We start from the raw sequence: 60,948 nt of genomic DNA, 5'->3' as shown, positions 1-60,948 counted from the left end.
ATATCTCTGCAACAAAGAACAAAGGGAGTATTAGTTATTTTCTTGTCACATCCCTATTGCAACAATAACATCCCAATCACAACATGTGCCACATACGTGGGCTTTATAGTAAAAAATAAATAAAAAATAAGTAGAAAGAACAAATATATTCATGCGCACACACATTTCAACTTCTGAACAATTAGGAACTGTGCCAGAATGAAATGAGACTTCTAATGGTGGACGAAAGGTATATATTTTTTATTGAATTAATTAATATTGTTATTGTGACAGTTCTAATTTATTTCGTATTGCCGATAATAGAGCAAAATTAGTCACATGTATCTCGTCTAATGATTTTGAAATTACAATCCAACTTGTAATACTTTTTGGGCCAATTACGGTTACATACATTGACTTTTTGCATAATCACCGTTATTTTTTGTACTAACGTAATGATAACATAAACACAAAAACGAATATAATCATTTAATACTTTTTTCCACTTCTCAAAATAAGATCGCTAATAACTTCCATTCTTATTTCGTGCTGATTCGAATTCAAACAAATAATATATATTATTAAACATTTATTTTTTTTCAAATTATTAGTTTTTGTTTATTAAGAAATTGAACTTTGAAATTATAAACTGCATAAATTTTGTAGAACATCAAGAAAGAATATATAGAGAGCGGAATGAGTTGATTTAATATGCATTAATACAAACGTACTCAAATATTGGAAACCAGTTAAAAAATAATAATAACTCATAATCAAATAATGTAAACCTACACACACAAACTTCGATAAGTAATAGAAGTAAATAACTATAAAAAAAAATTACATTTAAGTTATAAGTAATTAACTATATAAAAATGGTTACATATTTCTTTTTGTTTGAAGTTAATGGCTCAAAATATCTTTCATATAGTACTTGACTATTTAAAATCTAACGATAAATTTATTACTCCTACACGAACTTCCATTCACAATAATAAGCCTGGTTATAGTTAAAAAAATAGTGAATTTTTAATAAAAAAATAACCATGGAGAGAGAACAAACATACCAATTACAAATATACTCATGCACACACATTTAGTAAAACTTAAAATAAATTTCACACATTGGTCATCGTTGGGTTCGGTGGCATTGATAAAGAGGATTCATCAGATCTCGACCAGTGTCCCCCACCATTTCAATTTGCGTGAAAGACCGATTGAGAGCAAGAAAATTTGCACAAAAAAAGAAAAAATTTATATATTGCTCTGTTTGTTCACTCTCTGGTTTTGTGTATTTTGCTTTTTCTTTTTCCTTGCTTCAAAAAGGCAAGAAAGAACAAAAACCATTCTCATCTTTTTATTCGTCTCCCTTTTATATTTCGTTCTTTCTTCTTCTGCCCCTCAGTTGTTGCAATCCATCTGCTCAAGAACCTTATCATGAACCTCAAGGTATATTCATTTCTCTCCCTCTCCCTCTTTTTTTTACCTTTAGCAGCTGTATCTTTATTTAAAGCCCTTTACTTATTTGACTCTCAAAACACAAACCCCATTGAGAAAAATATGAGCTTTGGATGTTGCTTTGCTTACTTAGGTTGTTAGCTGCATTCTTGTTTTTGTTTTTGTTTTTGGTTTGGTGGGTTTTTATTTCTGAAGATCTGTGTTGAAAAGCTTTTATTTTTACTGCAAAGATCAAATTTTTATGAGTAGAGAATGAGTTGTTTGGAATGATTTTTGTGTTTTCCACATTTGTTCTTGAGATGTTCTGATGAGAGAGTGAGAGAGAGAGAGAGAGAGCTTGTGTGTTGGTGTGTGTTTTACTTTTTAAAGTTTTTAATCTTTGTGTGTGCTTTTGTTATCTATTGCTGATCTACTTCCCTGTTTGATCTTGAGATTTCTTTCTTGTTTCTCCACAGGTTTTGAGGACTCAGATCTGAAGCATTGAGGTTGTGTTTTGGGCTTTCTAGAATCTTCTTCACAAGGTGCTCTACTTATCTGTCTTGTTAAAAGAATCTATTTCTGAGGTTGTTTTGCTTATTATCTGCGCAAGTTGCTAATTTGATGCTACATTGAGGACTGAATTCCCCTTTGGATGTTCCATAAGTGCTTGCAATTGTACTGCTGAAATCCATGGATTTTTGGGAAGTGAGGGTTTTGTAACGTTCTAAAGTTTATGCATATGTTCACACACATTCTTGCCTCTAATTTTATGAACTCACATTTTAAGTGGATTCATCTTGGTTGTGGAATCTTGATGAATCAGTTAGGATGATGCTTCATGTTGTTTGCAATGCTTGTGTTCTCCTTTGTGTTGGTTGTGCTTATGTATCACTCTATTTCTTACTTTCTTTATTCCCGTATTTTCTTGCTTTCATCCCATAGGATTGAAGAACTCTGAGAAGGAACTACTACTTCGAGTTTTTGGACTTTCACGATTTTTCTATATCAGGTTTCAATTCTAAACTAGAAGCACATATGTAGTTCTATGATTTCAATTTGCTTTCTTTCTATTTGTAGACCATGTTAGTTTTTTGAGTTTGCTCAATCTTGTAAAATCAAGGACTTATTAGTAATTTTTGCTACGATTGATCTGTTTTTATAAAATCATTTTAATGTTGTATTTGCAACCTGATCCCAGATTTTGTTCTAATACAGGTATAAAGGAGGTTGAGGAAAATGCAGAGGCCACCGCACGAAGATTTCTCGTTGAAGGAAACCAAACCCCACCTCGGAGGGGGGAAGGTGACCGGTGATAAGCTGACGAGCACCTATGACCTCGTTGAGCAAATGCAGTACCTCTACGTACGTGTTGTGAAGGCAAAAGATTTACCTGGAAAGGATGTTTCCGGTAGTTGTGATCCATATGTTGAGGTTAGGCTCGGAAACTACAAGGGCACAACCCGTCATTTCGAGAAAAAGTCGAACCCTGAGTGGAATCAGGTGTTTGCCTTCTCGAAGGACCGAATCCAGGCCTCTGTCCTTGAAGTTTCTGTGAAAGATAAGGATGTTGTGAAGGATGACTTTATAGGCCGGGTTGTATTTGATATGAATGAGATCCCGAAAAGGGTTCCTCCTGACAGTCCCCTGGCGCCACAGTGGTATAGGTTGGAGGACAGGAAGAGCGAGAAGGCGAAGGGTGAGCTCATGCTGGCTGTCTGGATGGGTACACAAGCTGATGAGGCATTCCCGGAGGCTTGGCATTCGGATGCTGCGACGGTCAGTGGTTCTGATGGTCTTGCAAATATCAGGTCGAAGGTCTATCTCTCGCCTAAACTCTGGTACCTGAGAGTAAACGTGATCGAAGCTCAGGATTTGCAGCCAAGCGACAAAGGCCGGTATCCTGAGGTTTACGTGAAGGCCATTTTGGGAAACCAAGCGCTGAGAACACGAGTTTCGATGAGCAAAAGCATCAATCCGATGTGGAATGAGGATTTGATGTTTGTTGCTGCGGAGCCGTTTGAGGAGCCACTGATTTTGAGCGTGGAAGACCGCGTTGCGCCAAACAAGGACGAGGTTCTTGGAAGATGTGGTATCCCGTTGCAGTACGTGGACAGGAGGCTGGACCACAAGCCTGTGAATACGAGGTGGTTTAATCTGGAGAAACATATTATAGTCGAAGGCGAAAAGAAAAAGGACATGAAGTTCGCCAGCAAGATTCATTTGAGAGTTTGTCTGGAAGGCGGTTATCACGTCTTGGACGAGTCCACTCACTACAGCAGCGATCTTAGGCCGACTGCTAAAGTGCTATGGAAGTCGAGCATTGGCATTCTCGAGCTGGGGATTTTGAACGCGCAGGGGCTTTCACCGATGAAAACAAAGGATGGGAGGGCGACGACTGATGCTTATTGTGTTGCCAAATACGGACAGAAGTGGGTCAGGACTAGGACAATCATCGACAGCTTTTCTCCTAAATGGAACGAGCAGTACACTTGGGAGGTGTACGATCCTTGCACTGTCGTAACCATTGGTGTGTTTGATAATGGCCATTTGCATGGTGGGGATAAAAACGGAAGGGATTCAAGAATCGGGAAGGTCAGGATTCGCCTTTCCACTCTGGAAACGGATCGTGTGTACACTCATTCGTATCCTCTTCTCGTCTTGCACCCATCTGGGGTGAAGAAGATGGGAGAAATCCATTTAGCCGTGCGTTTCACTTGCTCGTCTCTGGTAAACATGATGCATCTGTACTCGCAGCCGCTGCTGCCTAAAATGCACTACATCCACCCATTAACCGTTAGCCAGCTCGATAGCTTGAGGCACCAGGCGACTCAGATCGTCTCGATGAGGCTGAATCGGGCTGAGCCGCCTCTCAGAAAGGAGGTGGTCGAGTATATGCTCGACGTGGGGTCTCACATGTGGAGCATGAGGCGGAGCAAAGCCAACTTCTTCCGTATCATGGGCGTGATGAGCGGGCTGGTCGCTGTCGGGAAATGGTTCGATCAGATCTGCAACTGGAAGAACCCGATCACCACCGTGCTCATCCACATCCTGTTTCTGATCCTCGTTATGTACCCCGAGTTGATCTTGCCGACGGTCTTCCTCTACCTGTTTCTGATCGGGGTGTGGTACTACCGGTGGAGGCCGAGGCACCCGCCCCACATGGACACTCGCCTCTCCTGCGCAGACAACGCCCACCCCGACGAGCTCGATGAGGAGTTCGACACATTCCCGACCTCCCGCCCAGCGGACATAGTGCGGATGAGGTACGACCGTCTCCGGAGCATCGCAGGGCGGATCCAGACCGTCGTGGGCGACTTGGCGACGCAGGGGGAGAGGCTGCAGAACCTGCTCAGCTGGAGGGACCCTCGCGCGACAGCCCTGTTTGTCATCTTCTGCTTGATCTCGGCTTCCGTCCTCTATGTCACGCCGTTCCAAGTTGTGGCGCTCCTCGGCGGATTCTATGTCTTGAGACATCCTAGGTTCCGGTACAAGCTCCCGTCCGTGCCCCTCAACTTCTTCCGGAGGCTGCCTGCGAGGACGGACTGCATGTTGTGAGCAGCTCGGGCTTTTTGGGGGCGGTCGACGGCGTAGAATATGCCGGCGAGGAAGCTTGTTTGCTGTTTTGACAAGAGGGGCGTGGTTATGAAGTTGTAGCCGATGAAAAAACATGAATATGCATAATGCATTGGAATTCTAGGTTGTTTCTTTATTTTTGAGGGATTTGTGGTTATTTTGAGACGTATCCATGCTAATCTCTTTTCCTTGGTTGACATTCAATTCAATAATTTCAACCTGTTCTTGCATTCGAAGTGAAATTATGTCAAATTCTGCTAAATTTTGATCCTATTTTCTCTCTCATTTTGTACAAGTTGTGTGTTTTAATTGGTTGTAGACTTTGTAGTTATTTGGATTTTCTGGTAAATTTCATATTGCATCGTTTATTTCATTGTTAGTAGTTACTACTATCATTTATCAATATATGCTAATACCAAATAATTTAGTTGTGGCCTATATGCACCATATACAAGTGATCCATTATTTTATTTATTTCATTATTATGTTGAGTAAAGTGGGCATTTATTTAGTTGAAATAATAAAAAGTGGAGACATTAAACATGTTTCATGGAAGACTAGGTGCATTATTGCTGAAATTCTGAATTAAGTTAATAAGTGGAGAAAAATATTTTTTTTTAAATACTTTTTTACCCTTTAAAAGTTTTTAAGTTAGAGAAGTTGGTCCAAATCATATGCTACAATCTGACAAATTTCTTTAGTTTCGATGTTATTAACCTTTTATTTTACTCTGAATAGGTCAAAGATGGAACAAAGTTTTACATTAGTAGATAATGGGTAAAATATTTAATCAGTGAATAAAGTTTTACATTAGTAGAGAATGGGTAAAATATTAAATCAGTGCAAGGAATAGTGACTGGACCCATTGATGAATACCATTGGTAATTATAAAAAAATAGTGTTAATTATTGTAAAATATTTATCTCCATTATTTCAGTGCAATGTCAATATGTTGCACACGTAACATGGACTGATGAAACAAAATACGAGACTGGAAAAAACTCAGAAATAAGAGTTACTACAACATGCTATCGGTTCGAGCGGGTAATCGACGGAAGAAGCTGCTCGGAGCTGAAGGCATCTTGCTCCTAAATCTTGGATGCCTGAGCAAAAACAAGCCTACCAAAAGAGTAACAATCTTGAAAGGAGTAACAAAGAGAACAACAGCTGCACAAAGGCAAACTAGTAGGAAAATGGTGGTTGCTCTTGGATCCCTCCAGCTTAGCAATGCAAGAAACCTCTCTCCTTGTGTCGCCATATCCCCCGCCACGGTCTGTATCCTCCCGGCCACGCTCCTAACTCGATCATACCTCATCCGGACCACGTCCTGTGGTCTAGATGTTGGGAACGTGTCAAATTCCTCATCAAGCTCGTCCGGATGCACTCCCTCCGCCCAAGACATTTTTGTGTCCATGTGCGGAGGGTGGCTAGCCCGGAGCCTAAAGTTCCACACCGCGATGAAAAACATGTAGAGGAAGCCGGTGGGGAGGATTAGCTCCGGGTAGCACACGAGGATGCATAGGAGGACGTGGACTAGAACGGTGGTGATCGGATTCTTCCATTGACAAACTTGTGTTATCCACCTGCTCGTGGCGATTAGGCCCGAGAAGAAGGAGGCGATTCGGAAGAAATTGGCCTTGCTACGCCGCATGCTCCACATGTGAGAGTCTACATCTAGCATGTATTCTACCACTTCTTTTCTCAGGGGAGGCTCTGCTCTCCCTAATCTTGATGCAACAATCTTCATTGCTTCATTTCTCAATTTATCTAATTGACTTATTGTGAATGGTTGAATGTAATGCATTTTTGGCAATAGTGGCCTACTATATAAGTATATGATTTGTGTTAATGAAATGCAAGTAAACCTAAATGCAAGATGCAACTCTCCCATTTTCTTCAATCCTGAGGGTTGTAGGACTAGCAATGGATATGAATGTGTGTAGATTTTATCCGTCTCTAGTGTCGATAGCCGGATCCGGACCTTCCCGATTCTCGAGTCCCTTCCGTTCCCGCCCGCTAAGTGGCAATTATCCAACACGCCTAGCGTGACCACCGTGCACGGGTCGTACACCTCCCACGTGTACTGCTCGTTCCATTTTGGACTAAAGCTCTCTACTACCGTCCGCGTACGGACCCACTTGTGGCCGTATTTGGCCACACAGTATGCGTCCGTGGTACCCCTCCCGTCCCGCACTTTCATGGGGAGAAGCCCGTTCGCGCTAAGTATCCCGACCTCGAGAATCCCGATCGGCTGCTTCCACAGCTGTCGGGTGGTAGGCCGTTGGTCGCTAATGTACAACGTGGACTCGTCCAACACGTGGTACCCGCCCTCCAGACATGCCCTCAAATGGATCCTCGTCGAGAATTTCGGCCCCTTCCCCTCCATGTAATCCCCCATCCCGAACCGGTCCAAATTAAACCAGCGCGAGTGGACCGGCCGGTGGTCCATCCGCCGCTCCAGCGCGTTCATCGAGACGCTCATCCTCCCGACCACCTCGTCCCGCGTGGGGGCCACCTTACTCTCTACCGTCACAATCAAAACATCCTCGAAAGGCTCCGCGACAACGAACAACAAATCCTCGTTCCAAACCGGGTTCGCGGTCCGGTTCGGGAAAATCTTAGTCTTCCCAACCTGATTCCCAACCACACCCTTCACAAACACAGCCGGCGGAGGCTGGCTCCGGTCCTCCCCCTCCACGTCCTGCGCCTCGATGACGTGGACCCGGAGGTACCACAGCTTAGGCGAAACGTACACCTTGGACCGGACGCTGAAAACTCCGTCGCCATGCACGGCGGCGGCGTCCGAATGCCACGCCTCGGGGAAGGCCTCGTCCGCTTGCGATCCGATCCAGACCGCGAGCATGAGTTCCCCTCGGAGGAGGCGGTGGCGGTCCTCGAGGCGGTACCACTGCGGGGCGAGGGGGCTGTCGGGAGGGAGCCTCGTGGGGATCTCATTGAGATCGAATTGAACTCGGCCGAGGAAGTCGTCTCTGCCGAGCGTCTCCTTGTCGCGGACCGAGACTTCGAGGGTGGAGGAGTGGATTTTGTGTTTGGAGAAGGCGAAGACCTGGTTCCATTCGGGCGAGGTTTTGTTGTCGAAACGCTGCGTTTTGCCCCTGTAGTTGCCGAGCTTGACCTCGACGTAGGGGTCGGGGTTGGTGGGGAGGTCGCGGGCTTTGACGACGCGGACGTAGAGGTAGAACATCTGCTCGACCAGGTCGTAGGTGGTGCTGATCTTGTCGCCGCAGATCCAGCTCCGGTTGCCGCTGCCGCCGTGGGGCCAGCGCTCGCCGAGCCGCGGCTTTGTGTCTTTGATTCGGTAGTCGTCGAGGGGATTCATGATGGATTTGGATTTGGATTTGGAAGTGAAGAAATGTTTGATGTTTGAAATAATGTGTTGATTTGAAGTGATGAGCTTAGTTTATTACTGGTAACAACTTTGTTTGAGGGTTTGAGGTTTGGATTGAATGGTTTATGTGTAAAGCATTTTGCTTTGTCTAAAAGCATTGTTCTAAGGCTGGCCACTATGTGCTTAATGCATATAGTATGTAATTATAATAAACATAAAGGGAAGAAAAAGGTCCTACGTGCTACTCGCTCTGTAACCTAAAAATAGAAATTTTGGAAACGACACGGGTTTAAATACAAAGTTGGTAAAGTAACAAAGAGGAAGAGGAAAACTAGAGAAAGGAAGAGAAAAAATGGGCAAAGTAAGAGGGAGGAGGAGAAAATGCAGTGGAATTAGTGTTAGTGGATTGTAGGGTTCATTTTCTAAAATGAAAAGTTTCTATTTTTATGAAACAAACTAAAAAGGAAAGAATATCTATTTTTAGGAAAGGGAGGGAGTAACTCACTGGTAAAACGTTTCCTCGCCAAATAATAGGTTAAATCCCGTGAGTATCATGCAAAGTTTGTGAGATACTATTCGAATTTTGGACCTGTTAAATGGATGAGAAGTGTTTTATGAAGTAAGGTGTCATTCATTATCATTCTTCGCGTGATAGGTTGTTTTGATGAAGTACTAAATCAAAATAGTAACACACTATTATGCTACGGAAAAATGGGAGGGAAACTTTGAATTATTCCATAAACTAACCAAAAAGGTGTTGCAATGGCGAAATCCATGATGACAAAAGTGATCTTTACACTTCAATATCATGTGTAAGTTTTGCTTTTTTCCTGATATTCTTGCATTTGTTTAGTATTCTTGCATTTGTTTAGTGACATAATGCACTAAATTTAGATGCCTATTTTCAATATATTTCCTTTATTCCTTATACACAATGGAATATATAGCTTTTTAGTAGTATCAAGATTTTGACATATGCATGATGCTCATTTGGTCAAATTAAGATAATGTGTGATTTCAAAACTTGAATTCAGTTCGAAAAAATCATTCAAATCAATTACTACAAAAGATGGAATATATGTGTACATTAGATTGTACTTTAGATATAAAAAGTTGAACAACTTAGGAAAAATGTAGTACTAAAAGAATTAGGCACATACCATGACCACGTTCGTAGAAAACGCTTTTTCAACTTTTTTTCTGCACCTTTATTCTTTTTTGTATCTTTAACCTGCTGTTAATAATTTTTCTACATAAATCACGTCAAAAAGAAAGAGTATAGGAAAAACAAATCATCCAAATCTAAAAGGGATTCCTTTTGTTTCATCTTTAGAAATTAGTTTGTTTTGGTTTTCAAATTTATTTGTACAATCAATTCTACTCAGAGTGGTGTTAGACCGTTTCTTCTACTAGTATAGTATTACTACCTCCGTCCCCCAAAATTTGCTACACTTTGACCCGACACGGGTTTTAAAAAATGTAATGAAAAGTGAGTTGAAAAAGTTGGTGGGATGTGAGTCCTACTTTTAAAGTATTAGTTTTATAATAAAATGTGAGTAGGAATGAGTTAGTGGAATATGAGGTCCACTACCAAAAATGGTAAAAGTGAAGTGTATCAAATTTTAAGGGACGGACCAAAATAGTAAACTGTATCAAATTTTCAGGGACGGAGGTAATTATATTTATATCCATTACAGCTCACTATATCAACTTATTGAAAAAATTAAAATACACTATCATTTTTATTCTTCCTTATATAGTGGGTCTTAAAAAGAACTAAATTGTGTAACTATATAAGTGGACCCAGTGTAGTATGGAATAAATCATGGCCCAAAATTGCGCTGATAAAGTGATAGGGTTTAATGTATTCAAATAACTTGGGCCATAAAAAATTTAATTGCGGAAACTACTTACTTATCTCATGTTTATCCTCTTTTTTTTTAATTGTATAAAATAAGTTGGGTCATAAAAATTTTAATTGCGGAAACTACTTACTTATCTCATGTTTATCCTCTTTTTTTAAAATTGTGATTGGTTGAGTACATCATATGACATACATATATATGTATTTTTTTTTCTTTCCTTATTGAATCTAAACTTTAACCTTTTTAATTTAACATTGTTATCTTACTACTTTCATCTATTAAAAGAGCATATCGATCATTATAATGAATTATATATACAATGTTTGGTATATTGTTTATTCAATTTGAATTTTTGTTACATGAATCTCATATTTAATTGTTTATATTATAACGTGATTACACAATCAATTGAACAAGGACGAGGTGACTGTGGTTGTTTTTATATTGCAGGTTGCACTTAATGAACACGTGTTAATAAACTCAATAAATGAATAAATATTCGCTAAGCAAATATTCTAATGAACCGAATATCAAACAATAACAACCAATTTATATTTATAGAAATTAGAAACCAGAAAAATGGCTTATGGGCCCACCAGAAAATAAATATTGACCTTTCAGAGTATATGTGTTATAGGAAAACCAAAAATAGAATTATTAGGCCATTTTAGGTGAGCCCTAAGAATAATACTACCATTTGGGCCATTGCTTTACGATAAAAAAAAATAGTCTTTTTTCAGAGATTAGCCATAAATCACTAAATACTTATTAATTTAAGAAACTAGCCACGGAGACGAGTTTCCATGAATTTCCATGTTTATATTGAAAAGGCTTCTTCTAGCTAGTTTGCAATGTAGTACTATACATTAATTTAGTGGAACATTGAGAATATTCATAGATGAATAGAGTTCGGGTATGTGTCTAAATAAGGTTCCCAATTCTTGAAGAAAAGCCAAGATCCATCAAATTAAGATCTACACACTTTCACCAATTTTTTTTATAATCTTTACTTCGTCTCTTTATTATCACTAATTATCACGTATTTTATGAATACAAGAAAAAGTCATATGCACTGTATGACTTGTTCTTCCATTTTATACCAACTTCATTCGAAAAGATAAATGCGAAAGGAGAATATATATACGAATTGATACTTCATTATATATAAATTAATTATATATTTTTGTTGGGATTTTGGTTAGTGCTATAAGACTTGATGTTTAGAGTAGATACTAAAAATTAACATGTCTTACTTGTTTGCATAATCTTATTTCCCAGTTTAGTGAGCCATATGTGATCTTTGCAAATCATTACTTTATGAGAATCTGAGTGGTAAATCTTCTAATTTCTTAGCAACTACTATATGCCTATGATTTAGGTCAATTTATTGTCTATTACTACGTTCTAGCTCGCAGGATGACTCTTTGAATGTGGGTAAAATTTGCTACTACAATATACTAGATGATTATGGATGTTGGATTATTTTTCATATCTATTACTTATACTTGAGAAAAGACTATTTATATATCCCATAAAAATAGAAACTTTGGAGGCAACCCGTATTTTAATGTAAAACTGGTAAAACAAGAAAGAAATAAATATAAAAAGTGATTGGAGTATTGCTAGTAGAGAATGGTCCAACCTCATTAGAGAGAAAAATTTGCCAAAATTAAATTTGGTCTAATTTTGTGGAACAGCCTACAATGAAAAAAGAAGACTATTGGTTAGGGACATAGGGAATATTAAATTATTACTACAAAGTTTAAATTTTTTTTAATGTTCTCATCTGTGTACAACATGACATTTCTTGGTGTTGCTAAAAATCATGGACGTCGTTTTATTTATTAATATAAGAAAATTAAAAAAAAAGGAAAAAAGAAAAAAAAATACTTATTTTAATGATGTAATCTCGTTTTGAGGCTCCCTAAAAGATGTCATTTTGTACACATATTAAAAAAGGAGGAAAATTGAAATCTTATAATTTGATATTTTGTTTTCAAATCTTATATCCTAATAAAGTTCATGTTATTAATCCATTTATGTTCGTCTTGCTAGATAAGGATTTTTTTTCTTTCCATGATTCATTTTGAAGATTAAACATTTAAATATAATTAGAGGAAGCTTTACAGGAACTAAATTAGTACTGTATGATTAAGGTTTTGGTTAGCAATCATTGAGAAAAAAGTGAGAAAAATGGTTGAATCATTGAAGTAGATCACATACATAACATTGTGGTAATGGTTAACAAAGATCCATAGACTTCAATTAATTAATAGAGTATGTAATTAAACCGGTGATATAGTTGACCAAGTGCAACCATAAAGTATACATATATAGCATCATGTTTCTTTATAGGCATAACTCTCACATTGAAAGAGCCCTATACAAACTAATTATAGAGTAAAAACATGTTTATTCTAAGACGTACGGTTGATGCAATGAATCTGTATTAATTCGTTGATAATAAAATACCTGTTTCAGTTAGCTTAGCTTTATAAAAAAAGCAAGACCTATCTGAAGTCTTGACTCTGAATGAATTCTTGAAGTCAACTTCATACAATTACTTATAATCAATGACATTTAGGTGATGCTATTTTTAGTTTCACATGCATACAAAAATGTAGTAAGATACAAACTTGCGTTAAATTTTGTGGTTTCTTAAATTTTAGTAATAGCCCAACTCGGGCTAGGCTCCAAATGGACGAAGCACACATCGAGTGGCCAATACTCGTCGTATGGCAGCGCTGACCAATTCAGCCAACGTGAGACTGATGAAAGGAGGTCGCAATTAGCCAGTTGCAGGAGCCGGTGCAGGCAGGTGCGAACCCAACGTTGTCCGATCGGCTATGATGCCAGTACAAAATGTGCCACATAACCAAGCAATTGAGCTTATCAAGGCTCAATTTGGTCTCCTGATAGGTTGGTTTGTGTCACATGTTTACAATCACTTTTGTATAAAAATGAAGCATATTTGTATATGTAAATGTGACTTTTGGGGTGCAAATGATGGAAATTCGTTAAGAATAAAATAAAAAATAGTTAAAAATAGTGTGAACTCTATGAATAACTAAGGACATCATGCCCCAGATAGAACGCTTGCTAATGCTCTAAACCAAACGTGCTCAGTCAATGATTACTAACTTCCATCCTCCTATTTATTGTGATAAAAAAAGAATTGAAACTGTTATTGATTACCAATTTCCATCGTCCTGTTTATTGTGATAAAATAGAATCAAAGTGCCTATGGTATTGGAGTAGTTGGAAAGTATTAGCTGCGCAATTTCCCTAAATCATTAACATTAAATTAAAATAAGTAAATACTGATTTGTGATGGAAGATGGTTGCTGATTTACCTAATCCAAATTGTTCCAACAGAATTAAAGTCTATTATATTAAAATTTAAATAAATTACATGTATGAAATCAATTTAAGATTTATATCATTATACTTTTTGTTTATGATTTTTACATACATAAATATAAAATAAGAAAAAAAAAAAGCAAATTATAGTACCTATCATCAATTAATAAAAAAAAAGGAGTTACGAGACTATTAAAAAATTTGAAAAATGTTATTACTAAAAAGCAAATGTTATTTTTGTGCTTACAAATTGGTGCTCGATTGAGAAATAATTCGATCTATCAAGAACAAAAAACATTAAAAAGTTTTGGCATAATTTTCCTACCAAAATATTTTGCAAAAACAAAATTTGCTCGTTATACCAATGCGCCACATCATGGTTCTAACTTCTAAGAATTTGCCAATAAATTTAGCGACCACGAACTTTGCTCTATATTCTTTGGCCCTCGCACATTGATGCTCGGTAATTATGTGATAATTAATTAGTTAAATGTTAATTTGTGCAGTTTATACTATCATTGTAAATAAATCCAAATTTAAAAATAGAGCACATAACTAACCATTTCATTTCGGCCACTTTCGAAGTTTCCACGAACAACTAATTTAATTAGTTGTTTGTCTTATCATTTTGGTAATGGAATTGTTTGCGATACGAAATAAATAACCCGAAGTACACAGACACAAGACATTGTAATTAAATAAAATTGAATTTCTTCAATCTTTTGATCATTATAAGTTTTGATGTAATGATTACCGGTCTCAAAACGATGAATCTATATATCAATCAAAATCACATCAGAGTTTGACTAAAGCAGTTAATTGAGGAATTGAACTATTTATACAAAAAAAATAGCTACCCCATCGAGGTAACTTGCTAAAAAAACAATACGAATTAAGTTTTATATTTTTATGCCATTTATTAAATTCGGAAACAAAAAATTAATTGCAGCATAAATCAAATTATCTCTCCATATTTGCTGTATAATTTTTTTTTATATAAGTTCATATCTTTCCTTTATCTTATCCTTACTATGTCAAGTTCTCTTTTCTGTAATTTCCGATATATATGAGTATGACATTTTTCTTTCGTTTTTCTTTTGAAGCTGCTAAGAATACAGTATATATAATACTAATATAAGTAGAAGAAAGATTAATTAAGCCTTTAAGGCTCCACATAAGCAATTCATTTAATTTGGAGCGCTCATTTTATTAAAATTTTATAATATAGTACTCCGTATATACGTAATCAAACCTTAAAAAATCGAAAAATTGACCATATATAATACATTCTATAGACTTAATATGAATGATATAATTAACACAAATTTAAAAGTATGGAATTATTTAAACACGGTTAGTAATAGAGATCATCGTGTTAAGTTAGTAAACCACACCAAATGTTGCTTGTGCTTCTCGGACTTGTTTATCTCCAAACTCACTCACCCAATATATAAATAAACTTAAAACCAATTTTTTTAAGAGAGAGAGAGAGAGAGAGATTAAAGATAATTGAGTGATATAGTTGAATTTGGGTAGAGAAAGTCTTCTTATTTTTCAAGAGAGCTTAAAATAGGGTTTGTCTTTTCCCTCTTTTGCATTCAATTCTTCTCTCCATTTCTTTGTATCATCCCATCTCCTTCAATTACTCCATAACCGCCTCAACCCCTCTCTCTCCTTGAATTGATTTCACAATTTGTCTCTATCTATACTATGTTGATCTCAAATTTCTCTATAAAGCCACTGAAAATGAAATCAAGATTCTAGGTTTTCATATCTCTCTCTCTCTCTCATGGCTTCAAACAAGGTCAGCAACAACAACAACGAGCATCATCACTCTACACAAATAGCTCAACATCATCAGATGCAACACGATGATCAAATCAATCATCATCAAAATCAAAATAACAATCACATGTTTTCGTTCGGGATGATGCAATCATCCTCATCATCCACACCCTTCAATATGTAAGCAATTTTCGCCTCCCTTTTTTCTTCAACTTCAATTTTTTTTTTCTTTATTAAGTATGATTGTTTCATCAGAAGCAAAGAATCCGGTGCTTACGACTTGGGAGACTTAGATCAAGCTCTATTTCTCTACCTCGACGGCCAAGATCAAGATCAACGACGTAAACATTTATATATACCTTTAACTATAGTATATAATTTTTATTTTTGAATTTTTACAATTTTTTCTTCACCTTTTGTTGAGAGATTTGTACTCTCTTTGACCAGATCCTCGAAAAGATTTTTCATTTTTACTAGAGAAAAAAAAAGAATATGTGCTCTTTTTTTAAGGATTCTTGTTTTCTCAAAATTTGGACAGACATGTAACAAACTTCTGAAATGTGAATTTGCTGCTAACTTAGTGTATGTACGAATTTAATTTGTTTGACCTCTTTTTGAATAAAAGTTATTTCCTGATTTTAATTATTTAATTGAGCAAATTAAAATTAGATTAAATTTGTGTCTGAATTTCTGCAGAGATGAGGCCACACACTCTCAATATTTTCCCCTCTGAGCCCATGCATGTAGATCCATCACAAAAACCATCAATCATCAAGGTAATTAATCAAATTTCAACAAGAGAGGAAAAAAAAAAAAAAAGCACTATTTTATTGATTTCATTTTCTTGTTTAAATCATGATGGTGGGTTTGTTGAATTCAATTAATCTTGTATTTTTGGTAGGCAATAAGCAGTGGTTCGAAGAAATCATCTGAGCCATCTAATCACAGAAATTATGCTCAAGAACCGGCCAAAGTAGTTAAGGTTATGATATTAAATTATTGCAATAATTAAATACTAGTAATAAACAAATGTCCATTTGTAACAAATCCAATGATATCCCATTAATTAATTGATGAGATTCATGTAACTAAGATTTTGTACTTGGATTAGTTAATTAATTCCTTTATTGATTTTCAATCACTTAATTGCAGCGTGAGGGAAATCGCAAAGGGCCTACGTCAAGCTCAGAGCAAGATGGTCCAAAAACACCTGATCCAAAGGTTTTTCATTTTATTTATTTTTTCACGAATTAAATAATTATCTTTGTGTTTTTTCAATTCTTAATTTCCTAATACTACTAATGTATGTATGCAAGACTCTGAGGAGGCTTGCACAAAATAGAGAAGCAGCCAGGAAAAGCAGGCTTCGGAAAAAGGCAAGTTTTGATTTAAGCAATGAATAAGCAAGAAATTTGATTAATTTCTAATTTATTGATCTATACAATATTAATAATTTCTATAATCTATGTTAATTGATGCAGGCTTATGTTCAGCAATTGGAGTCAAGCAGAATGAAGCTTACTCAATTAGAACATGATATTCAGAGAGCTAGATCACAAGTATAGTCATATTTAATTTAATCTCCATTAATTTAATCTCAATTCCATAATTAAAAAAGTTTATACTACTATTTTTCTTTCTTTAGGGAGTGTTTTTGGGAGTAAATGCTAATGCAGGTGGAGAGCAAGGCCTTCCTTGTACCAACATATCTTCAGGTACAAACTTTTTCGCAATAAAAACGTACCCCGCATGTGGTCTAGTTGGTAGAGTGACGACAACATGACTAAAAAAAAGTCGCGGTGGGCGTGAATCTCTATGCTAATTTAATTATTGATTATTTAATTAATTGATTTAATTTTGCGTGTTCCAAGATGCGGCATTGTTCGACATGGAGTACGCTCGGTGGCTGGAGGAGCACCACCACCTGATGGTGGAGCTGAGGAGCGCCGTCCACGAGCACCGGCCAGAAAACGAGCTCCAGATCCTGATCGATAACTCGTTGGCCCACTACGACCAGATGATCGGCCTCAAGAGCGTGCTTGTCAAGTCCGACGTCTTCCACATCTTCTCGGGTATGTGGCGGACCCCGGCCGAGCGCTGCTTCTTGTGGATGGGCGGCGTCCGGCCGTCGGAGCTCATTAAGGTTTGTTTGCTTACGTAAGTAAAACCCTAATTTCAAAAAAACCCTAAATTTCAAAAAAACCCTAAATTTCAAAAAAAACTAAATTCAAAAAAAACGAAAAACCTAAATTGAAATGTGGAATTGAACTTTTTTTAGATCAAATTGAATTCTTTCACTTTGTATGTCTATGTAGATAGTAATGAATCAGGTGGAGCCGTTGACGGAGCAGCAAATGGTGGGGATTTACGGGCTGCAGCAGTCGACGCAGGAAGCAGAAGAAGCTCTCTCTCAAGGGCTTGAAGCATTGAACCAATCTCTCACGGAAATCATAGTTTGTGACACACTCACTCTTCCGCCAAACATGAACACATACATGGCGCAAATGGCTGTCGCCATTAACAAACTCTCCACTCTCGAAGGCTTTGTTAGACAGGTACCTTATTAATTTATTATTCATCTCAATTTATAAGCTTTTATGGAGTACTATTCTTGTTTCTTGTAATGTTGTTGATCAATGTGTGGCTTAGTTAGGTTATCAATGAAATACACCTACTTCGTCCCATAAAAATAAAGAAATTGGCAACGGTACAAATTTAATGCGGAAATATTAAAGGAGAATAAAAATAAAGAAATTGGCAACGGTATGAATTTAATGCAAAACTATTAAAGGAGAGGAATCGAGTTTGTTAGAAATAAAAGTAGACTAATTATAAGGGACGAACCAAAATAGCAAAAGTAGACTGTTTTTTTTAGGGACGGGAGGAAATATGTGTTTGAGCTTTAAATGATCATATGCTAATTATCCCAAGATCCTTAGTGTGATGTTGCTCTACAAATATTATATAAAAATATATATATGGGGCCATATTGTGCATGATGTCACTGTCATAACTCTTTGACTTGGAAATACCATGAAAAAGACCATCCACCATAAATTCTTTGATCTTCATTTTTTTTAGATTTGATTTCTTTATAATATGGGAATTAACTAATTTTCTTGATGGATAAATGAGCATGCGCATACATAATGATTTTCTAGCAATCAACCTTTTATATATAATACACATTAAATTCTCGTTGCATATGCGTTAATTTCTTGATATTTACTAGCTTTTTATCGTCAGTATAGTGAGTCCTCTTTTTATTAATGTATTGTATATTTAAAATAACTGAATTCGTTGAATAAACTTTACTAAAGGTTACGCCTCTGCATGTTATACACGCGTTAGCGGTGATAAAATAGTGTATAGTTAGTTGAGTCGAATAATAGTATTTTTCCTCTGTTATATTTTCTAGTCAACAATCTAAATAGAAGCATGCCAAGAAATAAAATAAGAAAGAAATTACACTTTTTCTCCCTCCAAATATTATAAATCTACTCATACACCAAACACAAGGACTATTCCTTGTCTCTAGACATCAAATGATGAAATCAATCAAGAACAACCTTTTATGTGCATATTAATCAAATGGACTACTATATGAAAATATAACTTTATCCACTGAAAAATGTTTTTATATATTTTCAATGTTTTAATATTGCTACCTAAAACTTTTATAGTCAACATTCATGCATGAGTAGCACTCATCAACAATAATGTTAATTACTACTATTATTGTTGTTGTTAGTAAAATTTTGCAATTGTTCTTGTTTCTTTTTTTGTATAAATATAATTAATTAAGAAAAAAAATGTTGAATTAATTATAGGCGGATAGCTTGAGGCAGCAAACCCTTCACCGGCTGCATCAACTTCTGACGACCCGCCAAGCAGCGCGGTGCTTTCTGGCCATCGGAGAATACTTCCACCGCCTCCGTGCCCTCAGCTCCCTCTGGCTCACCCGTCCCCGCCATGACTGAAGCCGGCGCCGAGAAATGTAGTGTCCTTGAAAAGCCCTAGTTTAGTTAAAGGCATCAATATATATAGAACTAGTTCAAACTTTCTCTATTTTAGTTTTTCTGCTTGACAATTTTGTTGGATAATTTTATAAAGACGTAGTTAAATATTAATTACATGCAGAAAGGTGGAAGCCTATTTAGGAAATTGGTGATTCAAAGAAGAGAAATAGGAAAGGATTTTTGAACACTGAGAAAATGGAATATAGTTAAGACTAATTTTTGTGTTAATTATATTTTTGTGTTAATTAAACTTTATCATTAGTAGGTAGGGTGCATGATACGGGGGAGTTACAACTTAAGTTGTCAAAGGGACCTCGATTATTTATGAATAATTTGATTTTACTGATACAACCACACAATAAATATATATGTATAAGTAGAAAATTTTGATATGTGGAAAATTCTTAGGTGTGAGGTTGGTGTAGATAGACTAGTTCAACTGCATTTGTTGCATTTTATTTGTTTCTTTCTTCTTTTACAACCACTCTCTCTTTTGTTCTCTCACTCTCTCCCCTTTATAGCAACAATGATAGACCATGTGTGCGTGTGCTGGCCTAATGGTAGAGTGGTTAATGTCTAGACCTAAGGTCACGGTTTCTAATACATCGTGTGGCCTTCAAAATTTATGTTTATTGCCAATGAAAAAAAAAGATAGATTTTCATATCATATGGCAAAAATGAACAAACACATCTCAACAATTTCACAATTTTATTGCGTTTCTCAACAAGGTTATCCTTTAACAACACAAATCAGACTGAAAAGATAAACCAACCTTTGAGTTCAAGTACAAATTAAATGTGAGTTAGCGTTAAGAAGACTCTTACCATTTAGCCTAATCGCGTACTGTATATCATGAAGGATATTCCAGTCTATCAAGTCCGTCCACAATGGCTCGACGGAATTCCCTATTGTGAAGAAGGAAAGACAAGACGTGGCCGCCAGAAACCCACCTTACTTCAGACCCTGGCCATGCCTTCTGAAGCACCAACACAGAGTGTTTCGGGAGATACCCATCGTCCTGCCAATAATAGCCTACCGTTTAGTTCAACCTATATTTGCAGATATACGAGAGCAAAATTCACAACTGACAAAACAAGTCAATCAAAAAATCCTCCATGCTTTAAAATTCTTTCAAGAGCTAAGCAAATGAGCCACGTGTCTTACCCATACTAGCCTACCAAAACCAGCTTCGTAGTCTAACCAATGCAGAAGGCTGCGGGCCTCTTCGATGGTGGCACTTCCTAATAGGAGCAAATCACTAACACACAACAGCTTTGCACCATACTGCTGCAAAGGGCGCCTTCTTCCATAGAAAGGGCTGTAAATGCATTGCTTCAGTAAAACTCGATAATCTGATGAAAACTTGTGGGTTGAGGTAAAATGACAGTTCGACTTCACCTCTCAAGCACCATAGCTGCTCTGTTTTCCTTCAGCAGGGGCCCACCAAGACGTAACCTACGCTCAAATGAATGGTCTCCTGTGCCTGAAACGACAGGACATATGCCCCGCATTATCATCATTTGTCCAATGTATCCAATCCATATGATCTTAGGAAGTGTTATAGGATAGATTGATAAAACATAAGGTTGAATATATGAAGGATCGTATAGTCAAATGAATTCAAAATCAATCACTCCATTGGATGATTTTATCTAACCATCTTACTGCTAAGAGTAAATGCCCCCTCATTCTTTTATCACAATCAGACCAATTGCATATATCAATGATCACACAAGTTAATTAGTTTCGCTGAAAATTGCAACGAAAAAAAGAAAAAATCTCTTCCTCTATAACCTTCTCTTGTGTTTTCTGTATTTGAGATCACCTACACATATGCAAATGTCTGCTTATCAAGCTGTGGCCACACTCATAACCAATTCGGATCTATTAAATGCAAAACAATATTGCAGAAAGCAAGGCTACGACCACTTAGTTCCCTTCTCAAATCTTATTAACATCTTCATCAAGACAATCACCACCATCGACCCTTCAATAGTGGCATTCATCTAATCAAGCTATGACATAATTTTAAGTTCAGCTCCATCATTCAATTCAGAGGTTTCCACTAGGTTCATGGTAAAGAAATCACCAATACTCAAACACACACAACCATTTCCAAATCAATAAGCAAAATTAGCTCAAATGATCAAAGGCCTCAGAATATCCCAAAGTTCCAATCCACCTTACTAAACAATGGATTGACCTACTGCAATCTATCTAGGCTAATCCTAAAAAATAAACTCCCCCTTAATGAAGTATGACACAGCTCTAAATACAACACCATTGTCCAATTCAAAGGCTTCGTTTAATGACAATTACCAAGTCAAATACACACACACACATAGGGCAGGACTAGCAACACAATACTAAAAACAACACAACCAATTCCAAAATCAAATAAGTTTCCACAACACATAACAGCATCACGGGAACACAAAACAAAGCAATGAAAATACCAGCAAGATGAACAACACATGGCATCCTCTGCGGCTTGCAAGATTTGTGGGAGAGAAAGGAAACTCTTGCAGTGTGGCAATGCATTGAGAAGCAGCTCGTCACAAGGGGTCTTAAACACCCCTTCTCTCAAACAAGCAGTTTTATATTTCAGGCCAATTCTGACCTTGTATTTCAGGAAACATTTGATTTACCATTCTCTCCAAGCCATCCCCTCGAGAAAAATGGAGGGCTAATCCTTGTTCTGTGCAGCAATGCATCATACACATGATCCACCACATATTAACAGCCGCCATTTCAAAAAGACTAGATTTTTCCGTCAATTTTGGGCTGTGTGAGAGAATCCCACATCAAAAGGGATCTAATTGGTACAAGAAAACCAAATGGGAAGGAGTTCTATACTTCTATAATACCAAGAATTACAAGAAGTTGAAATTCAGATCTAGCGAGCTAAAATTTCCAATTTCCAACACAACAATATCAAAATTGCTGCAACCTGCATCGAGAGAGAGAGAGAGAGAGAGAGAGAGAGAGAGAGAGACGATTCTGTACTCCAACAACAACAATACCGCCCCTCGGAGTTTCGGACCAATCCGAAGAAAAGGGGGATTATGCGCGAGAGAGGGAAACTGGATTATATTCAATTGTAGATATTTTCATTTAAAATAGTAGTAGTATCTAAAAAATTAAATTATATATGTTCAATTTTTGTTTTAATGAAATATTATTATCTTACCTACAAATTTTTTTCATATGGGGTCCATTTTATTTTTGTAAAATATTAACATCTTACATATACAAATTATTTTCTTCCGATCATGTCATGACTTCACCATTTAAAATTCTATTCAAGAAGATATAATTCAAAAGATATTATTAAAGTTTATAGGTTTTTAAGTTTATAACAAAAATGATATAATCGGTAAAATTGGAAAATAATTTTTTGGATTTCAAATATGAAAATATAATTGATGGATCAATAAAAGTTGTTGTAATAGATTTTTTCATTACCTATTTTTTTATGAGGATCAATAAATTCTACTCCCTCCGTTTCGCTATAGTTGAGGCGGAACTTTTGGGCACGGAGTTTTAGAAATGAATGTTGTGTGTGTTAAATAAATAGATAAAAAAGTAAGAGAGAGGAAAAGGTAGAGAGAATAAAGTATAAAGTGAATAAAGTAGAGAGAATAAAGTAAGAGAGAGTAAAGTAAGAAAGAGAAAAAAGTTACCAAATATAGAAATGACTCAACTATGAAGAAACTTTTCGAAATGGTAAAATGACTCAACTATGGCGAAACGGAGGGAGTATATTTATTAAAGTGTGTGTGATTCTCAAAGTCTAAACCTATTAATTAGATAAGAAGTATAAAAAGGAAATTATGTTAATTTTTGTGGCTTTAATTGCAATTCAAAATAATTAATTTTGCATTTAAAAAATCGCTTATTCGTTCTCTTCCTGCTTCAAGTAAAAAAAAAAGATAAACAAAAGAGAATCCTTGAAAATGAATTATAACTGAGGTAAATAAATGTATCTCCAACTTTCAAATCTAAGAACTCTCCAACACTAATAATTGATCTAAATTATTAAACATCTTAGTTACTTCATTTATGCGCGATTAACACAAAGATCCGTAATCAATGCGAACTCATTTGCAGTTCAAATTTAGAATCATATATGTTTAAACATTCATGTTCTACAAAATAGCCACAAAGCCTTTATTTACATCTCTTTAGAATTGAATTCATATGCATATGATCTATGCTTCTCTAAAACTGAACCTAATCAGAAATAAATATGAAATGTGATTTGTAGCATGAGAAAAGCTACAAACATATCAACACAACTAGTATCTTGTCATCAAGAAATGACCCTACAAACAAAATTCTCTAGAATTGGGTCATCAGTTTATGATCCAAACGAGCTTCAGTCGAATCCAAACTTTCCTCTCAGGCTCAACGCATTGACATCAAAGTCCGGACCCTTTTCTCCCTCTCGGCCCTCTTGGCAAATGGAGTCCTCTTCATCTTCTGGAGCTCCTCCATCACCACCCTCTCAACTACATCAATACTGTTCAACAGCTTCTTCTGCGGCGTCAAACAAGCTGCTGCATCTCCCCCTTCTTGATGTGTGATATCAAGCAATATCTTGGGAACTTTGCCTATGCTTCTTGGCCTATACAAAACCGGCGAAATCATAGCTTTGTTTTGCTCAAGATGAGCACTTGGCGTGCTAGGTTGAACACGAGCTGCTGATTGTAGGCCTTCGCCACCTCCTCGTTGCTCTCTTCTCCTTCTTTCAAACGCCTACAGAGAGAGAGAGAGAGAGGTCAAATTGTCTCAAATCATAAGTAAAGTAATCCAGCATTTGAAACCACATTCACAACAGCAATCAACTTAAAAAAGAAGGCAAAATGGAAATTCATTCATTCATTCTACCTTCACTACAGCAGTTATGTCATTGAGAGGCTTTCTGGGATACCAAGCAGGCAATGCACCTCCAAGGCCACGGCCACGGCCACTTCCCAAGTTCTCCGGCCCTGCCAGCCTACCAAAGCGCCTTACACTCGGAGTTCCAAAACCACCCACACGGCTACGACCACTCCCCACCAAATGTGACAAGTTCTGAGGCCTAAATCTCAGGGATCCAGCATTGCCAGCCATCGTCGTATCCCTCCAACGGAATGGAGTCCTTGAATCTACCCCTTCCTCACTGTCATCTACAAGAACGAAAGGTATCGGATTCCCCCTTCCAATGTTCCTTGAAACTCGCCTTTGGCTGTAAGATGCTATGATGCTATCTTCCCTCGATAGCCGATCTCGTGACACAGCCATTTTGTCAAATACCTTCAACGCCAAATCAATTCATATAATCAATCAGATGCAAAAATTGTCAAGATCAATTCACAACAATGGGAAATCACATCTTATACCCGATCAAATTCACATATCCAAGTGTACCTACTTAAATCAAAACCGCATCAAACTTTTCAAGTAAACTCAAACCCTTTCCACAACAACAATGAACTAAAATTAACACTACGAATCAAGCATCTGTGCTACAGGAAACACAAAAACTACATCAATTCCTGAGTGACTAGTTCAACCACTTCATTTCCAATCTAAAACTGTGAATTTCCGAGCATGAAAAATGAACAAAATTAGTACCTTCAAAGGATTGATCCGGTGAAATCGAGGAGATTTCGGGAGAGCAAGGAGCAAAATCAACGGGAATTGATTTTGTGAGAGGTGAAATGGTGAGTTTGTGAAATGAAATTGGGGGCGGCAATTTATACAGTAAAGTCGAAAATGAATTGAAATTTGAAATTCAGCAAAAAATGGAAAGCGGGATGGCGATGCCCACATTTTTCCGTTGAAATTCAAATTTGTTCAGAAGCGGTAGGTCAACTTTATTATAATTACCATTTTATCCATCCACCTTATTTTACTTCTGCTTTAATTATACTACTTTCATATACAATTAGTAACTTAATCATAGTGACTAGAGACTGAATTTAATTGAGAAACAGTAAATCTACACGAACTATGCTACGCTGGACATAGTAATAGTCCATCTATTTAATCTGATTTCAAAACTGTTGAATATTTCAAGTCTAAGATAATAAATTTTCTTTGTGTGATTTTATATTCAATTTTATAAAATAATACTCAATAATAAATAGATAATAGTTCTAGCATGTACGTGTGTGCTTTTATATGTTAATTTTTGCTGCCACTCTCATCTTAATAACATGCTCATACCGTTTCTCATATATGCGTGTCTAAGCGCATTGATTGACTTGTAATGACAACGTAGCACATTGTATTACTTTTTTTTTAATTTAGATAAAAAAAAATTGCTACAATTCTCATCTTAACAGCACACTTATTCCTTTTCATTAAATTTTTGTATACCTTTTTTCCTTATAAATACACAAAACTTCGCAAAATATTATCCACAGTTATTCCATAAATAATCCCAAACCCTATCATGTATTTTTAAAACAATTTGAGAATTATATTCCATGTTTTGAGTCGGCCCGTATAGGCTCAACTTCTCTTTTTAGGATTTAAAATGTGTGATTTTAATTTTTAAGAGTTTAATTATTTCCTCTATCTCATAATAAGAATTATATTTTTCCATTTCAATTCGTCCCATAATAAGAGTCTTATTTACTTTATCATAATTGGTAAGTAGATCTCACGTTCCACTAACTTACTTCAGTCACATTTTATTACTATAAAATTAATAAAAGTGGACCTTATATTCCACCAATTTTTCCAATGCACTATTATTTACATTTCTTAAAATTCGTGCCACATCAAATGTAATTCCTATTGTGGAATGGAGTGGGTACGTAGTTTAAGCTTATATCAATATAAATTTATTATTTTTCATATTAAAATATTTAATCATAATTTATAAAAATAAAAAAGAGGTAAGATATGGGTACTATGAAACAATAAATGGAATAATATAAGTTATTAGAATGAAAGTGTTTGTGCACTAGTTAGTTTAGAGCAAGTACAACGCTGCCGTGCGGGACAGCCGCAGCACGAGCTCGCTCTTGCTGTCTTGCACGCAAGCACCGCTCGCTGGGATGGACAGACGCGCCCACTCGCCCCCACCCCGTGAGTAGGAGTTATTTTAATGCAGTTTTATTATTTAAAAAAACAGAAAAAATTCAAAAACAAAATTCCACTTCACAAAATAGAGCCGTTTTATGACCGTTTTTCAAATTTTTTTGTCAAATTTTTAATTCCCAATCATCTATATATACCATCATTCAACACCCATGTTTTTACACCTTTGGGCGAAATTTGACAACGAGTAGTCGGTTCGAATAAAATAAAATTCTATTGGCTTGTATTTTTAATTTGCAGTATTTAAATTGTGCAATTTTAAATTTTTAGGAATTAAATTATTTAGTAATTTTTTATTTTTCAGAAATTTGTAATGCCATTTTGGATTAATTTTTGTAATACTCCGTAGTTTTTATTATTAATGAAAACTTTTTAGTAATGATAGTTTTAAATTGAATAATAGAATAGTGAGACTCATAAATAGTGAATGAGCATGCACTTGGGGAAGAGTATGGTTGTGAGCGGTGTGCCTTAGCTAAAGTTGCGAAATAAATATGATTATATTAACTATTTTCTTTTGTAAAACAGTAATTACTTCATATGTATCATTGCAGTGTATTTTATTTATGTAATTTGTTATGCTGTACTTCAATCATTTGAATGTCTAATGATTTTATCAAAAATTTGAATTATAAAATACAGTAATTTATATTTTTCAGAGATGATTTAATATTAAATATAAATATTAGTATACTGATTTAAGACATATGAAAAGGGAAATATTTAATTTGAATTTTAAAATAATAAATATAATTTTCATATATTATTTAATATATATGAATTAATTATAAATATTATATCGATTTAAAACATAAAAAGTTGATTGGTGTTAGTTGAACGATGATTATGAATGACTGAAGATAGGCCAATCACTGATGTGCACTGCCTACACCCCCAATATCCTCATTTTCGTCCTGATATGTCTTTATATTTTGTTAAGCCTTTTATACGAGGTTTGATATATTTTGACGTAGATAAGTTTTTAATTAAACTTGTGTATTTCTTCAACATAAAGAGCATTTGGCTCTCTCTCATCGGTTGCAAAACTAAGAACAGATGCTTTGAGACAGAGAAGAAACTGCCTACATCAAAATATGCTCAATCATGCAACACCAGTTCTGTGAAATTGAACCACAAAAAAATAGACTAATCTAAACCAAAAACGATGTGTACAATCATCGAGTAAAGATGAAGAAACAAGAAAACTTGGTCATGTGCAACAACCAGACTTAGACTGTGTCTCTCCTTGACCACTGACAATGATGGCAGTCCCCTTCAAAGATGTCGACTTCGAATATTCGCCATTGGCAGCCAGAGCTTTCTTGCTCACAATCCGATATATCTCCGTGAGAATGGTCATGAACGCGCCCTCCACATTCGTTGCTTGAAGAGCTGACGTCTCCATGAAGTAGAGATTCTCCCTCTCAGCAAACTCCTGAGCATCCTCTGTGGGGACTGCTCGGAGTGTCCCTAAATCGGACTTGTTCCCGATCAGCATTATCACGATGTTCTTGTCAGCATGCCCTCTCAGCTCCTCCAGCCATCTCGCCATGTGATCAAAGGATTGGCGTTTTGCTATGTCGTATACCAGCATTGCACCAACCGCGCCTCTGTAGTATGCACTCGTCACCGCTCGATACCTAGGATCATCGTTGAAGAGCCTTTTAAGTTTCAAGGTCCAACAATATCATACTATCAAGTAGCATATTTTGCAGAAACTATAAATATACTTGTCTAAGAACTAGTGATTTGATTCTCTAAGCATCTGGTATGTATATGCAGAGCCCTGATTCATCAAACAATTTTGAAAATTGAATTTTAACATATACTCCTATATGCAATCCCTCACAAATTAACAGTAACCATATCCACAATTCTTCATTCAAATTTCAGCTAAAACAGTGAATTATTGCACAAAACAACTAATAACAGAATAAAATCAAGATCCACTCAATCAATCTTTTGGTAAAAAAAATTAGGGGAAGAATTTAACCTCTCTTGACCCGCAGTGTCCCAAATCTGTGCCTTTACAGTTTTCTGATCGATGATAAGTGACTTGGTTTGGAATTCAACCCCAATTGTGGCCTTCGATTCCAAGTTAAATTCATTCCTCGCAAACCTAGACAGCAACTGCGATTTCCCCACCGCGGAATCCCCTATCAACACCACCTTGAACACATAATCAATCTTCTGATTAAAATCCCCTCCAAAATTTGACATTGCCTTTCGATCCTCTCTTCCGATCAGATCATCACGATTTTTCACTGCGGACGAAGATCAACAATAATCTCCCCTTCCAATGGATCATTCTCATATGCGAAAATCGACCGTTCTCATCCGGACCGCAAAATTTGTATAATTTTCCGGCTGACTGGAGTGAGTTTGGTGCGAAATTGAGTGGATCAATGATTTGAGATTAGGGTTCGACAGAGATTTCAATTGATGAATCGTTTAGTTTTTGTGGGAAAATGTGAAAATTTGTGAGCTTGCTATGAACCAACGGCAACTGCGGGGCCCACTAAACGGTTTTCTTAGGCATACGTTATTACTCTTTTACCCTTCATTTCTAGACAATCAAAGTTAGAATTAGCCTAGAAATATTGAATATGCAATTTTTTTTACGTGCATACGAATTTGTTAGCATATAGGGAAAAAAAAGAGAGATCATCTACTTTTATCACTCCAATTTGATGCAATCAAGACTAAAAGACACCATTCTCATCTTTGGTCTCAACTCAGGATCTATCTCAGTGCAGCTCAACGCAATGTGAAACATCGCAACGATCTGTGGCTTGGCACGAATCTCGTGCATGAGAGACGGGTCTATGATCTCTGACAACGGCCTCTCCTCGCGAAAGACCCTCCTCACGAGGCCCTCGACCCCCCCACCTTCGCTCTCTTGCAGCCGCCCCGTTAGAATCTCTAGCAGCACGACCCCAAAGGAGTAAACGTCGTCTCTTTGAGTGAACTTTCCACCCGCCGATGAAGTTGCAACGAGGCGAGGCAGGCCGAACCCGGAGATGTAAGGCTTGAGGTCGCGGTCGAGGAGGATCTTCGATGTCCTGATGCTGCCGTGGACGTGTTTTCGGCTTTCGTGGATGTGCATTAGGCCTCTTGCTGCCCCCTGAGCTATCCCGAGCCTTGCAGCCCATGACAAAGGAGTGATGCCACCACTTCCTACATAAAATTATCCAATATTTTCACAAATCAAAATATGATAATTTGAAAATTGTATAAGAGATATAGATTCATTCTCACCATGTAAAGCATTGTGCAAGCTTCCATTCTCAATAAATTGAGAAACAAGCAACTTCTCATCACTCGCATAGTAATAGGCCTTGAGCCTCACAATGTTGGGATGCTTCACCTTCGCAATCGCCTCGAAATCCTTCATCCGCCACGCCCCCGTCTCACCCGAACCCTCGCCCAGCCGCCTCACCGTGGCCACGACCGGCGCCCGACCCGACCCGCCCGGGACCACAACTTTATACACTATCCCGTTCCTACCCTTCCCTAAAACATAAGCCGAAGCCCTCAACAAATCCTCCAACTCCAAACCAAAACCTTCATCCACAACCACGAATTTACCCTTTTGCCCCTTCTCTCTCTCCGCTTTCTCTCTCACCATTTTCTCCTCCTCCATCTTCCTCCTCTTCTTCATCAGCCACACTGAAACAAACACCATCCCCATCGCCGCCACGGAAACGCCACAGATTACGGAAACCGTCGTCGCCATCCCGCTTTTCATCTTCGCCTTCTCACTTGCAGGCAACCCGTTTGAGGAAACGCCGGGTTTGATCGGATTCCGATTTTGCCTCTCCGCACACAACGTGTTCGACGGAAATCCGCAGAGAAGAGGGTTTCCGGAAAACGCAGTTGGGCCCTGATTCAGCAGCGATCCAACCTGAGGAATCTCTCCGGTGAGGTTATTCCGCCGCAAATCGAGACTTACCGTCATCGGAAGCCGCCCCAAACTCGCCGGAATCGAGCCGGAAAATGAATTGCACGACAAATTCAACGTCCCCCTCAAATTCCCCAAATTGCTCAGCCCTTCAGGGAGGGAACCACTGAAATTGTTCGACGAAATGTCGAGGTGAACAAGGCTTTGAAGATTGGTTATCTGTTGCGGCAGAGGTCCGCTGAAATTGTTGTGCGAGAGATCGAGAGAAGAGAGAAATGCAAGCGCGCCGATTTCTGACGGAACGTAGCCCTTGAGATGGTAGCCGGAGAGTGAAATGGAGGTGACTCTGTCGTGGGCTTCGTCGCAGATTATCCCAGCCCATTTGCAAGGGGATGAACCGGAGTAGGACCATGAAACGACGGCGTTTCTGGGGTCTTCTGAGATTGCGGATTTCAGCGCTAGAAGCGCGAGGGCGTCTGAGTTCAATGAGGAAGTGAGAGAGATGCAGAGAGAGATAGTGAAGCAGCAAATGAGCTTCAGCAAGGTTTCAATGCTCATTTTTTCTAGTGTGTGAAGACGTAAAGATTCAAACTTTTTTTGTTGTGGGGTGGTGAAAGATTCAATCTTTTTGAGGATTGTGGTGGAGATAATGGGATGCTGATCGTGAAATGTTTTGGCGAGACTGAAACGAGGAGCTTGCAGAGAGAGATGTTTAGATAGAAAGGATGTGGGATTTGTATGGATATTTTCGAGGCAATATAGATGCTAAATTTGAATTTTGTTGACCCAGCCTAAAAAGCTTAAATTAAAAAAAAAAAATGAATTGATTATGAATAATATATATTAGGGGTAACTGCTTTTACAGTCACCAACTTTCCATGAATTCCGGTTTTCCCCACGAACTTTTAAAAAGTTCGTGTAATGTCACGAACTTTATTATCGGTTGCAATTTTCCCATGTCAGGTTTTCCGGCCTGATTCAAACTGTTCGTTTCCTATTAAGACAATGTCCAAATTCTTTTATCTTACTATCGTTATCTTCGTCTTTGAATTAGCTTCGCGTGGATGCCTTGTACACCTCAATCGGAACTCGGATGAAGAAGTTATGGCCATTTGATGAAGGCTGCGAACTTTGTGCGACCTTGTACTATCATAATGGTCACAACTTCTTCATCCGAGTGCCAATTGAGGCGTACAAGGTACCCACGCGAAACTATTTCAAAGGCAAAGATAACGATAGTAGGATAGAAGAATTTGGACATCGTCTTAATAGGAAACGAACAGTTTGAATCAGACCGGAAAACCTGACATGAGAAAATGACAACCGACAATAAAGTTTGTGACATTACACGAACTTTTTAAAGTTAATGGGAAAAACCGTAATTCATGGAAAGTTGGTGACTTTAAAAGCAGTTACCCCTGTATATTAATATAATTTGTTCACTTTATAATTCCTGAGTTACTATAATGAAGAAACTTTGTTTGTTGCCCACGAGAGCAGCACATTTAATTTCAAAAGAGTAGAATTGAAAGAATGAAACTTTATAACAAATTTGGTGTATATGTTAAAAAGTAGTACAAACTATATTATGATGCTATCGATAATTATAGTTAATTTAAAACCAATGTATAAAATCAAGCCAAATCAAGTGATTAGAGAAATCCAGTATTTTTAAGAGAATGGCTTCAGATAAAATGATTGATCATTAAGAAATTATTCTAATGTTTTTCATTCACAGTCGATCATGTGACACAAATTTGACGGTGAATTTATACCTGCTGTTTTACTCCTCAATTTCCCATCTTGTGAGTAAACTTAAGTTACCACTTTACCAATCACTTCCATAAAGCATTTAGTTTTGTGAAAAGTAATACTCCATGAAATTTGAATATAGCTAAGAAGGCTATAGAAAAATGTGTTAATTTTGGAGACAAGTGCAATGTCAGAAAATCATGGCAGCCAAACTCACATGCTCAATATCCTCTGAATCAGAGAATCAAAAATCCACTCATAGGGTTTTTTGGGCAAATCCAGCAAGCAGATTCAAATTTCAATCCAATAAATCAAAAAACAAGAAGAAAATGATAAAAACAGAACCAGAAAGCCCAATTCTGCCCTCTTAGTGGGCCAATGTAACAAACAGCATATAATCTTTTTATTGAATCTCAAACATAGGAAAACGACTTTTTCACAAAAGAATATGCAAAAGAGACACCAAATGCATATTTCATACAAAGTGCTATGGCTATGGATGGTGGTCCACGCCAACATTACATTCTCTCCTCACAGTGGCCGAGATACAACGAGCACGTCAACATTGCATCGAGCATACGTCACGCTGGTCACACATGGACGACGTGCACATCAATGTGAAATAATGTACACGTCGAGACATGTGCAACACATGTATGGAAGTCATCCATCGTGATGTGAGAAAATCACCGAATCTCTAATATTCTTTTTTCTTTCTTTGGAAGGAAATTCTTTTTCAAAGATTCTATATAAATTTATATACGAAACCGAGATAGTTACCTTTCGGAAAATCTAATGATAGGGAAATTTTTTCTTCTGAAGGTGGGAAAAAAGATAGAAATAAAAATAAAACGGATTATTACTCGAAATTGAAACCAAATTTCAGTTTAAAACTTATGTAATGAACCTCTTTGGTTAACCCGAAAAGTGGGGTAGATCCGCGAGAAATCCCATTCGTTGGATATGAAACGGGACACTAAAAGAATTGATGAGCCGTATGAGATAGGAAACTCTCAAGTACGATTCTAAAAGAAGGAATTAATCTACCTATTTCGACCGGGGAGAATAGGTCATTCGCCAGGCAAAATGGGTTCAAACGAACATGATGATACAACTAATTTAGTCATCTTGGCTATATCAATATCAAATTAGACCGCTCAAGTAAGGTAAAATTAAAAGATAAATAAGTACTCTAATTTAAGATTTGAGTTGATGTGCAAAATCAAAATTTGACAAAAAAAAAGTTGTATACTACTATTATCTCTAAAAAAAAGAAAGAATTCTAAATGTATGTTAAATTTATATACTATCAGGCAACCAAGAAGTTACGGAGGCATCAATCTTATTGAAGTTCGATTATATGTTTAACACGTTTAAATGTCTGTGTGATGATATGGAATAACACAAACAAATCATTTGTTGTCCTCCTCTTTTAAAAATAGAAACTTAACTCTTGTCCTTGAAAAATACTACTACTAGAAACTTTTTAAACGGACCAAATTTTAATACACAATTTGTAAAGTAAGAGAAAATAATTGGCAAAGTAAAAGAGAATGGAGAGACTAACAGGTAAAGTAAGAAATAAGAAGAGAAGAAGTAGTGATAGTGAAAGTGTCAGTGAATTGTGGATCCACCCCCTTCCTAAAATAGAAAGTTAAGAAAGTTTCTATTTTGGAGGGATAGACCAAAATAAAAATAATTTATATTTTTAAGGGACAAATGTAGTGCTCCATAGAAGTAATGATCGATCCTACAAGGAATGGTTGCTCATGTATGTTTTAGACACTTTGAAAGGAGTTTTGGCATTGTCATCACGCTTTGTAAGAAATGAGACAAATAAAATTGAAATATGAAACCTAAACGAAGTAAACAAACTAGAAAGATGAACCTTAAACATTCAAACAATGCACGAGGAACAAGGCTACATTCAACTTCGGCGATATTTGACTGGATATATATGGAGCTGTAATCATTGAAGTTTAATGTAGGCATTTTAATTAAGTAATGTTACTTCCATTTTAATGGTTTGTTTAAATTTTATTATTAGCATTTAAAAAAAAACATAAAAATGGTGAATTAAGTTGTGTCTGAAAATGAGACTGAAAATTGGAATTTCTTATTGCAAGTGTTGTGACTAATATTGAAAATACTCACATAACATGAGAAAAAATGAATCATGGCTAAAAATGGGACTAATTTTATTATGAATTTCACAGATTTAAAACCATGTTTTATTCACAAATATTTGTCCAAAAATTATAATATTGTTGATTCAGAACCATATTTTATCTAAAAATATAATTTAAATTGTATGGCATGCTCATTCTACTCAACAATGTGGATAACTTTAATCTCTAGTCCTTAAATTTAGACCAATTTTTAAAACGATATTATTAAAATAAAGGAGCGATAAAAAAATTTAATGCTCCTATATATTAATATAACCAATGAAATCAAAAAAATTATTAAAATTCTAATCTTATCTCCAACTTTCAAAAATGCCAATTAGTAGAATGTCATAACTTTGTCGTAACATTTCAGACAGCAGATCATTACTTATCAAAGCGTGTTACAGAGACAATCATTTTTATGAAAACGATTGTAACATTTCAAACTATTTATGTAAGTGCAATGTGATTTTTAGGGGGTAATAATAATCCTCAATTACTCGTCGAGGAAATTGGACCCAAAGAAAGAATCTTGCAATGGGCAGTAAATTCCATTGTTAATTACTTCTTGAAAATTATGGATTGGTTACCATTTCTCTGGATAATTTTCACACTCCTTAACCTCACTCTATTGGGATTAAATTTTTATGAGGTATTTTTCTGTCCCTTTCCTCCATTTCTATTGTTCCTTTCTCGCGATGTATCAGAGTCCTCTTTTGTTGTTTTTTTGATAATATCATAATACTCATCTCCACGTGATTTTCTTGCATCTTTTTGTAGCTGGGAGATTGGGGGCAGAATTTTGTGTTTAGATTGCATATTTGAGCTGCTGTTTCATTACTGGAAGCATAAAGATTTCATTTTGTTGGAGGGTTCTTGTTTATATGCCAATTTAAAACAAATTTATGTGTAAAAGAGAGATAGTTTAGGGTTCTTGTCTTCTGTAATTGCCATTGTGTGAAGTTTGAATTAAATTTGCAGTTTGATGTATAAATTTTGTAAGCTTGAAAAAATTTAAATTTTTTGATGGCTATGCTTGATGTCTCTAGATAGGAAAAGCCCACTTGATTTTAGTACTGTTTAGTTGCTATAAGAATAAAGGTTTGATTTTTATTTGAGGGTTCTTGCTTACATGCTAAATAGGATCCATCTGAACCTTTTAATTTCTTGTATCTTCCTTATATGGAAAACTGCTATGGGAAAGAGAGAATCGTGGGCGTGTTTATGAGTAAATAGGCGACTGGAAAGCTTCGCTATTGCAAGAGTGTTAGTGTGATTCGGATTAATTTTGTAACATCGAGCTTTGCTCCTTATCAAGTAGCAACCAAACTCCATAGGCCAGCGATCTGTGTTAGTTCGACTAAGAGATTTCAATCATACACCCAATGAAGCAAGTTAGAGAATGTAACTATTGATGGAATTAAACGAATTAGTCAAAGAGTAATTTTCTCTTCATAGTTGTCTGTATTTGGCCATAAGTTTTACAGAGTGTATGTGAAATTTGTCTTCTGTAATGACATATGTGAAATTCCGTGTCCACTTTAAAGTTCGTTTTAGATTCTGTAATGACGTATGCTTTTGTGGATGCATATGCTTTCAAACGAAGATTGTGAACTTGGATTCAAGTCTAGAATGTCAAACTATGTTCTATGTTGGTTTCTACAACGAACCGCTCTTCTGCTTTCCCACCTTGACTTCTTGCATCACTCTCTTGTTTTAGTTGATAACTTATCTCGCAGTATATGATACTATGTGATTCTTGAGCATATATTTCTCCATCTAATATGCATAATTGTTCCTCGTGTTTAAAGCATCTTAACCATGACCGAACACCTAGATGGTTCTAGAAGTATAATTTTCTTCTGTAGTTCTTAGGGTTCTCAGATTTGGAGGCTGACTATTTGAATCCCTATGAATTATCATCTCGTATCAACTACGTGATTGTGCCCGAGTATTTGTTGCATGGCGCGTTGTGCGTTCTCTTTCTCATGACGGGGCATTGGATCATGTTCTTGCTCTCGCTGCCTACTGCATACTATAATCTCAAGCAGTAAGTTTCTCTAGTCTATATTTTTGTGTCGTTATTCATCACATATTCTAGAGTTATATCAATATGTAGTACTTATCTGAATCATGATATCTAGACCTGCCTCGTCCGTCCTTGGAAACAGATATCATGTGTCATTGTGTGAGCATGCTTGGCTAAATTGGTACATTACGTTTCACCAGATTGCACGTCTTGGTTCCGTCTTATCCATATCTATTACACATTTCAGGTACCTATCAAACAAACATCTTGTCGATGTCACTGAAGTCTTCAAAGTAGTGAATACTGAGAAAAAAGCCCGTCTTATAAAGCTGGCATTTTATGTCATCTTCTTTGGTCTGGTCATCACAAGGTTAGCAACCGATGCTTGCCCTTCAAGTTCTCCGCTTTTGATGAACGAATGTGTGTCTTCTCATTAAATCTATGTTGTTTCGACATAGAACTATTGTTGTGGGGACATTTTCTTCTGTCCTCTCAGTCCTCCGCTCCAACGATAAAGAAGTAGATTTTCGATTCCAAGTACTTGAATTTTAGAAATCAAGTTGATATAATAAGAATTGCATATTTTATAGGTTTTGCATCTTCTACATGGTTGGCTAATTTTGATCTTTAATAAGGTTTTATTTACTTCAAAATCTGTGTGTCTAGAAACTGTAGGGACCATTCTTGTCCAGCCCTATAATTCTTGATTTGTGATGGTCTAATGCTAATTTGCAGGCTTGCGTTGTCAATTGTGCACGCTGTATTTGCTGACGATGATGATGTTGTGGCTTGGTCGACTATATATTGAACTTTTGTAAGCGTCTCGTGGCTTCTTTTTGGGTGGTGATGGTGTGACGTGGTCGACACTGAGACGAACGCCGGTTGCAAACCTAGTCTCCCCAAATTAATGTACATGTTTAGCCCTTTCTCATCTCTCTCTCACCATAGATTAGGGCAAGAACTGATTTTTGATCTCTTCAATGGTTATTAAAATTGTTGGTCATGCCTTGTAAATTTGATTGAATATTAATTGTGTTTTTTGGTGTTTCTGTGCATAATATACCTTAATTGGCTTTAAGATCAAGATATTAAATTTCATTAATTAAGATTAAATAGTTAATCAATTAATACAGACTTGAGAAAATCATGCTCTGGCCCATGGAAGCATCCACTACAGGTGGACATTTTTTGGTGGACATTTTTTTTTTATCTATAGCCACTTTTAATTTGTCCACGGCCACAAAAAAAGTGTCCGCAACAATAGTGAATACTTTTTGGTGGACAAATTTCACTTTATTTTATTTGTTGTATATTTTAATTCAATTACAATTAAAATTATCGGACTAAAAATAATTAGAAAACGAGATAATAATAAAATTAAAAAGTGCGATGAGACCAAATATTCGTTGTATTAATGGATACCGGAAAATTACACAACGAATATTTTATAAAAAAAAACATATAAAAACAAATAAAAACACCGCCACCATCTACTCGGTGGCGGAGTCGGAATCCTCTGCCTCTTCTTCGTCGCCCACTCCCCCCGGCGCCGCCGCCCCCGGCGTCGCCCCTGGACCAGTCAGCCCCAGATCCTCTCTGATCCTACACATGAGCTCATAGTATATCGCCTTGGTGATCGCGTCGGTGGCCGACTCGTAGAAACGGCAGTTATCTTGCAGTTGTTTCATTAACTGCACATTCAGGTTCCTGTTCAAGACCACATGGGCCCCATGGTCCACGGACTGAGCTCCAGAAGGCGCCTGCGCACTGCGCGATCCAGACGCGGGCGCTGAGTAGCGGGAGGAACCTGCAGACATTCGGGCGCTGCGGATACTGGCCTTCTGCCCCGGAGGGCGTGAACGCCTAGTGTGTGTATCAGAGGGCTCCTCCGTTTGGGCGTCGTTGAGGTCGATTGATTGTCCGCCGCTGCTGCTGCTGTAGTTCCCGGCTCTGTTGCGTCTATTGCGCTTCGCCCCGTGACCTTCAGTCTCCTCTGCACAGATGGACTTGAATTTCGGGCAGTTCTCGAGAACGAGAAACTCCTCCCAGTGGGTGAACTTAGGCTTATATAGCGCGTTGTATTGGGACACAGACAGAGCCTTCACGTCGGCTTCGTTGCAGCCACTCTCAGTGTTGATAAGGTTGTTGCCGTAGATGCTCGCGAACTTCCTGGTGGGTGTCAGAATCCTCCCAAACTTTTTCCGGATCTGTTCCGCGTCACGCGGTTTGGCGCCTCTCGGCTTGAACTCATTGTAGGTCAACAAAACGCACTTCCAAAAGCCAATCTCGGTCTGATCGGTGCCAACACAGGGGTCTGATGTGATGACATCCCATGCCCTCGCCACAGCAATCGACTCATCTTTGGTGTAGTGCCCGCCCCGACTTGTTACCGCCAACTCGCTACCGCCGCTGCCATCCCCGTCGCCGTCACCGCCGGCCCTCCCCCCACCGCCGTTGCCGCCGCCCCTCCCACCACCACCGTTGCCGCCGCCTCTCCCACCACCGCCGTCGCCGGAACATCTCGTCGGCGGGGTCTCCGGTAGGCCCGGACTCATCAGCCCCATCATCTGCTCCAGTGTGAACCTATCGAAATCAGACAAAGGAGTCTGGGTGCGCTGGAAAGAGTGAGAAGGGGTATCCGGACGCTGATGGATGGGCGAGTCCATAGTGGGTCGATAATCTCCAAATGCCGAACGACCCAAATTCCTCTGATGAGAAGATTGACCCCGATATTGGCTTTGTTGCCACGGCGGGGATGTCGGTGACCACGATTGGAATGAGGGGGACTGGGACTCGATCCCCGGGGGGTGGGACTCGATACCCACAGCTGAGATGGCTGGGAAGAAGGATAGTATCTGTATCCCGATTCTTCCGTGCCGGGTGAATCTTCGTCTCTCCCGTGCATTTGGTATAAAATTTAGGGTTGTGAAATTGGGGGTGGAGTGAAAATGGGTGTGGAGTGAAAAACAAATTGGTGGGGTATTTAAATAAGCCAAAAAAATAATTACAAATTCGAATTAAAAAAAAAAAAAAAAATTTCAAAATCGGCGATCGCCGCGCAATAGATAGGTGCGGCGGCCGCCGCGCTTCTCTCTCCTCCGGCCCGTCCTCACCGCAATCGCGCGAATGCCCGTCCGCCTTAACAAATTTGTCCGCCCCCGGGGCGGACGCCTCCTCCGCTATAGCCCGCCGCGGCTAAGCCGCGAACGGGGCGGCCGGCGCGCCGCCCCTATAGTGGATGCTCTAAATACCTCCGCCACATCCTGGGGCACAGCATTGCTCTCACACTGTGCTCTTGTTTCACACCCACACTCGCACATACAAACATGTCACTTGTTGATTATTGGTCTGTCTTGGTGTGCTTTTGTGTGCTCTGAACTGAGTTTAATGTTGACTCAATATCATCTGAGGCTGACAAATCGTGTATTTTATACTGTCATCAGATCAATCTGACAACGACTCAATTCAATAAGGTTTAACACGAACCAAAAATATTAATAAAACTCTCAACCTAAATACAATTAGGGTCTGTTTGGTACACAAGATTGGAATTGGAATTGGAATTGGAATTGGAATTCAATTGGAATTTATAAATCCTTTGTTTGATAAAAAGAAATATTGATATGGAATTGGATTTGAAAAGCTGAATGTGTGCAATGTGTGTAAGAACGTGTTTGTGTGTGCGCGCGCAGTGTGTGTAAGATTGTGTGTTGTGTGTGTCAGTGTGTGTAATTTAATAAAGATTTGGAATTCCACTATTTTTTATATGGAATTCAAATTGTAGAATTGGAAGAATTAAAATTTAATTTTAAATCCAAGAATTTTTATGATATAAAATAAAAATTGAAGACTCCCATTTTAATTTCAATTCCAATTCCAATTCCAATTCTAGTTCTAATTTCAATTCTATACCTATTTCCAATTTCATGTACCAAATGGAGCCTTAAAAAAAATTGAATGAAAAAGCATATTAGAAATATGTAATGATACTGATAGAGAAATATATGTACCAAACGGAGACTTAAAAAAAATTGAATGAAAGAGCATATAGTAAATGTGTAATGATACTGCTGGAATTAGTAGGGGCCAACACATTTGCATTTAAAAATTTGCACCACTACTACTACCTTTTTTTTTTGTTTACTATAAATTCCTAAAAATAGAGCGAGGGAAGAGAGAGAAAATTAAAGTAGAAAAGGCGAATTCATTTTACACACAACTCGAACTGCAGAGAGGGAGAGAAAGTAAGCCGAGTTTTTCGCTTTGACCGCCATTGATACCGTAGCTTTCCCCTCTCACAAGAAAGCCGAAGTAAAGTTACGTTAAAAAAAAGGAAGAGAACAGTGATTACCTGTGGCTGCCACAACCTCCATTCATTCCCTTCGCTGCTCTCCTCCATTTCAAATTGACGTGTGTCTGTTCACATTGCCCCTTTTTCTTCTCCTATAGAGCTAGCAATGGAGTAATCATTTACAGAGTCGTCGCCGTTAATTTTTCTCGACTTTAAACATTGCTGGTCCAAAATGGCGAGAGAATTTTCTAAGTATTCCAGTATCAGCTTCTTCTGTGTTGACTGAGCTAGTGTTTGATCTGTCGCGGAGCTGAGCTTCGGTGTGTTAATCTCCGACCACAATTTGCTGAAATTTATCACTCCATTTGCCAATAATTCGAATTATGCAGCCAAATGTTGAAGCGGTTCAACCGCAATTTAGATCCGGAATATCCGGAGAGAAAACTGGGGGGATGGGGTTCGTTTTCGACGACCTGATCCCTGACCTGCAGGAAACGGACGGCACGTCTTTCACGGCGCTTCTCGAGCTACCGCCGCCGCAAGCTGTGGAGCTCCTGGTCAAGGAGGATTCGCCGGCGAAAACCATGCCGCTGCCGATTTTTCCTTCCAATATTGCCCTAATTGACCGCGCCTCGTTGTTTTCCGTATTTGCTTCAGCCGATAATCCGCCGGATAGAACGAACATTTTGTCGGTTTCGAGCTCAATGAAGATCGATTCGGTGAAGCAGGAGCCGCTGGAGCCAGAGTATCACCGGAATTCTTCTTCGCCGGCGGTTTCAAATCAGAGCTTGAAGTCCATCAAGCGAAAGGAGAGGGAGAAAAAGGTAAACACAGACGCTTTCATCTCAGCATTACGCAAACCTTGAATGGAAAAATTGAATAATGTTACTCCCCAAAATAGTAAATCATTTATTTGATTTTGAATGTGCAGGTGAAAAAATCAAGCAAAAAAGTGGTAGCAAATGAAGCGTCTGATGGCAGTGGCGAGCAGCTGCCGTACGTTCATGTCAGAGCTCGCCGTGGCCAGGCCACTGACAGCCATAGCTTAGCTGAAAGAGTAATTATCCAGTGATTAAATACTAATCATTTCCTTGATCAAGATTAATAGTCGTATTAATTGCGTTTCAATGCCTCAATTACTCACCTGTCGTTGTTAACAGGCCCGGAGGGAGAAAATCAATGCGAGAATGAAGCTGTTACAGGACCTGGTCCCAGGGTGTAACAAGGTCAGCTGTCAATACGCTGTCGTTTCATTAATACGAATTCTGCATGGACTAATTGTGATGATTGAGTCAATTATGTTGAGATTAATGGCTGGTTAGGTATTTGGATTGAATAATCTTTTTCTGTTAGTTACTATGTGCTTACCCTAATTTCCCGGAGACTACATATGCCTTTTGTTTTTGAAAAATATCTAGAAAACGATTAGGGTCACAGTCATCTCTTTAGTAAGGGAAGCGGGTGTTTTTGCATAAACAAAAGTGGTGGGCCGCTGCTGATGTATCCCTCTTGCAATTCCCACACTGTGTCTTCACATTTTGGCCTTTTTTATTTGTTTGGTTTGGTTTGTTACCCGTCCGTTACGAGGGCACTCTTGTAATTCTCTGCGATACCGGTTTCCTCTTCTTCATCAGTTGTAGCTAGCATTTTGTTGGATTTTGGCCTTCTGAAATTTGACGTTTAGGTTCATTTTTTTCAGATGTTTTTGGGAAGTTCACTAGTTTTAAATAATTTGTTTCATGGATGTTCTAGTTTTCTTGTCAAGCATGGCCTAGTTCTTTTCTATATTGAGTACTTATTTAGAATTGGACCAAGTACATCTCTGAAAAATTTTAGATGAAGAAAAGTGATAGACGAAATTATGACTAGTGTTGCTTTCGACTAGAGCTATTAGCCTCCCGACATGTTAGATGATGCTTCTGACTTTGAACGCGTCTTCCTCTGATTGTTTAGTTGTTTCTCTCTGTTCCACCCCATCTAAGGTCTCACTCTATGTAAATTGTTCATAAACTATTCTATTAAAGCATCAACTGTAAAAATCCATCACATATTCGGTAGGCAACGAACTTCATCGTCTAGAGATGAAAGTTTGATAAGTATGAGCAGATCGAACTCATACAGATGAGTCATCAAATCAATACATTTTGTAATGGGAAAAGGAAAAACCCTCTGTCTGTCCAATAATGATCTCCTTTTTTTCCCCGACGATGAAGCCTAGTTAAAAGAATGACTTTGTCAGTTCTGGTTTGCTCCATTTGGTTAGTTTATGGCCTTCTGACCATAAATACCTGATTTTTCCTTACAGATTTCAGGTACTGCAATGGTGCTCGATGAGATAATAAATCATGTGCAAGCTCTTCAACGCCAAGTGGAGGTTAGACTCTCTCTCTCCTCTACCTGTTTATTACGGTGATATTATTGGATCCCTATCTATGCTGTGTAATAATTTGATATAGTGAAGTACTATGTTGTGCTTTCTTTAGATATATTACGATTGAAGGAACATAATTCGGGAAAGGTGTTATTGAATTATTAAAATCACAATGTCTGGACCACAAAGTAGTTGAGTTCTATCTTTTGCCCTCGATTAATTTTGATAAAAGCTGATTGGAATAATGGCTTCTTTGGTTTCAGTTTTTATCCATGAGACTTGCTGCTGTTAACCCAAGAATTGATTTCAACCTTGAAGCCCTCTTAGCCGTAGATGTAAGTCTATCTATAATCCACTCTACCTCTCTAAAAAAGCTAATTGCTCCAGATTATGCTTAAATCAATATCAATATTGATGTAAACTCTCGAACCTCGGTTCCTGCAGAGCGAATCATCCATTGATAACAGCTACCTGGGCATGTTTCCGCCATCCATTTGGCCGGAGGGGCAAATGAACGGCAGCAGACAACAACAGCCATGGCTCATCGATGGACTTAACCTGCCTTCCATGGGCAGGGTAGACGACACCTCTAACTTCATTACCCCAGAGAACTCACTGCTAAGCTACGACTCTCCTGCAAATTCAGGTGCAGAGACGCTGCACCTGAGCCAGCTGAAAATGGAGCTTTGAAGCAAAATCCGCTGTCGTCGCTCGTCATTGAAGCTAGTTTTGTATATACGAGATATAGTAGTAAGGATTTAGCCTTAGGTGAAGATGAGGCAGGAATTTACATTCTAGATTGAATTGACCCGAGACAAAAGCAGGTTTCACCATATTGTACATGAGTTTCTGGTTACGATTTAAAATGATGTATCTCTACACAAGAAAATGCAGCAACACAATAGAGAAATATGAGCAAATTACAAATTCCACAATAATAATAATAATGTTATTCGACAGCCTGCACACACTGCAACCAAACCAAAGTAATCAACCCTTACCCAACTGACACAGGACTCCACACAAACCACAATCTCTTGGACCCCCCACCCCCCGCACCACCCAACACAAGTTTCGAGACGCAGACAATCGGCATGACTTACACGACGAACCATCACCGGATATGTAAAGATAGAAGACCGCCACGTCAGCCTTTCAGATCTTGTCGAGCTTTTCAGCTTTGACGAGGGGGTTCGCCTTCGCTATGGCTTCTTGAGCGGCTGACCGGTAATCGAACGGGCACTCGTGTTTGTCCGAGTAGCGGTGCACCGAGCAGAAGAGGTTCCCGCACCTACAACTGAATCCGGTCAGGCCCACGCGCTTGCGGCAGGTGTTGCACCTGCTAGGTCCCTCCTTTGGCTTCGGCTCGCTCGGCTCCGGGTTGGGGTTCGGTTGAGGGGAAGCGAGTTTTAATTCGACTTCCACACTCACATCCACTGGAAGAGGCTCCTTCTGATTGATGCTGCCGTTGACCATATTCTCGATGGATGCCGCGGCAAACTGGGCCTGCTGCTGTTTCAAAACCATGTCTTTATGGCACTTGGAGCACATATTCATCGTAGCTGCGCTCCCGAAAAAGCCGCAGTTGTTGATGCAGAGAATCGGGCCTTCTCGAGGTTGGTAGCCGGTCTCCTTGGAAGACTCCATTTATGCAAGCTCCTACAACACAAGTGCTCAATGTGATAAGGTTTTCTTTTTATCAATGGAGCATTGGTAATTATATCAATACAACAAATGTTACGTGCAACGACACGGATTATCAACACCATGCTCGAATTTAATCTTGTCTTAACCTAGAAACATCACTAGGTAAATCTCAATCTTGTAATTTCTCTATTGAACCGCATTTACAAAAGTGCGATGAGAAAGAGACTAGTGTTTATAGTTTTCAAGATTTTTGACAGACAACTGCTCAAGAATGGAAAGGGAGGCCATTGAATCGATATTAGACAACAGGGAGAAAAGCTATAGCTTGTAATCAAAAGGGATCAAAAGATGCTCCCTTTTTCATACGCATCTCATCTACTACATCAAGACACATGTTTTTGGGAAGCTACTTTATTCAAATCCTCGATCACGAGAAGGCAACCAGACTGCCTATCATCAACTTCACTAGTACGAAATTACTAAAGCAATTACCTGTCTAAACAGGACAATTTCAAAGAACGTTGTAATGCAACAATCCGAGAGAAATCCTCTAACAGCAACTAGTTCGATGGGCTGAACAAAACATTTTAAGAGCACCTCCATAGCAAGACATGCCATCATAACAAGATGGACATGAAATATCGATAAAAATAACCAAGATTTCACGGGCTTGCTATATCTATTCTTCATCTCCAGGAGATTTCTCATCCACACCACACCCACCAATAACAATTGCACAACTAGAAAAATGTGTACTCATCATTCCAGAATCAGTTCTCAATACCATATGTCTAAATCATCTATAGAAAACATCCTATTTACCAGTTTATTCTGTAATTGCACAGCTAAATTTTCAACCACTTACACAATCAAGTCAAGAAAACAGTGAGCAATATAGCTGAGGCTAAACCTAAATTCATCCCCTTCTCTCAAAATTGATCTACTATAATTCATGACATAATTAAGTTTACAACAAATACAACACATACACCACAAAGTAGCCAAATAAAACCTGCAGAAGGCAAATATCTCAATCCCTCAATCAATATAAAGTAGAATAACTCATGACCCTTGGCCTAAAAAGCTTCAAACATATCCAAAAACCCCCCAAATCAGTCGATAAAAATTCAATCTTTCCCAATCAATTACAGGTACGTACAAGATAAAAATTCAAAACCTAATCAAAATTGCAATGATGAGAATCTCACCTTCCAATTGATAAACAAAGAGTTGTTAGGTCGATCATAGCTCAGACAAAATAAAAATCAAACGAGCAATAACTTAAATTATACATTTCCTAACCCACAAGAAAAGCAATTGAAAGGAAATTAAGAGACGCAAAAGATTCAATTTTGGGAGGAAACACAAAGAGGCCTTGCGCAGATCACTGAATCGGAGTCTAAAACAATTGAAAAATGCGAGAACTAAACCGAAACAAGGGGAAATAATACCTTAATTTAAGAGATAAATGGAGAGGTGGGGAGAGACCTGGATATTGAATTATGATTTAAGTTTATAATTATGCCGTTGTATCAGTATTTATTCTATTCAGAAACAGGGAAAAAGGTGACCGTCATGAATTGGAGAGAGAATTGCTGCAATTTACGCGTATTGCCCTCACCAAATTCTCTTCTTACCATTCTGCCATTGGTAGGAGGTCGGTACTTTCTCTGTCTCACAAAACATGTCACACTTTCCTTTTTAGTTTGCCCCACAAAAAATATCACATTTTTTCTTTTGGAAAAAGTTATTTCTTCACATTAATTATAAAATTATGTTTTCTCTCACCACTAACACACAAAATAACATCTCCTAAAATCCCGTGTCATTTTTCAAGTGTGACATCTTCTCTGGGACGGAGGGAGTACATTTTAAGAGCACCCGCACCATTGTCTCGATGCGGGCTCGGTCTCGTCCCAGCGTGACGAGACCACATCGAGACAGTGATGCGGGTGTTCGGCCGCGTCTCGTAGCCCGGGGGGAGGGGTGGTTGACGGGCTGTCTCGCCACGCGCGTCGGCCACATGACGAGTAGTGATTGGGGCGTGACGCCCACTTGCTGGCTCTGCGAATGGGTGCCGATTTTAAGCTATTTTTAATTATATTTTTTTTAAAAATCTGAAAAAATTACAAAAAAAAATGACCATTTTCTTGGCCATTTATTTTACCTTTTTTTGTAGTTTTTTTTTTCTTTTTTCCCACATTCATTAACCCAACTTCCCCACCATTTTTTCCACACACAAACACTATCATATCATCTCTCTTTCCTCTCCAATTTCTGCAAAAATATCCGGTGACGGAAACTCCGGCGGCGAGGGCGGCGGCTACGACTTGAACCTGTTTGTTGACTGGGGCGACATGTACAATGTTTTGGGTGCTTCCGGTTCCGGTTCGTCGACGCCGGCGTACCAAACACCATCTTTTCCAATTGATGCATACTATCGTCCTGCCGGTCCAAGGAGCACGCAAACTCATCGATTATCCCAAATTAGGGAGGATATTCCGGAGGAACACACTCTGGAAGCGGTGGAGCGTCGTGAGGACGGCGCCCAACATCCATACACACAAGCGGAGACGATGGATCTGTTCGACGCTTGGATCAGCACGTCGAACGATCCCATCCTCATGAATCAACAAACCTGCAAGTGCTTTGGGATAAGGTCACCCACGTATACAATGCAAAAAAAGCCGAGGGCGGCCTTCAGCCGCAACCTGAAGATGCTCCACGCTCATTTTGAGCGAGCCAACAAAGATGTCAAAAGATTTTGTGGGATCTACAAGAGAGAAGCAGAGCATAACCAAAGCGAAGCTAGTGGATCCGACATTCTGAGAGCGGCTTTGCGAGTCTTTAAATCCGACACCAGCAAAGATTTCAACTTTCCCGATGTTTGGGAGGCGGTCAAACATCTTGATAGGTGGGCTGACGGTGTTGATTCCAGCACGGGCTCGAGCTCGAAACGCACGAAGCATACGGCGGGTGGCCAATACTCGTCTAGTGATGCGGGGAAGGCAACACCTCACAAGAGGTTGAGTTCCCGACATCCGATGCAGGGGGCTCCTCCGGTACACGACGTCGGCCGCAAGGGAACAAGGCGGCGAAGGCAGCTAGAGGGAGGGGGAGGGGCCGAGGCGAATCAAGCCAGGCGGGCTCCCAAGGGCCGCTGTCCTCCCTAATGTCCATGTACTTCACCGCCTCGATGGCTGACACTTCCCGTATAACGCCTGCCCAATATCAAGCCCATCTTGCCGGTATTAAGTATCTAGCAAGTCAACTTGGTATTCCGCCTCATCTAGCTTGGGTGCACTGCCACTGCCTTCGGGTGATGATTCGCCGACGGAGTAGTTTTTATAATTTAAGTGTGCAATTTTTAATTTCTAGTATTTTAAATTATGTCTTTTTTATTTTTTTTAGATTTTAATTATGTATTTTTTATTTTTATTTTTTTAGGATTTAAAATTGTAATTTTCTTTTATTTAATGAAGTGTGTTTTTATTAATTGGATTTGTTGGAAATAAATATAAAAAATGAAATTAAATGAATAGTTAAGGGATGAGAATGAATGAATAGTTAAGGGATGGGATGGTTATGAGATGGAGGGATGCAAGTGTTGTCTCTTAGTTAAGAGATGAGGTAAAAAGTGCAGTGAGACCTATGAATAGTGAAGGAATGAGACAGTATTGAGACGGTATTGAGACAGGGATGTAGATGGCCTAAGTCTCGTCTAGAGAGGGCCAGTCGATGAGTTAAAAAAATAAACTTTATTCAGGTTGCGAATTAATTAGTGTGAACAAATTGAGTTATGATTTTTATTGATTAAAAATTTTCAATTTTAATTTTAAATGGTCAAGTTTTGAGCTAGTCTAACAACAAACACATGCTAACAATAAATTAACATATGATCAATTCATTACGTAAAATATAAAACAAATTATTATGGTAATTTTGAAATATATGCATAAACTCAAATATTATTAAATACTAATTTGAAATTTATATAAATAAAATTAAATCAAACATAAACTCAGTATTTAAAATTATGTTAGACTTTAAAATACTTCTTGTAGCAAATTTAAAATTTCTAATTCATATGGAGTATTTGTTTTTATATTGATAAAATATAATACTCTATCTGTTCCATATTAGGAGTCACTTTGACTTTTCTATACTCATTTTATTAATATGATAATAAATAGTGAAAGCGGAGAAAAGGTAACGTAAGAGAGAGAATAATGTTGAGAATAAACAAATACAGATTCCTAATATGGGACGTAAGGAGTATAATATATATAGGATTATGATCAATGTGGAGCTAATTTAGCGCCAAAAACCGCCGAATCCTTCAAATTTTAGTTCAATCTACTTCGTTTTATAACATTGTTAGATAACATGCAATTCATTTTTAGTCCGTTTTACTTTATTTTATTTTAGTTATTTTTTAGATCGTTTTACTTCATTCTTTCTCTTTAGATGGTTTTACTACATTTTAATTTATAAAGAATGAAGTACAGTGATCTTAAAATGAACTTCGTGTTATGTAATAATGAAGTTCTTATTGGTTTGATGTTTTGGCACAGGGAGAGGGGATTTACATATATAAAATGGTAAGATTAATCTCTTTGTATAGTTATTTCATCATAACGAGTGTCGAATTAGTTGTCAAACAAAGCAAAAGAATATACAATTGTTATATTTAGATCCATTCCATCGTGTTCCCAGTTAGCCCTACTCAGATTGCATGCTAATCGGATTATAATATTATTGGCAGCGGCGGACCCAGGTGGGGTCGCGTGGGGTCGGCCGACTCCACTGTCGGTCCACCGAGTGCTGCCAGAAAACATAAATTCCAACCTCTGACCCGGTGTAACTCCACTTCCGACCCCATGGCAGCTTCAATTCCACCCGAAACCTTTTGGTCTTTTCCAAAAAATAAGAGGATAGAGGGAACAATAGATAGGCGAGGGGTTGCAGAAAATGCAGAGAATCTGACGTTGGTATGATGAAAAAGACGATTTATCTTTTGTTACTTGATATGATGAAAAAGACGATAATTTATCTTTTGTTACTTGAATAATTAGGTTAAATGAGTGAAAGTCTTTGGACTTATATAATTCAAATGAGTTGGGGCACCTAATGGGAAATTAATTAAATAAGTTGGCTCATTTTATTGATTAATTAAGCATAATTATTTTTATAATTTTTGTTTCATCAACTATCATTTCATTATATTTAAATTTTATTTTCTAATTTTTTTAAAACTGTTATTATAATATTTGGTGCTAATAATTTTGAATTGTTGTTGTTCAGTATATTCAATGACAACTTAAAATATGATTTAAGGATCCGCCATTGATTATTGACCATATATTTCTAACCCTAATCCTATATTGTATTATATCTCATTTAAATCATTTCTAACCCTAATCCTATATTGTATTATATCTCATTTAAATATTTAAGTACTTCTTCAGTCCCATATATATTATATCTCATTTAAATATTTAAGTACTCCCTCAGTCCTATAGAAGATGTCACACTTTTCTTTTTAGTTTATTCCAAAAAAAATATCTCATTTCTAAAAAAATTCTCTCACATAAATATAAAAATTATATTCTCTATCCATTTAACACACAAAACAAAATCTTCTCATATAAATATAAATATTATATTTTCTCTCTTCATTTGAGACACAAAATAAAATCTTCTAAAATCTTGTGCCATCCTACAAATGTATCATTTTTTGATAGTTTGATAGAACGGAGGGAGTACTACTATTTTGGGTCACATTCTTCGAAGATACATAATCGTGTATATATTTACAATGCGTAGGCTCATTTCTCAGTTGTTTACACACAAATAAAGTATATATTCGAAGGTGCTAATAAATCTACAATAAAGGAACATGCTATTCTACAAAGAATTCTAGTTCTTCTAACTAAAAAAGAAATCGATTATCCGTAATATGTAGAAATCAAAGTCAACCTACAAATATAAAAGCCACGTTTCATTTCATACTAAAAAATCAGTATGAATACAAGTACGGATTTGGAATTGGATCTAGTCGGAGTCTCGGACTATGTCTAGCCGCTATAACCACCGCCGGTGCCATATCCCATGCCGGTGTCACCACCGGCATGCGTGTTGTGAGCGGTGGTCGGCCGCCCCGCGCCACCTGTGGCCTTCCCAATTGGGTGAGACTTGACCGTTCCCTCCACCACCTGCCCGGTGGGCTCTCGGGTGCCATGTCCGGGCAATGCCGACATCTGGTGCCCCGCAGTCGACTGCCCGGCCTCACCGGTTGAGGCTGAGTACGAGTACGACCCTCCGCCCGCCTCGCCGGGCTTATCCTGTCAAATTTTAAATTAATTAGTTACTTTCATCGAAATAAATGGTGAATTAATTTGGATTAGTTTCATCCAAAATAATTGCCAAACAAAATTATTGGCAATTAAAATTAAAAAATATATTATACTCCTTCCATTCCACTTTAAGAGTCCCGATTTATCACTTTAGGTTGACCCATTTTAGGAATCACGATTGAAATATTCCATAAATGGTATTAGGCCCAACATTTCACTAACTTTTTTCCACTCATATTCTATTATAAAACTAATATAAAAAAATAAGACTCAAATTCCACTCTCTTTTTTTCACCAACTTTCTTTTATCCCACTATCTTTTTTTCACCAACTTTCTTTTATCCCACTATCTTTTTTTCATCACCTTTCTTTTACATTTCTTAAAACTCATTTCTTAAAACTCATGCCGAACTCAACCAGAACCCCTAAAATAAAACGGAGGAAGTAACTATTACATATCGATATACAAGGAGAACTGAAATCACTAACTCTTAAGACCCCCCTTCTTTGATTTCAGGATAAAATCAATAGATTTCTATCAAAAATCCAAAATCAATAGATTAATTTGGCATATTTTTTGTATTTCATTCTAATTCTATCATTAGAAAGAAACATTCGGAATCCTAAATACATAGAAACTAAACTAATTAAAGCATGGAGAGAAACGTAAATATAGTGCTAGAAAACCTGTTCTCCGACGGTGGACTTGGCGGCGTCGGCGACATTCGTTGCGGCTTCCTTTAGTGATTGCATTTTCAATTCCACCCTTTTCTCTGTTGCAAATAAATTCCATGCAGCAGTATATATTTCGGACACTCCGGTGACACGTAGGCCACAGTGTCGATGCATGCCCACCACGTGTCTCTTGCTCAGACATTACTATGTGTCAAGGAACACCGGTTTGAGTTGATGCATGCATCACCCGTCAAATAAATATGATTTGTGAGTCTATCCCATAGTCCTCACTATCAATTTCTTAATATTATTAACCTTAAATTACATTCATTTGTATGCATCACAGACCTTTAGGGAACGTTTGGTTCACAAAATGGTTAGGAGGAGTTAACATTTTCCTGTCATACTAGATGGAAACTTGGGCCAAGATATGGGTAACATAACTAATGTTTGGTTATTATTTTGGCATGTGGATAAAAAGCCCATTTGATGTTTAATAGGGATTGTGTTAGTGGATTTACACCAACCTAAATGACGCATATATAAACAATTGCAGCCTTTCTTTAGATTTAACCCAAATTATTTTCATTTCGTTCCCTCTCCACACTGAAATTTGGGCGGGAATACTTTCACACTTTGGCGCCGTCAGAGACCTCAACGGAGCAGAAAAATTCAAACTTACTAGTCAATTTGTTTCTTAAAGCACCTACGCGTTTTTGTCGACATAGATCTGTGTATGTCCTTTCAACACAAAAGTGTAGATTTGTGGGAATCTTGTGCAGTAGGTTTTCTTTGATGTAGTGGACCTTCAATTTTGAAATTAAAAGATGTGAAATCAATGCACCAACGAAAAAGGAGGAGAAACATTCACCCAAGGAAAAAAAAATCAAAACTAACCGTAGATTCGTCGCACCTCGACCATCGTTCTCTTCTTGCTGGGTCACTTCTTTCACTGATTCAGGGAAGCTTTTGGTGTAGGGGTCTTCTTCGTTGAGGTCAATTGAGAGCTTTGATTCAATTTGAAATGAGAAGGGAGAAGGGCAAAAGAGAAGAACAATTGAGAGCTTTGATTGAAATGAGAAGGGAGAAGGATAAAAGAGAAGAAATTGAATTATTGGTCGCGGAAATCGAGGTCAGATGGACTCAATCTGGGGGTATGGAGTGAGTTTCGGATCTTGACGAAACCAAGTGAACAGTGCGGGCCTCACTTGGCAAACACGGGCTTTGAACTAAACTCAATTGGCAACCAAACACAGGATTGAACATGGTATTGAATCTTTATCTGTGCGAAACATAGGAACCAAAAGTTCCCTTAAGTTACATGTAAAACATTAGATACTATATACTCCTTCCTTCTGCCATTAGGAGTTACATTTTTTGGCGGCATAGATTTTAAAAAATGTTAAAAATAAGTGGAAAAAGATTAATAAAATATGAGTAATTTTAAATGAAATGTGAATGGAATAAGTTAGTGGAAGGTGAGACCCTATTACCATTTATGATTAAAGTGAACCGAAATTCCTATTCGCGGACGTACTAAAATGGAAAAACGAGACTCCTATTCGCAGACGGATGGAGTAGTTATATACATTACTTTTTCTGTAACTTTTTATGTTTTCTTAATGTTACATAATAGTAATAATTTTTATTTCAAAATAAAATTTATTACAAATAGTGAAATTATTAATAAGACACTTTTATACATTTATTACTACCTCATGTTAATGACAACGTATTACATAAGAGTAATAACGTTTGGTTTTAAACTAAATTTATTAAAGATAGTGAAATTATTAATAATATGTATTCATAATTTGGTACTAAATTAGTTGAAACAAAGGGAGTACAATATTTGAGAATACAATATTTATGAATAGATATTTTCTTATTAATCAATAAGAAAAACAAATATTTACAAATACAATATTCACTCTTTATAATAATGACAAATATTTATTTCTAAGAAAATTAATATAAAACCTTAAATTATTCACAATCTTCAGTACTCTAAAACAAAATATATATAGAAATACTAAAAATAAATCATACCAACAATGTCAATAGAAAAACACGCGATATTCATATGATTTTGTACACTAATTTATATTTATCCATACTGTACTTCATATTAATACTACCAGTTATAATATTAAAAATACAAAATCATATTATTATATAATTTGCAAACACAAACTACAATTTTTTCTATGTTAATTGATAAAACAAATCTTTCCAACAAACCCTCAAAAATTATTGCGAAAAATTATAAAACAACATGCAAATTAGGAGATAGATTCGGCAAAACATAGAAAACAAAAATCACAACAACATCAAATGCAACATTATACTTGAACGATGCAGGAGTAATAGTTAATAACTTTTCATCTATTTATAATACTCCCTCCGTCCCGCTTTAGCAGTCCCATTGACTTTTCTGCCATCTTTTATAAAAATAATAAAAAATAGTTAAAGTGGAGTAATGGTAAAGTAAGAGACACAATAATGTAGATAAGACTCTTCTCTATATTATTCTCTCTCTTAATTTACCGTTTCATCTCTTTAACTATTTTTTATCATTTTTACAAAAAGAAGGCAGAAAAGTCAATGGGATTGCTAAAGCGGGACGAAGGGAGTATTAATTAGTTACGTATTCATCTAATTATCATATTAGCAAATTACATATTCATCTAATTATAATATTATTTAATTACTAAATTGTCAATAGAAAGAGAATACGTATGTGGAGTACAAAATATTAAAATACTTCTCACCTAACATTCAATAAAGACAACAACCATTTCCATCTTCCACAATTACTCCAGTAAATTTTCTCTCACATCTAAAACCATTTCCATCTTCCATATTCTCTTTGTAAATCTCAAATGTTCAAGTGGTCAAAAAATGTCTATGCAACCAGAGGAGAGATACTCGGAAGATAACATTGCAATGTTCACTACGATAATTTCATCCGATGAACAATCACAGATGGTATGTATTGAAATTTATTTATTACTTTTAGCTTCTTTTTTTTTAAAATAACATTCCTTGTATCATCAAGATTCAAAAAGACAATTACATTTATGTTAAATAATACTCCCTACAACAGATCTTTCTAGAAAAATTTCAAGAGAAATATCAAGTTGAGCTAGGCCCAACGTGCGAGCTTGAAAACAGGTTTAATAACTACTGGATAGCAGCAATCAAACAACTTCCAAACAGAAAAATGTGCTTGGACAATGGATGGCAGAAATTCCACAAAGATAACCACTTGAGAGCTGGAGATATCTTGACTTTTGATCTGATTTCACCCAATTGCTTCTATGTGGAAATATATGAGGGTAGTACGCAATGTGCTAAAGAATACAACCAGAATGGGGTAAGAAATTACAATAAATTCAACTTTGTTAATATAAAGTTTAATATTCCATGTTTTAATCACTACTTTATAGAAGGAGCTATCGTCATGATCGACAGACCATCATCTTCAGAACTCATTGTTTCACCTTCTTTCAAATCGACCATGGCAACATCAAATCACAAAAAATTGGTAAGAACTTATATTTTTATTTCATAAATATATTTAATAATCATTGAGTGTATTTATTTATAAATTGAACAATTGAAATTGATAAATTAATGTAATCAACATTATAGCACATACCAATTCAATTCTGGAGGACACATGTGATGAACAAAGACGTTGAAGTCGCAATCTTTGAATTCTAAGAGAGAAAGTGGCAAACATACTTGAAGAGCACTAAAGATAGAGTGACAGTCTCAACAGGATGGTCATATTTCTTCCATGAAAACTCATTCCACACTGGAATGAAATTGAATTTTCAGTTGATAAGGAATACCCCTACCATCAAGTTCAAAGTTACTATGGCTGAGGTAAAAATAAATATTCTATAATTCATGTTTTAACTCAATACATGATATTTCTTTGATTGATAAATAAAAATAATAATCTTGCACTATATGTTATGCAGTAATCCCCATTAATCATGACAAAATACAATATTTTTTATAGTAATTTTTTATAGTAGTATTAAATAAATATTTAATAACAACATTAGTAGGAGGAAAACATACCTTACTAACTCCATTTTATAATTAAGCTCATTATCGATATCATAAATATAATGTTTTGAAGACTTTCACTATATCTTATGCAGTGATGACAAGTGACAAAATACAATGTTTTGGAGAATTGCTGGTCAGGTAAGTGGATTTCAAAAACTCTAATTTGTGGAACAAACAATATGTATTTTTAATTGATAATGTTTTAAGTACTCTATCAATAATAGACAATATGTAGTATGCACTCATCAATTAGCATCTATTTTGTATTATATTTATGATGCAATTATCAATGACACAATATTTACTACGAATATAAACATCTAAACTACATAAATATATCATGAATTATGTTAAACTATATAAATAATAGTGCAGAAACTGGGGTAAATACATATCTTGCAGATTACATATAAATGCAAAAAATATTTGTTAAATTTCAATAATATAGTGATATAGAAATATTTATCAAATGGTAATGGTATAGAGATAACCTACACCCTAAATTCTCGGTTTTAAGGAGGAATTTAGGAAGAAGTCGCTTATTTAACCAATATTTATGCTTTATATTTATGCACCATCCCTCGTTATTAAGTTTTAACCAATAAAGTAGATTTATGCTTTTATATTTATTACTATCAATACACTATTATACAACATACCTTATTTGACTATTATATATGATATTATTTTCTTGTATTAGTTACTATTTTTATATGGTTAAACATAAATATCTTGTTATAAGTACAATATGAAAACTAGTATAATATTAAATCCGTCGAAATTGCTTCAAAATTGTTGTAAGTAAAGTATCGACTTAATACTACTACTACTATTCATCCAGTTATTCAAAATATAAAAATTAAATATAAATATAAATATAAATATCATTCAATGCATACAAAAATATATAACATACACAAAACTAAACAACTGAACCACATTGAAAACATAACAAAATCTAAAACGAATCGACAAATCTTAATGCCAAAAACTGTTCAAATTCATAATTACACTACCACCAATTGACAATTCTTCTTTTACATTGAAACTCTAAAATCCAAAATATATCTCATACATACACGCATAATCGAATACAATATATCATGGATTCAATCACTACGATAAATATTAGAGTATAAATGACTAACATCAATGTAGTATCATGGAATCTGTTATAACTTTTTATACATATAAACATACTGTATGAGCTACAACGCCAAAACTTCCATCTTAATACCACGATGATAATCCAACATCTACAACCTTTCAAAACCATAGAGCTGAACATATAATCATACGAAATAATTATTAATTAGTTAGACACTCATACTATTAAACACAAACATCTTAGAATTATGACAAGCAAAAATTACACAAAAAATGAAAATAATGTACATCATCAAAGTTTGAAATATCATGGTTCAATAGTAACCTTGAAAGTGATGGATGGATCTGGTAAGAGCATAAAAGTAACTATGCTCCCAATTTCCAAACCATTTTCATCATAGAAAATTCTCCAACCACTATACAAAATTATCAAATCATCATCACATTATGTTACTTTCATAGAAAAATATCGCCAATCACTCGTAAGAACAACTTGATGAAATTCCCTTTCAGGTAGATGTTGTCTCCAAAATGAAAATGGTAGTTCCTACATTTGAAAAACAAAATATCAATATCATAATCAAATTAAAATTTTTAATCATACATAAAATAATTGAAACAATCAAAATATGTTAATCTAAAAGGTTTAGTTTGATAAAAAACATATTTTAGATAAACAAATATATAAAACGAAATATATTATTAATAAACTATTAGAAACATACCTTACTCATAAATAATATTATTACTAATAAAGAGTAATATATTATAGTAGTAAAGAGTATCATACAATATCAAAAATTACCAATTCATAACGTTTTTCTTCTTGTATGACTATACTAAAAGAAGGTCCATGCAAACGATTCTGAAGGAATGCTGAACTTTGTAGAATACCTAAAATCACAACAATAAGATTCAATTATTAAATATAAATAAACATTATACATATTTAAATTGAAATCAACTTATATGTAGTTAAAATAATTACTTGGTAATCTTGGTGCAGGTTTAATCAAGCCATAACTCGCGTAGATATCAGCCATGAACAACCCACCACCTTTGTACTCCAAAGTTATAGTGTCATCCACTACAACGTTATTCTCAGTAATAAAATTCTTCCATCCATATAACAAATAATAACATCTGTGACGAAAATAAACTTCAACTTCCCATTGAAATTGAGTGGAAAACATCATTATTTTACACTCTCTAGGTATTAAACACGAATCACTTCCTAGAAAATTAGGAGGCAGTACCTATTAAAATAAAAAAATAAAAAAAATAATATCAAATAATTATTTCAATAAACAATATTTTAATAAATGGCATTATAATCAGAGAATGGAATCCTAATTTTAAGATCTGTATTTAAATTGAAATTCCTGTTCACATGAACGCAGATCTTCGGCTGCACATCAAAGCTAGGGCTTGAAGAAGATTCCCCATCAGAGGTTGACATTTTATACTACAAAAAAATCAGACTTTATTATACAAACAATTACAAACTTAAAATAGTACTCCTACAGTATCCATTAAAAGTTTGAATACCTCAAATATTTAAGGGTTTTTTCGTATAAAATTTATTATAAGTAATCACTTTGAAATACTACCAATTTTTGTAAACAATACAAAATTTTCCTCCTCAAGCAAAACAATAAAATTTTTTACCTCTGTTTGCTTTTCTTTGCGTTGAAACTGAAAATCTTCTAAGAAATGTTTTTCACTATTAACAGAGAAAGGAAAAGGAGAAAATAAATCGGCAAGAGCACAGCGATACTTTTTAAAGTAGACACAGTTACCAATAATTTTAAATAACACACCTGAAATCAATAGAGAGAATAAATCAATAAATTAAAACAAACAAAGACAAAATACAATAAAGGAGAATACTAATTTTTGGCAAAAACATAAAAGACTCATTTAATTCAAAACTCTACAACATAGAAAAAGGACTATTAACATATAACGGATGGATTATAAGTAATTTACATTTAATATAAATTTGAAAATCAATGTTAAATGTCCACTATAATCGTACTATATAACACACAGTAAATTACATATAGGGTAGCATACAACGTATATTTCTTCTTACAATTCAGTATACATGCGTCTCTATATATCTCTATAATTAATAGTACTCCTAGTAACAAAACATACAATTTTATCTTGAAAACAACGAACCATTAATGAACCTACAAAAGGCAATAACAGTTAATTATTACATCTATAAATATAGAACCCTATGTATACCACTAATAATATCACCCTGACCCTCTATTTACTCAATGATGACACGTTCAATCCAATACATATTGTATGGACCTCTGGTAGTACAAATTAAATTACTTGAAACGACAGAAGTACTACTAATAGCATTAAATTAAAATTATAAATGCAAATCTTATTGTATGCATATTGTAATTCAAAATAAAATTACATTAGTATTAAATTAAGGGTAAACAACCATTAAATAATTAACTTTGATCAAAATATGACTTATCCCACAAAGATTAAAATCAGCTAATTAAATCACAAATTTCAGTTTTTCTACTTTATAGTACATGAATAAAGTTTTAGGTGCAAAACTTGAATTATACATATATTTTGTTTATAATTTGAACCTCAACTAAATAATACGTAATCTCAGTCCAACTTTAAGTTCAAATAAATTTTAACTCAAAATTTGAATTTTACACAAATCTAATTCATGACTAAGTTCTAAATATATATACTGAAAACAGTCGAAATAAATAAAAAGACTGCCAGCTCTTGTAAAAGATATTGAAAAGACAAAATGTCTACATTGATAGCAAAAACTGACCGCATGTCATTTCACAACTAATCATATCGTATAACAAAAACTCCTACTATTTATTAGTAATATACTACTAATACTTCATATTGCTACCAAAATAATATTTGTTCAACATACAATGTCAAACTATACACACCCAGACACTTCGAGAGCTAATCGCCCGTGCTATGGCTGGATTGAAGATGGAGCAACATACAATCCTGAAGACTTCATTACTCTAACACCACAACCAAGCAAATTGGAACAAAAGTCAAACCAAAAATCGCAAGAAAAAAATAAAATGAAGGCAGTATAAGAAGATGAAGATGAGGACTCTAAAGAGATAACACGGTAAGAATTTAAATATTTAAGAAAAAAATTTATTACCATATTACTTCATTCATCTTTAACATCATCTGTTTAAATAAATTCAAAATTTCCTATCAACATATAAAACCTGACATTTGTTATTTTGAATATTATAGCACAACCAAAGTTTGGTCTGAAACAATAGCAATATTATGCGAATGGAGACCAACTTTCCACAAAGTGTACAACCCTTCCAAACATGCAAAAATGATGGTAAGAATTGTTTACTTTACAATTTATATATTTCATCCGCAACAAATATTTTAATTAATGTCATGATTATCGCGAGTAGAAATTCAATATTTATTCATGTTACATAAATATATAACAATCTCTAGTTGATACTAAATATGGTTTACATGTAGCACATAATTGATATAGTAGATGAACATATATTTAATTATTTAGTATGACACTGAATATTATGCTCATCATCAGAAGAATTCAATCCTTTTTTACTTTACAATAATAAAAATAGAATCTGTAATTTTATTAGCAATATTATTTGTGACATCATACAAAATATCAGATTTTACTAAAAAATATTTATAATTATATTGCAGAATAGTTTTCTAAATTTTTTTTTTCAACCTTTAATGTAGCCAAACTATTATTTAAACGTTACATTAACTTTAATCATACATTTGACCTAAATAATCATCGTTTACTTTAGAATGATGTCTACATTTTCAATAATCATTATATTATTATTATAGATAATTCAAATAGCGGTTTAATTATTTATATAACTTTTATATGTCACTTGTATATCACAGGTATTTCCACAACAGTTTGAAGATTCATACGGAAATATAATACCAGAAAAATGCATCCTAAAAATTTCTCCAAATTCAGAATGGGTCACTTAGAAAAAGTGAAAAAACGCCACCATATCAGAACTTATCTATCAATGGGTTGGGAGAAATTTTTGCTTGATAA

At 36.4% G+C, this 60,948-nt stretch overlaps 10 protein-coding genes and 1 pseudogene across 18 annotated transcripts; 4 read left to right on the top strand and 7 right to left on the bottom strand.

Annotated features, from left to right (window-relative positions):
- The first annotated feature begins 1,179 nt into the window (after positions 1-1,179).
- On the top strand, positions 1,180-5,219 carry LOC125213274 (FT-interacting protein 3). 4 transcript variants are annotated; one of them, XM_048113725.2, is made up of 4 exons: positions 1,181-1,428; positions 1,893-1,958; positions 2,359-2,425; positions 2,632-5,219. In XM_048113725.2, the coding sequence occupies exon 4, from the start codon at positions 2,653-2,655 to the stop codon at positions 4,969-4,971; it is 2,319 nt and encodes a 772-aa protein (XP_047969682.2). In that variant the 5' UTR covers positions 1,181-1,428; positions 1,893-1,958; positions 2,359-2,425; positions 2,632-2,652; the 3' UTR covers positions 4,972-5,219. The 4 variants fall into 4 exon arrangements, with proteins under 4 accessions (XP_047969684.2, XP_047969682.2, XP_088924293.1 ...); XM_048113726.2 differs by lacking the exon at positions 1,181-1,428 and adding an exon at positions 1,464-1,570; XM_048113727.2 differs by lacking the exon at positions 2,359-2,425 and having other exon boundaries at positions 1,180-1,428.
- A 623-nt stretch (positions 5,220-5,842) lies between these two features.
- LOC125211828 (FT-interacting protein 1-like) lies at positions 5,843-8,475 on the bottom strand. The gene has a single exon (XM_048111766.2). The coding sequence runs from the start codon at positions 8,327-8,329 to the stop codon at positions 6,008-6,010; it is 2,322 nt and encodes a 773-aa protein (XP_047967723.1). The 5' UTR covers positions 8,330-8,475; the 3' UTR covers positions 5,843-6,007.
- Positions 8,476-15,089: 6,614 nt separating this feature from the next.
- LOC125210827 (bZIP transcription factor TGA10-like) lies at positions 15,090-19,481 on the top strand. 2 transcript variants are annotated; one of them, XM_048110425.2, is made up of 11 exons: positions 15,091-15,528; positions 15,604-15,689; positions 16,045-16,124; positions 16,250-16,330; positions 16,501-16,569; positions 16,665-16,724; positions 16,830-16,907; positions 16,994-17,063; positions 17,220-17,491; positions 17,664-17,903; positions 19,179-19,481. In XM_048110425.2, the coding sequence occupies exons 1-11, from the start codon at positions 15,353-15,355 to the stop codon at positions 19,326-19,328; spliced, it is 1,362 nt and encodes a 453-aa protein (XP_047966382.1). In that variant the 5' UTR covers positions 15,091-15,352; the 3' UTR covers positions 19,329-19,481. The 2 variants fall into 2 exon arrangements, with proteins under 2 accessions (XP_047966383.1, XP_047966382.1); XM_048110426.2 differs by lacking the exon at positions 16,250-16,330 and having other exon boundaries at positions 15,090-15,528.
- Positions 19,482-20,059: 578 nt separating this feature from the next.
- On the bottom strand, positions 20,060-22,104 carry LOC125210431 (uncharacterized; annotated as a pseudogene). The gene is made up of 4 exons (XR_016137000.1): positions 21,825-22,104; positions 20,767-20,851; positions 20,533-20,686; positions 20,060-20,386 (listed from the first exon to the last, which is right to left on the bottom strand). The product of XR_016137000.1 is annotated as an uncharacterized LOC125210431 (transcript).
- Positions 22,105-23,454: 1,350 nt separating this feature from the next.
- On the bottom strand, positions 23,455-25,132 carry LOC125216506 (protein POLYCHOME-like). Its single transcript, XM_048118240.2, has 3 exons — positions 24,988-25,132; positions 24,259-24,666; positions 23,455-24,126 (listed from the first exon to the last, which is right to left on the bottom strand). Exons 2-3 carry the CDS (start codon positions 24,652-24,654, stop codon positions 23,776-23,778), a joined length of 747 nt encoding a protein of 248 aa, XP_047974197.1. The 5' UTR covers positions 24,655-24,666; positions 24,988-25,132; the 3' UTR covers positions 23,455-23,775.
- Positions 25,133-27,515: 2,383 nt separating this feature from the next.
- Positions 27,516-28,931, bottom strand: LOC125216508 (ras-related protein RABA4d-like). Its single transcript, XM_048118241.2, has 2 exons — positions 28,457-28,931; positions 27,516-28,103 (listed from the first exon to the last, which is right to left on the bottom strand). Exons 1-2 carry the CDS (start codon positions 28,681-28,683, stop codon positions 27,674-27,676), a joined length of 657 nt encoding a protein of 218 aa, XP_047974198.1. The 5' UTR covers positions 28,684-28,931; the 3' UTR covers positions 27,516-27,673.
- Positions 28,932-29,061: 130 nt separating this feature from the next.
- LOC125210430 (receptor protein kinase-like protein ZAR1) lies at positions 29,062-31,068 on the bottom strand. The gene is made up of 2 exons (XM_048109988.2): positions 29,722-31,068; positions 29,062-29,640 (listed from the first exon to the last, which is right to left on the bottom strand). The coding sequence occupies exons 1-2, from the start codon at positions 30,920-30,922 to the stop codon at positions 29,141-29,143; spliced, it is 1,701 nt and encodes a 566-aa protein (XP_047965945.2). The 5' UTR covers positions 30,923-31,068; the 3' UTR covers positions 29,062-29,140.
- Positions 31,069-34,725: 3,657 nt separating this feature from the next.
- LOC125211847 (protein cornichon homolog 1-like) lies at positions 34,726-37,391 on the top strand. 2 transcript variants are annotated; one of them, XM_089067396.1, is made up of 4 exons: positions 34,726-34,936; positions 36,153-36,334; positions 36,561-36,683; positions 36,772-37,016. In XM_089067396.1, exons 1-4 carry the CDS (start codon positions 34,862-34,864, stop codon positions 36,863-36,865), a joined length of 474 nt encoding a protein of 157 aa, XP_088923522.1. In that variant the 5' UTR covers positions 34,726-34,861; the 3' UTR covers positions 36,866-37,016. The 2 variants fall into 2 exon arrangements, with proteins under 2 accessions (XP_088923522.1, XP_047967745.1); XM_048111788.2 differs by lacking the exon at positions 36,772-37,016 and adding an exon at positions 37,049-37,391 and having other exon boundaries at positions 34,739-34,936.
- Positions 37,392-40,987: 3,596 nt separating this feature from the next.
- LOC125213391 (transcription factor bHLH48-like) lies at positions 40,988-43,842 on the top strand. Its single transcript, XM_048113907.2, has 6 exons — positions 40,988-41,428; positions 41,536-41,661; positions 41,765-41,830; positions 42,910-42,978; positions 43,239-43,310; positions 43,420-43,842. Exons 1-6 carry the CDS (start codon positions 40,988-40,990, stop codon positions 43,663-43,665), a joined length of 1,020 nt encoding a protein of 339 aa, XP_047969864.1. The 3' UTR covers positions 43,666-43,842.
- A 43-nt stretch (positions 43,843-43,885) lies between these two features.
- Positions 43,886-46,217, bottom strand: LOC125213392 (zinc finger A20 and AN1 domain-containing stress-associated protein 8-like). Of its 3 annotated transcripts, none has more exons than XM_048113908.2 (2): positions 46,074-46,217; positions 43,886-44,634 (listed from the first exon to the last, which is right to left on the bottom strand). In XM_048113908.2, the coding sequence occupies exon 2, from the start codon at positions 44,620-44,622 to the stop codon at positions 44,131-44,133; it is 492 nt and encodes a 163-aa protein (XP_047969865.1). In that variant the 5' UTR covers positions 44,623-44,634; positions 46,074-46,217; the 3' UTR covers positions 43,886-44,130. The 3 variants fall into 3 exon arrangements, with proteins under 3 accessions (XP_047969865.1, XP_088924173.1, XP_088924174.1); XM_089068047.1 differs by lacking the exon at positions 46,074-46,217 and adding an exon at positions 45,831-46,022; XM_089068048.1 differs by lacking the exon at positions 46,074-46,217 and adding an exon at positions 45,115-45,781.
- Positions 46,218-50,606: 4,389 nt separating this feature from the next.
- Positions 50,607-51,772, bottom strand: LOC125212609 (18 kDa seed maturation protein-like). Its single transcript, XM_048112821.2, has 2 exons — positions 51,666-51,772; positions 50,607-50,966 (listed from the first exon to the last, which is right to left on the bottom strand). Exons 1-2 carry the CDS (start codon positions 51,729-51,731, stop codon positions 50,700-50,702), a joined length of 333 nt encoding a protein of 110 aa, XP_047968778.1. The 5' UTR covers positions 51,732-51,772; the 3' UTR covers positions 50,607-50,699.
- Positions 51,773-60,948: the final 9,176 nt, after the last annotated feature.

This window comes from Salvia hispanica, chromosome 3 (genome assembly GCF_029641045.1).
Source record: "Salvia hispanica isolate PSC_SH4W2 chromosome 3, Shi_PSC_v1, whole genome shotgun sequence".
Classification (NCBI taxonomy): domain Eukaryota; kingdom Viridiplantae; phylum Streptophyta; class Magnoliopsida; order Lamiales; family Lamiaceae; genus Salvia; species Salvia hispanica.
The sequence above is the reverse complement of the archived record's forward strand: the minus strand, read 5'-3'. Positions and strand labels throughout refer to the sequence as shown.

Bases quoted from the DNA above. Each gene is read 5' to 3' on its own strand.
- LOC125216506 (XM_048118240.2), bottom strand. From the start codon at position 24,654: ATGGCTGTGTCACGAGATCGGCTATCGAGGGAAGATAGCATCATAGCA. The intron at 24,127-24,258 runs GTAGAATGAATG...CTCTCTCTGTAG, and splicing joins ACATAACTGCTGTAGTGAAG to GCGTTTGAAAGAAGGAGAAG.
- LOC125211828 (XM_048111766.2), bottom strand. From the start codon at position 8,329: ATGAATCCCCTCGACGACTACCGAATCAAAGACACAAAGCCGCGGCTC.
- LOC125210827 (XM_048110425.2), top strand. From the start codon at position 15,353: ATGGCTTCAAACAAGGTCAGCAACAACAACAACGAGCATCATCACTCT. The intron at 15,690-16,044 runs GTAAACATTTAT...GAATTTCTGCAG, and splicing joins CCAAGATCAAGATCAACGAC to AGATGAGGCCACACACTCTC. The intron at 16,725-16,829 runs GCAAGTTTTGAT...TAATTGATGCAG, and splicing joins AAAGCAGGCTTCGGAAAAAG to GCTTATGTTCAGCAATTGGA.
- LOC125216508 (XM_048118241.2), bottom strand. From the start codon at position 28,683: ATGTCAAATTTTGGAGGGGATTTTAATCAGAAGATTGATTATGTGTTC. The intron at 28,104-28,456 runs GTTAAATTCTTC...CGATGATCCTAG, and splicing joins GACACTGCGGGTCAAGAGAG to GTATCGAGCGGTGACGAGTG.
- LOC125213391 (XM_048113907.2), top strand. From the start codon at position 40,988: ATGCAGCCAAATGTTGAAGCGGTTCAACCGCAATTTAGATCCGGAATA. The intron at 41,831-42,909 runs GTCAGCTGTCAA...TTTTCCTTACAG, and splicing joins TGGTCCCAGGGTGTAACAAG to ATTTCAGGTACTGCAATGGT. The intron at 43,311-43,419 runs GTAAGTCTATCT...CGGTTCCTGCAG, and splicing joins AAGCCCTCTTAGCCGTAGAT to AGCGAATCATCCATTGATAA.
- LOC125213274 (XM_048113727.2), top strand. From the start codon at position 2,653: ATGCAGAGGCCACCGCACGAAGATTTCTCGTTGAAGGAAACCAAACCC.
- LOC125212609 (XM_048112821.2), bottom strand. From the start codon at position 51,731: ATGCAATCACTAAAGGAAGCCGCAACGAATGTCGCCGACGCCGCCAAG. The intron at 50,967-51,665 runs GTTTTCTAGCAC...AAAATTTGACAG, and splicing joins AGTCCACCGTCGGAGAACAG to GATAAGCCCGGCGAGGCGGG.
- LOC125210430 (XM_048109988.2), bottom strand. From the start codon at position 30,922: ATGAGCATTGAAACCTTGCTGAAGCTCATTTGCTGCTTCACTATCTCT. The intron at 29,641-29,721 runs GTGAGAATGAAT...AATTTTATGTAG, and splicing joins CTTGCACAATGCTTTACATG to GAAGTGGTGGCATCACTCCT.
- LOC125213392 (XM_048113908.2), bottom strand. From the start codon at position 44,622: ATGGAGTCTTCCAAGGAGACCGGCTACCAACCTCGAGAAGGCCCGATT.
- LOC125211847 (XM_089067396.1), top strand. From the start codon at position 34,862: ATGGATTGGTTACCATTTCTCTGGATAATTTTCACACTCCTTAACCTC. The intron at 36,335-36,560 runs GTAAGTTTCTCT...TACACATTTCAG, and splicing joins GCATACTATAATCTCAAGCA to GTACCTATCAAACAAACATC. The intron at 36,684-36,771 runs GTTAGCAACCGA...GTTTCGACATAG, and splicing joins TTTGGTCTGGTCATCACAAG to AACTATTGTTGTGGGGACAT.